Source organism: Taudactylus pleione, unplaced genomic scaffold (assembly GCF_031769625.1).
Source record: "Taudactylus pleione unplaced genomic scaffold, aTauple2 ptg000306l, whole genome shotgun sequence".
Taxonomy (NCBI): Eukaryota; Metazoa; Chordata; class Amphibia; order Anura; family Myobatrachidae; genus Taudactylus; species Taudactylus pleione.
The window spans coordinates 5,824,921-5,897,009 of NW_028284707.1; positions in this window are offsets into that span (position 1 = coordinate 5,824,921).

Consider the following 72,089-nt stretch of genomic DNA (forward strand, 5'->3'; position numbering starts at 1 on the left):
CCAGATTTTGAGTCAGACAGATCTCTGTGAACGGACGCAAATCTTTCCTATTGGGCTTGTTGGGCAGTTGCCCACGGGCCCGAAGCTTGTAGGGGCCCGCCAACCCGCCACCCTGCAGCCACGGCCAGTTGGTAAATTTGTGATATTTTTAGTTTTAGCATACACGCAGATGTGAATTTATACATTTTTGTGTAGGTCCGACCTATTCTGAGTTGGACGGATGTTTTCCGGATGTGTCTTTCCATGAAAAGCAAAGTGATGGCATGGAAGTATTCATACTTGCGGGAGTGTGATGGGAGTGGGCATATGGTTAAATCTCCGTGCTATTATAGAACGTGCACACGGCAAGGAGTAGCCTGTTTCTTCTGCTCCTTCTGCACCTATCATATATATAGTATATTTAGAGACTATTTATTATACCAAAATCATATCGAAATGGCTGTTTTGCATGACTGAGGCATGTTCTAGTATTTGAGGGAATTTAAGAAAAGCTGAACGCAGGAGACATCAGAGATAGCGCTTGCATTCAGCTAATATTGTAGTTCAATGGGCACCAATTTCTCGAGCTATGAAAAGCTTAGCTTCGCATAGCTTGACCTCAGGGCCGTAGCTAGGGTAGTGCGGCCGGTGCCATCGCACAGGGCACCACAGGTCAGGGGGCGCTGTTTGGGCCTGTCAAATTTTTATTTATTATCATTCTTGCTTGTAGCTTTCTCTTATGTCATCCCCAGCATCTCCTGGCCTCCCCTATCTCTTCCCTGGCCCTTCCCCATGACGCCATGGCCCTTTTTTGGGTGCATTATGTCCCTTTGAAAAATGAGGGGGACGCCAATGCTATTTCTGGCACAGGGCACCAAAAAGTCTAGTTACGGCTCTGCTTGACCTCCAAAAGCTAACACCATCTTCCGAATGTAGCCGATAAGTACAGGCTACGGTATCACCAGAGAAAGCAAGGAGCACAATAAAAACACTTCCTTCGCTACTGTTATAAGCGGTAAAGGAGGCTTTAATGGGGCAAATCTATCTATGAGGTGCACTGTCCTGGCAAGACTCATCTGGTATTGCTGGACAAGCCCCCCAGAGTAACGAGGTGGGGTACACTAGGGGGCATGGCCTCGCCCCATTCAAGCGGGTGTGTCTCCGGCACGCGCAAGGAATCAGAGAGTCCCGCACTGGGTGTCACCACATGCAGTGACATCTCTGGATATATAGCTTTATATATATAAGCTGTATCTGTGCTATTAGCCAGTTCTGCATGCATAGATGACCTTACAGGGACATATAAGGAATGATCTCCATGTATCCTACCATGATTCCCTAAATAATAAATAAATCTTCACACTTGCACAACATTCTAAATGCAAGGAACATTTCCAACACAAGGTGGCGCTAAAGGACCAGAAAAGAAAATGAACCATTCAACGTATGAACTGTGAACTTAAATACAAAATAACAAATTATTAAATATAGATTTTAAACAGAATAAGTCTACATTACTGTAGGCCTGAGAGTTGTGTTCTTTTCACGACACTTTTTTTTTTTTACTTTTGTTAATTTTGACTATTTGCAAAATGCAGTACAAGCAGATAACAAGGGTCCATCGGGCATATGTAATTGTGCTTTGCAGTTTTTGAAGATCAAATCTCATTGGGGCATATGCAATTGAGCAAGAGGTTTAGCGAGGAAAAAAACTATTTAGGATTACCGCGGGTATGCGCGCTCCCGGTAGCCTCCCCTTTATCGTCTCACTGGAGGGCACTGCTGGGAATCCCAGGGGCTGCTGACAGGCTCCAGAGGCTGCAGGGAGGCACAAGAGCTGCTGGGAGAAGTAGTTCTCCCAGTGCTCATTACGGGGGGCATACTCACACTGGGGGACACACACTTACACTGGCCTTCCACAAACACTCATGTACACACACACTCACTCATACACACTGACTAACTCACCGCTGCTGCAGGAGACCGGGTGCCGACACTGAATGCAGAAGATATTCGGAAGGTAGTATTACTGAATAGTGAAACTAATTGGAAACTTCTAATAGCTTAACTAGTCATTAGCAGGGGTGCCGCCGGGGTCCCAGAGCATTTACCGACCTTTTTTCCTAAAATTGGGGATTTTAGGAAAAATTGGTCGTGTCCTGGAGGTGCGCAAAAAGAAACCTCCCGGTGCTCAAAAAATCAAAAACCCTGCTCCTAATTGAATAACAAAGATCCTGCACCTACAGGAAGACCCTACGGGTGCGGGATATTTGCTATTCTTACCCCCAATTGAATATGCCCACTAGAGACATAAAACTTGGTTTTAGCCCCATAATTGTATCTGTTGCATTTATATCTAAATATACTGATATTGGGCCTGACTCGGGGCCTGATTCAGACCCGCTCGCGAGCGCTGAGCGCTCGCAAGAGGGTAGATGTTGGGCAAGAGTACGTGCGCACGACGGAGGCTGCTCCGTCGTGCGCATGCGCGAGACCCGAATAACGACGGCCAAGCCGTCGTTATGGGTCTCGCACCAAAGGGGGCGTGCTGTCGAAGGTGAGTGATGTCGATGGTGGGCGTGCCGGGGGCGTTGCTGCCCAGACGGAGGCGTTCCCATGGGAACGCCTACCATCTGGGGCCGGCCCCACTGACATCACTAGTGATGTCAGTGGGAGTGCTTTTGGCTCTGATAGAGCCAAAAGTACTCCTGGGCTTGCGGCAGACGAGACCCTACCTACCGCAAGGGTCTCGTCGCAAGCCCGATGATAGCGATGGTCTTGACCATCGCGACCATCATTATGGATGCTCGCATAAGCTGTGGGTGGTAACCCACAGCTATGCGAGCGTCCAAGAGGCCGCTACAAAAAAAGAAAAAAAACGCCCTGATTCAGAGCGGGCGCTCGTTCACAGCGTCCGGCTCTGAATCAGGCCCTCAGTACAGTATTGCACAGCATACTTGCCTACCCACCAAATTCGTCTGGGAGTCTCCAGAAAATCTGGTGCTGCTCTCGGCCCCCAGGAAAAGCAGGGAAGCCTCCCGGCGGCCGCTGAACCTGTGAACCCCCGCAGTTACAACACAAACCCCCGCAGCAGCGGTGGCAAATGACACAATTTATGCTGAATCATGTCAGCGTGACCCCACCCCCTGCTTTACAATGCCGGCAATCTTGGCATTGTGTATCAGGGGTGGGGACAAAGTGACGCAATTGCATGCCACGCCCCCTCGCTCCTGCCACAAATGGCAGGTAATATGTCCAGCCGCGCCCCCTATGCCGCCCTCACCCCCTGCAAGAATGTAGCCAAGCATGTTGCACAGCCGCAGGGAAGCTTTGTCCTCTTCTGACGTTATATGACACGCTGAGCGCTGTGAGCCTTTAGCGGGAATTTGTTTGCCCTTCACGGAGGCATTCAAAAGAATATATGATCTGCATCAGATGCATGATTAACTTATCTAAAGAAAAGTATATATTCTATGGTTATGCGGTCAGAAAGCTGGCGGTCGGAATGCCGACCGCAGGCTTCCCGACTGTGAAATCTAATAGGTGTCGAAATCCAAATGCCTATCATTAACTCCATGCCGAAATCCCGACGCCAGGCATACTGAACGAAGGATAGCCGTGGGGGGGGGGGGGGGAGGGTTAGGTTTAGGGGCTCCCGGTGGGACTTAGGCATAGGCACCCCCTGGAAGGGTTAGGGTTAGGCTAGGGGAATGTGTGATTGCTCTTTGAAGAGGAGAAATATTAATATAACATGTTAACATGCAGCCATGTTTCCTCTCTGACCTATTACCTAATGCCTTACGTTAAGCTGCACAAAGGGGTAAATTTACTAAGAACTGTGTCTGGTCCGAGGTGAAACACGCACAGCATTGCTGAAAAATGGGAGTCTTCACAGCTGTAACACTCAAATTTACCAAACACACCTGAACATGCAGCCTGCACATATCACTTTTCAAAATATAGAAAAAAAATGATGTGGGGTCCCCCCCCCAATGCATAACCAGCCACAGGCTCCTGAGCCAGACATGGTTCTAAAAATACTGGGGACAAAATGTGTAAGGGTCCCCTGCAGTGGAGGCGGGGCTGCATCATAGTCCAAGATTCAAATAGGGGAACAACACCAACTGCCACTGAGTCCTGGCCGGTGATGTTTGGCAACATTTGAAATGGCAGTTGGTGTTGTTCCCCATTTTGAAATTAGGACTGCTCTGCAACCCCACCTCTGGAGCCGCCACTGGTCCCCTATATTTTATGAACCAGCACTGGGATCTGTGAGCCGGTCCTGGTTTTAAAAATATGTGGAAAAAATGGCGTGGGGGTCCCCGTATCATGGGAGAGAAGGTGAGTATGTGTGAGTGTTTTTAGTGTGTAATAAAATTGTACTTTCAACGGTATGTGTTTACTATCATACTTTTTTTTATACAGTGGGGGTATGGGTACCGGCTGCCTGCTGGAATTTGTAGTTCCACAAGTGCCAAAGGGCAGGCATGCTGGCACATGTAGTCTCACTGTAAAAAACAATAGTACCCATCTATTATTAAAAATATTATACCTGCACCCACTGGCCAAGGCTGCAGGGAAGAGCCCCCGGCTTCAGTCTAGGCCTGGGGTGCTTAGGAGAGGGTGGGCCCTTTTATTGGGGGGATCTCCACCTTCCTGGAGATCCCCGGCCTGGGCTGACTAGTTTGGGGTATAAATGCTTTGGCCGGGGTTTCCCGATGAAAGGGTCCCCTGGCTGTGGCATTACACTCCGCGTGGTTTGAGGGCCCGATTCAGACCCGCTCGCGAGCGTAGGACGCTCGCAAGCGGGTCAATGGTGCCCTAATGCGCATGCGCACGACGGAGGGAGCTCCCTCGTGCGCATGCGTGAGATCCGAATAACGAAGGCCAAGCCGTCGTTATGGGTCTCGCACCAAAGGGGGCGTTCTGTCGATGGTGATTGACATGGGAGGTTTTTACACTTGATTGTAGTGCTTAAGAGAGGGTATGGTCAACCTTAAGCTCTACGACCAGTTCCGATGGTTCCCGATGGTCTCGATTAATCCTTATATGCCCGGAGATGACGTGTAATGCGAACGAGAAGGGGGCGTATTTTTGGTCTTACGGCCGCATCCTCCCCTTGGTCATCCAGCTAACGATCCCATCTTAATGACGCAACTTGCGAGTGCATCATTTGCATATCCCGCCCCTTTTCCCTTACGACCGTGCGGCTGCAACGACCGACTCTGAATGAGGTCCTGAATGAGGGCCCAAGTTTGCTAAAAGTACACCCGAGTTGTTTTCCTGGCTATGGAAAGTACCTGCGAGTTTGGCCGATGGTGTATTTATTTTTATTTGTGTTTTCACCCGAGTTTTGCAGGGAGTTTCATGATTTCTGACCCGAGTTTGCCTTTAGTAAATGTGGTAAAAAATGGCCAAACACGCCCAAACTCGATTCTTAGTATATTTACCCCTAGGTGTCCATATCATACTTGCCTAATCTCTCGGAATGGCCGGAAGCCTCCTGAAAATCGGGTGGAGCTCTCGGCCTCTCAAAAGAATGGTCAAGTCTCCTAAACTGGCTGCCATCCGTCTGCAAGCTGCCCACTTACCTGGCAAAAGTGGGTGGCCTGGATGGCCGATGATGCTACTCGCACTGAATCACGCAGGGCCGCAACTAGGGGAGGAAAGGGCTAATGGGGCAAGTGCTCTGGGTGCCAGATTTGAGAGGACGCTGAGGAGAGGCTGCCTGGGAAGGGGGTGATGATGCGGCCAGGTTGCTGCACAGAGACACAGCACCACAGTCAGTCTAATGCGGTGCCGGTCGTGAGCCAATCAGAGCTCGCAGAACGGCAGCCAATCAGCAGCTGCTGCTGGTCCGCGAGCTCTGGTTGGTTTGCGACTGGTGGCATATTATTATGATGGCAGCACTAACAGTTCCCCGGCGCGTGGCAGCCCAGTCCCATCCCGCGCTGCCCTGAGCTCACCCACAGCGTGGCCCCGGCAGGTAGGAGAATGGAGTTGTCAATTAATGTAAAAGGCCATTTTTAATAGTTCATATTGCGCCCCCAGTTCTGTGTGTTACTTATGTCAGTTCCTTGGGGAGCTGCTGTCACCTGGAGCCAATACAGAGGCATAGTGTATAATGGGCCTTACTAAAATGTTGGAGGGGACACTACTGTGTGGAATAATGCTGTTGTAAGGGGCATTTCTGTGACATACTGTGTTATAAGGGCATTACTGTGTCTCAAAACCTCACACCCTTTTTGTCCTCTTCCTTGTTTGTTTGTTTTTTGGGGGGGGGGCCAAATTATGGCCTTGCCCCGGGAGACAAAAATCCTAGTTTTGGCCATGATTCACATCCCTTCCCCACTTCACAATGACGGTAATCACATCATTGTTTAGTGGGTGGCAGGGCCACAATGACGTGATCACCTATTGGCCTGCCCACTTTGCTGCAACACGCTCCCCTGCTGAGCTGACCTGGCTTCCCCATCCCGGAGGGGGCAGCCCGGAAGGATCCCACATTGTTGTCTCTCCCTCTGTCAAACCAAAGCCACATTGGGATAAATGTAATGGGTTGCGATTTTATATTTTTTGCGAATGTTTGACATTAAATTCTAACTTTTTAGGAACTCTCAGATGTAATAGAGTGTGAGAACAGGCATTTTCGTATATTTCACATCTTTTTCAAATTCGCCATTTTGAAACTTGCATCCAGATGTTTTCTAATGTTAATGATACAACTCTCTAAATGTAATAGTGTGAGTTATGAAATAGCAACCCAAACTTGACTAAAATTTGCAAACGTTAGACCAGGCTCAGATAGGCGAGTTTAAAGTCAATTTCATAAATGTAATAAATCTGAGGCAAATTAACCCATGTGAACTTCATAAAACTTAATCACATCCCTATAAACCACACCTACAGGCATTGCACCTGTGAGGGTTTGAGAAATGGATTTTTCACAGTCTTCAATGGAGCTGTATGCGGTAAAAACCCAGTTTTCAGGGGTTTTACCACATTTCCATATGTACTAAGACCCGGACGCAATTTTATCGGTGCAGAGGGTAACACCAGAAAAACCTGGCATTACCCTATAGAACCCTATGGGCTTCTTACCACACCCGGCTACCGACGATTCGCTGCTACCTCACCTTCACCCAGTGCTGGTCCCCCCTCACATGCTGTCCATGGTCACCGGCCTGCGCTCCTCCTGGTTTCTCCGCCTCCTCCTAATCTTCTTCTGGGTGCAGGGAGGAGGAGCCCAGGGCTTCCTGCACAGGTTCCCAGCAGGAAGCCCCGAGACTCGGAGGGGGCGGGGTCCCATGGAGACCCCGTCACCCGGCGTCGGCTGCTTCGCAAAGGGCAGCTCTTATCACAAGAGCTGTCCTTTGTGATACTAATCGCATATGTTAGTACATATGCGATTAGTAAGGTTGCGGTGACTGACAGAATGGTCACAGCAACCTTAGTACATCCCGCCCTATGTGAGCAGGTGAGAGATGACTTGGAGCCTTTGGCTGGTAGCAACTATGCAGTGCCTGAGCTGCATACATTAATGTGTGCTCTGCATTTTTTTGGCACTGGCTCATTTCAGTTATGGGTGCTAGAGTGCTGGGGATAACACAGGCCACCACTTTCTCTAGGCATTTATCTCAAGTGTTATCTGTCCTGAAGAAGTTGTGCCGAACATATATCTCATTCCCTCGTTGTGAGTCTGTGTGGCAGGACCTTAAGGTAGCTTTCTATCGGCTCTCAGCATTGCCTAATGTGCTGGGAACCATACATTGCACCAGTGGTGGATCTTACCTAGGGGCTGCGAGGCTGCAGCCCCCCCCAGTAAAATCCGCCACTTTGGTGAGCCAGTGCAGTCCATGACTGCACTGGCTTCACTGTGAATGGAGGTGGCTTCCCATTGGAAGTGCCACCAGCCAGTCACGCTGAAGAGAGGCAGCCATGGGGAGGTGTCTCCTCTCCCTGGGACTGCCAGTCCGAGCTGCGATCAGCAGAGAGTGGCTTCCAGTGGAAGCCGCTACTCTGCCTTTCGGGCAGCACTACAGGCTTCTCGGGGCTGCAACCAATGCATCCCCAAGAATCTGGTGTTAAGCATGCACTACGCCACCACTGCGTGGGTCCCGACACCTGCCAGATCCATTGAGCAGGTGCCAGGTCCCAAGCCAGCAGGAGCGGCAGCCCCCCTCAGGTAAGAGGGCAGGAGCAACTGCTGGACTGCAACCACATTGGGATCAGGTCATTGCACTTGAGGGGATATGTCTATGTAAATAGATATGGCTACCACTGTCTCAATGTGCAGGTGGTCTGCAATGCTAACGTCAAGATTCTCAGTGTGGTTGCAGGTTACACAGGGTCTTGCCATGATGCCTATATCCTGTGCCAGTCAGACCTGTGGGAGAGGTTTCAAGAAGGACACATGCCGGAGGGCTGGAAACTTGGTGTTATTCCTCAAGTTACAAATAGTTTCCATTTAAGTTGGAATAGGTGCGTGTTTCTCTCTATTGGTGTACTGAGGATATTTCATTTTGTTTGCATAGTTATTTCTATTCCAAAATGCCAGTATTGTAATTAGTACTGATTATATATTTACCTGTAATTAAAGTGTTTGCATTTGAAATTTGCTATTTGAGTATGTTGAATTTACATATTTAAACTCCCTCTTTCATCATTCAGGTGACTCAGGATATGGCTGCCAGACTTGGCTCATGACACCTCTGTTGTGACCACGAGGCCCTTCACAGCACCGGTACAACAACGCACACATTGCCACAGGGTCAGTAATAGAGCGTACATTTGGGGTTTTGAATAGCAGGTGTTGTTGTTTGGACCGGTCGGCTGGCATTCTTCTTTAGGATGTGCGCAAAGTGTGCGACATCATCCAGTCGTGCTGCATGTTCCTTAGCGTGACCCTTGTGCAAGGCCACGATGACCTTGGGGACATTGCAGCAGTTGCGGAGGAGCCAGACCCTTTTCCATCAGAGGGCGCTGTTAACACAGAGGCCGGGAATGAGGTTCGACAGAGGATCATACAACAGTATTTTTCATGTAAGTATTTGTGACACAATGTTACAGAATGTGTATGTGGATATGTGTTCAAGTTGTATGCCTACAAACAGATGACTTCAATTGTCTGTACATTACACAGGGGACAGAGGGCCTGATTCAGCAAGGGACGCGCGCTAGCAGACGCACGCACCCGTCTGCTGCGAGTATATGCTATTCAATGCATACGCATGGAGACAGCAGCACTGGATGCAGACGCCCAGCCTCATATTAAGCCGCCCATCTCCCTTTACTCACAGCCTGATCAGCACGCAAGATAGCGTAAACATCGGTAACATCGAGAACCATCAACCACATTTGCATAATAGTGGTTGAGCAAACCTTGCGCAGGATCTTGGCAACTTCCTGTGTGCACGGAGTCTCATCACTGCGTCCGTCGCCGCACTGGCTTAGTAATGCACGCCCCTGAATTGGCATCCAAGCGCACAGACATGCCTGTGTTCACCCGTGTGTTTTTTTTTTACAAAATTACAAACTCGCTTAAATTAAATATTGTATAAAGATGCTTAGGAATTACATTTATACAAATCACAAATGTATCCTTTGTCACAGTTACTGCACTGTAACATGGTTTTATTTCTCTAGAAACCTATACTCCAACATTGGAATAATATAAATGAACATTGTAATATAAAAGTGAAAAAACAGACATATCTATATATGTTGCATTCAAATATGCATAGCAATCCAAAAGTGCTATAATAATTTAAACATAGGGCCTGATTCAGAGCCGCTCGTAAGCGGCCGTTCGCTCGTTCGGAGCGATGTTTTCACTTCTGCGCATGAGTACGGATTTTAGTACGCATGCGCGAACCAGTCAGTGCGGCCAGAAATCGTTAGTTCGCTATATAGCGAGTGCCTGCTATTTTGAGTGACAGGATGAGGCGTATGTGGGTGGTAACAGGGGAAGGTGCTTGAAAACGGGGAGTGGAGATCCGAACGCAGGCGTGCTTAAAGGTCAAAACGGGCGTTTTTAGGGTGTGCATAATTAAAACAGCAGCGTCATCGACAACGTCACCTGGTTGTTTTATAGTCAAAACTGCTCGCAATATAGTGGTAGGAAAAACCAGCCACGAGAATAGCGAGCAGTTCATACGCTGTTCGATGTACTCGATTAATCTATTAAATAGCGGACATGACGTAGGATGCGAGCGGCCAGGGGGCATTTTTATCAAAATAGCGGCCGCTGGTTTTGTTCGCTCGTTCAGACATGGAGGCGTCAACAGACTGCAAATAGCGAACGGTTCATTTGAATAGCCACCCCCTTTTCCTGAATGAACGACCGCAAATTGCGAGCGGCTCTGAATCAGGCCCATAGTGTAACATGTATAACATTTACTTGTTGGCTGCTGAGGCTTTAATCACACCACCACGTGTAGATAGACGGCGCCGGGGTAAGGTGGTAGGTGATGGATTTAGTGAAGTTGTACACACACTGTTAATAGTGGAGGCTGATGTAGCCTTTATTAGGGCCCTCTGCCCTACTAACTCTCTGTGAAGGTTTGTAAGTGCCTCATTCTGTGCCCAGATAGCCTGACTGAGGTCAAGCAGCATTAAATCAACATTGTTAGCCATTCTAATTCATGTACCCACTGCCATTCTGTTAGCACTAGATATTTTTTTTAACAGATGATTTATGGAATCCATACAGTGCATCCGGAAAGTATTAACAACGCTTCACTTTTTCCACATTTGTTATGTTATAGCCTTATTCCAAAATGGAAAAAACTCATTTTTGTCCTCAAAATCCTACACACAATACCCCATACTGATAATGTGTAAAAAGTTTTTTGGAGATTTTTGCAAATTTTATAGAAAAAAACCCTAAGAAATCACATGTACATAAGTATTCACAGCCTTTGCTCAATACTTTGTTGATGCACCTTTGGCAGCAATTACAGCCTCAAGTCTTTTTGAATATGATGCCACAAGCTTGGCACACCTATCTTTGGGCAGTTTCACCCATTCCTCTTTGCAGCACCTCTGGAGCTCCATCAGGTTGGATGGGAAGCGTCAGTGCACAGCCATTTTCAGATCTCTCCAGAGATGTTCAATTGGATTCAAGTCTGGGCTCTGGCTGGGCCACTCAAGGACATTCACAGAGTTGTCCTGAAGCCACTCCTTTGATATCTTGGCTGTGTGCTTAGGGTCGTTGTCCTGCTGAAAGATGAACCGTCGCCACAGTCTGAGGTCAAGAGCGCTCTGGAGCAGGTTTTCATCCAGGATGTCTCTGTACATTGCTGCATTCATCTTTCCCTCTATCCTGACTAGTCTCCCAGTTCCTGTCTGTATCCTCAATCTGAGTTCAGGGTAGGATTTCTGGTGGAATGACCTGTTTGAGCTCTTATTCATAAGATGTGTAGTGCAGGGGAAGAACTATGGGAGACTATGGAGGCCCCTGCCACTGGCCGCCAGCACTTAAGGGTCACCTCGTCCATCTCCCACAATATATTCACCCCACATAGGGCTGTAACTATGTACCCAGAGTGTATTGTCACAGCTGCCCAATACATGGCACCTCTTCCCAGCCAAGGCCGTAGAGAGCCTAGCCGGGCCCAGGTAAAGGAGGGGGCATGGCCTAATTGCGGGAGGCATAGCCACGCCCCCTTGAAAAAACATATATATCAGGTTTGGTGCAGTGTGTAGCGGCGCTGTAAGCCCCCAGCCCAGTGCTAAGCAGGGGGGGCGCGATCAGTGTGATCGCCCCCCCCCACAGCCATAGGAGACTGCTCCGGCTGTGAGGGAGGGGGGTCGAGGCCTAACCGGGGCCCTCTAGCAAGCCCGGGCCCGGGCAAACTGTACCCGCTACCCCCCCTCTTGGCGCCCATGTTCCCAGCACCTGAGAAGCTACCATAACCATATACTAGAGGAGGGCTCTGTGTCAGACCATCAGCTGCAGCTTCCATCTATCTATATAACCTGTGCCTGGTCATTGGTGTCGCTACTCCTCAGCAGCTTCTTATGCCAGTGAGATATGTCCGATGCCCCCCTTCACCCACAACTCCCCATATAACTCCTCCCTGGTAGCAGCCATAGACACATTTTAGGAGAGGGGCAACAAATGATAACTGACCTCCGGGCGTCTGGGATAAACTTATGCTGCTGGTGTAGGGTATGGGGATGTGATGCCCATGTCTGCAGCTACTGACAGCATTAACAGCTTCTGTGATGCCAACTCACATTTGTTTCTTTCTGGCCAGGGGGGTACAGCGTGCGCATTCTCCCAGGAGATGTCTGAACACTGGTACCATAGCATGTACCATAGCATGTACCAGCGCAGAATTTTCTTCATAGGTGAAACGAATATTGTGCCCATAGTGCGTCCTCCCAGGCAAAGGACCAGCAGACCACCTCCTCCTCTTCATCCTCCCTCTCATCTTCATTTTCCTTCTCCACCTGTGTGTCTTCATCCTCCTCCTGCGCTTCCTGTTCAGACAGATCTTTGGTCTAAAATTTGCGGCTTTTCTTGGGCTGGAAAATCGCTATTTATTACATAGGCGAATTGAGAGCGATACTTGCAACTTAAAAACATGCGATTAGGTGCAAACAAACTCACATCCTATTACATTTACCCCATTGTGCATTAGATTGTCCCTGGCTGTAAATACCTGGAACTAACATGTGAAATAGAAGTTTCCCATGAATAAGCTACAGTATAATGATTTAATTGGCTTCTTGACATTTCTCTCCCAAAACAAACATTCATCATGAATAACAAAGGTATAGCAACATTGTGTTACTTTCTCATTTACGTAAGAGAAGTCACTTTGTCATGGATAATTTCCTACAGATTACAATGTGCAGAGTCAAACTGTATGTACATAGCGAGAAAGAACTGGTTGTCAAATAATGGAGCTCAGTCTACTACCTTGTCACTATTGCTTTTCTAAATGACTTGCACAAATACTTTAATCTTATGAAACTGGTTCTTTATAAATATTATATATATATATCTCTAATAGAATAGTATAACAATCTGCGTGAGATGTCCGTGAAAGATGACGTTTTGCCTCAATCAAAGATCCGAACACAAAGTATATATTAGTATCATCACCAATGAGAAAACCGAGTTGTCACAGTTGTGGGAGGTCCGGCGCCGCGTGCCCCCCCTCCCACGAAGACGCCGGTAAGGACCGGACCCCGCGTCGCTGGACGCGCCCACGTGTTGTGGCGCGTCATCATCCGGCAACGCGGCGCGGCCATGACGCCGGCAAGGACCGCACCCCGCATTGCTGGGCGCGCCCACGTGTTGGGGCGCGTCATCACCCGGCGGCGCGGCGGGCCAATGAGGGCCCGCCGCGTCATCCAACCCAGGAGCCCGCGCGGCGGGGTATTTAAAATCCCTGCATGCGGGCAGGAGGAAGAAGAGCGGAGGAGTCGTCGGAGCAGGCGGATCGTCGCTGGAGGGAGTCCCGAACGCGAGTTGGCAGTTCAGGTAAGCCCTCAGTGAGGCCCTTGTATCTAGGCCGAGACCACTGTCCCACTGTGTTAGGTTATTGTGTACCCACTGTACCACCACCGTGCTGCGCTAGGCCGAGGCCATTGTACCCCTGTGTTAGGTTGTTGTGTACCCATTGTACCACCACCGTGCGGCGCTAGGCCGAGACCACTGTACCATTGTGTTAGGTTGTTGTGTACCCACTGTACCACCACCGTGCGGCGCTAGGCCGAGACCACTGTACCATTTGTACCCACTGTACCACCACCGTGCGGCGCTAGGCCGAGACCACTGTACCATTGTGTTAGGTTGTTGTGAACCCACTGTACCACCACCGTGCGGCGCTAGGTCGAGACCACTGTACCATTTGTACCCACTGTACCGCCACTGTGCGGCGCTAGGCCGACACCACTGTACCATTTGTACCCACTGTACCACCACCGTGCGGCGCTAGGCCGAGACCACTGTCCCACTGTGTTAGGTTATTGTGTACCCACTGTACCACCACCGTGCGGCGCTAGGCCGAGGCCATTGTACCCCTGTGTTAGGTTGTTGTGTACCCACTGTACCACCACCGTGCGGCGCTAGGCCGAGACCACTGTACCATTGTGTTAGGTTGTTGTGTACCCATTGTACCACCACCGTGCGGCGCTAGGTCGAGACCACTGTACCTGTGCTAGGTTACCGCATATCCACAGCACCATCACCGTGCGGTGTTAGGCTGCAGGTATTGTTCTAGTGCGGCGCCAGGCAGCCGTGCTCTCTTATAGGAGCAGAGACCAGGACTACTCGCCCAGCAAAGAGACAAGGGGCAACCCGGTGAGCGCATTCTGTGTTTGTGTGTCGTATCATTGTTTGTTTGTCGTCCCCTCTTCCCTTTCCCCTTTTCTGGCGTTTCCGTTCGGGTTGCACCCATGTGCCTGGCATGCGGGTGCAAACCAGTCTGAGGTCACAAGTGCCAATGATGACCATCCTCTAGTCCCCGCACCCCTGTCCGTCAGTCCGTCCTGTGGCACCAAGGTCCGACCCATAGGTTCAGCGTGTCCGACCTATCTTACAGGTTAGACTGTCCCCGGCTGTGTCGAACCGGAAAGACCCATGACCGTCGGTGGGAGAAACCAAGGTGTCCTGAAGGTGAGAGCCACGGGGTGTGAGAAGTAAGTGCCCCGCCACACCTGCACGGCAGCAGGCGCACACAGCAGTCCACCCCTTGCCCCTCTTACACAGTGTCCAGAGCAATACAGTTTTTTCTATCTAACTGGAGGCCTCAATTTGCTATACTAACATCAGGCAAGGGTACGCACAGAACATGCACGGCGCTGGAAAATCAATATCAGCTTCCCGCTCCACTGTTTAAAAATGTAAATGTAACTATTTAGGGTTAACTCAGCAAATAGGTGACCTGACTATAATATGTATAATAACTATGGGATCCATTCAAATGCTAATTATAGGGGGCCGGACGGCCCGTTATAATTAGGTATCCAACTCGCTACGAGCAGCAGCAGTGGATACAAAGCCACCAGAGCAATCCAACATTGCTCTGGTGCGGAGACAGCTGATTCAAAAATCAGTTGTCCCTGCGATGTCTTTCATGCTGCTTCCCACTGCAGGTAAAATTAGCACTGCTCAGGGGGGTTTTAAGAGAGAGGAGGGGGACAGAATCTACTGCACATACGCCAGGGCAATCCGTCGCTCCAGGTCTCGTACCAAAGGGGGCGTGCTGTCGATGTTGAGTGACAGCACGCCCCCTTTGGTGGGTGGGCCGGGGGAGTGGCTGCCCAAATGGAGGCGTTCCCATGTGAACGCCTCCGTTTGGGGCCGGCCCCACTGACATCATGAGTGATGTCAGTGGGAGAGATTTAGGCTCTGTTAGAGCCAAAATCTCTCTGGGGCTTGCGGCAACGAGACCCTACCACAAGGGTCTTGTCGCAAGCCCGATGGTCGTGATGGTCTTGACCATCGCCACCATCTTCCTGGCTGCTCGCTATAGCTGTGGGTGGTCACCCACAGCTATGCGAGCAGCCAGGAGGCCGTTCTAAAAAAAAAAAAAAGACCGGCCCTGATTCAGAGCGAGCGCTCTGTCAGAGCGACCGGCTCTGAATCAGGGCCAGAGTGCGAGTGTTTAACTTGCACAATATTATTGATTAAGGCTCCAAAATAAAACCAGACCCGCTTCAGGCTAACGAGTCTAGCCTGAGCAGGTCCGAATTACACAGAAACATGAACAGATCCGTGTTATCCAAGCATGCTTCTGCATTTAAAAAAATAGTAAAATGTAAAATACAATTATGGGGTTCCCCCCTAAAAGCACAACCAGCACTGGGCTTTTCTGGGCCAGTCCTGGTTTTGAAAATATGGGGGGGAATGTAGGGTTCCTCTGTATTTTCAGCAACCAGCACCAGGCTCAGTGAGTTAGCCCTGGTTGTGGAATACAGGGGACAAAGGGCCTGATTCAGACCCAGTCGCAAGCGGCTGTCCGCTCGCAAGTGGGTCGATGTTGTGCACTGAGCATGCGCACGACGGCGGGATCTCCATCGTGCGCATGCGCCAGACGCGACGAGCGAAGGACTTTCCTTCGCTCGTTGTGTCTGATCAAAGGGGGCGTGCTGTCGATGTTGTTTGACAGCACGCCCCCTTTGGTGGGCGTGCCGGGGGCGTGCCTCCCTGACGGGGGCGTTCCCAAGGGAACGCCTACCGTCAGAAGCCGGCCCACTGACATCACTGGTGATGTCAGTGGGAGTGATTTTGGCTCTGATAGAGCCAAAATCACTCCGGGCCTTGCGGTTCAAAAACTCAACCGCAGGCTCCGGCTCGCAGTGGCGATGGTCAAGACCATCGCGGCCATCAAACTGCACGCTCGTATAGGCTGTGGGTGGTGACCCACAGCTATACGAGCGTACAGGAGGAAGCTCCATAATTATGAAGGGCGGCCCTCATTCAGAGCGTGCGCTCTGCTCAGAGCGTACGGCTCTGAATGAGGGCCAAAATGAGTAGAGGTCCCCTGTAATTTTCCATAACCAGCACCAGACTCTTTCTAGCGGGGGTGTAATACCACAGCCAGGGGACCCTTTCACCGGGTCCCCCGGCCAAAGCATTTACACCTGACTGCTAGTTAGCCCAGGCCAGGAATCCCTAGGGAAGTGGGAACACCTCAGTAAAGGAGTTCCCTCTCTCCAGGGCACCTAGTCTGGGGCTAGCTCCAGCACAACTGGGTATATTATAATTAGATGAATAATATTGTTTTTTAAAGTAGAACTAGAAGTCACAGCAAGCCTCCCTTGCATGCTGGTACTTGGAGAACCACAGGTACCAGCATGTGGGGCATTAAAGGCCTGCTGGTACCTCTAATTCACCTGTAAAATAAATTAAAAATAAACACAGGACACAGACACCGAAGGTTTTAATACTTTATTACAAATACAGTCACTGATTCACTCACACATACTCACCTACTGCAGCCATTCATGTCATCATCTCCATGTAACATCCACGTGTCCAGTAAAAAAAATAAAAACATACTCACCTATCCCTTGTTCCAGTCCTCTTCTGTCCGTGTAGGCAGCCACGTCTTCAGAATAAAACAAACCGAAGATAACTAGACCCAGAGGACATGTACCATCCTCTAAGGATGATACCTCACATATGAGGGCTCAGCAGCTGCATTTCCCATAGAAATGCATTGGCTGAGCATTCACTGTCTGAGAGAGGCGAGCCTTCGCCTCTCACAACCAATGAGTGGTTTCCACCATTGACTTAAATGGTTGGAACTGCTAGGTTACTAAAGGTTACATAAATAGCAGGTGCGCATGCAGGGGGGTTCTGAGTACCTGGAAACCCCCCCTGACCCAGTGGTAGTCTGGGCTTGGGGGCAGGGTGCTTTGTGCCCCACGGGCTTCTCAATTGCCGATCCGCCGCTTCCTCAGACAGGTAAGGGACCCTGGGCAGCAGATTCCATGCAGACTAGCCGTCCACATGGAATCTGCTGAAAATGCCCTCCAAAAATGGGCACTGCCGAGGAGGAGACAGGTGTTAGGAGTTCTACTTAACCTCTAGTGTCTGTCAGGTAGAAGAGAGTGCATAGCATTACCTGGAAGTGGCGGGAACGCTGGCACCGGCGGGAGAAAATGCAGAAAACTGAAACCCCTGATAACAAGTGTGAAATCCCTGGCAACGAGCATGAGACCCCTGGCAATGAGCATGTAAACCCATAGCATAAAACCCCTGGCAATGAGCATGAGATCCCTGGCAACGAGCAGGTAATTGAAAAGTAATTTGAAGCATTTACTATGGGGCATAAAATGGTGTTAGGGGCATAACTGTATGTGGCATAATGTGTAATGGGCATTACAGTGTATAGCATAATGTATGGGCATTACAGTGTGTGGCATAATGTGTAATGGGCATTACAGTGTGTGGCATAATGTGTAATGAGCATTACTATAAGGAGGAAAAATTATATTATAAACTGTCTATGGAGCATGGAGGCGTAGGGCGCCAAAAAACTTTTTTTGGCAGGTGGCGAGCAAAATGTATTGTTACGCCACTGCACGGCTGTGTTCCGATTTGACTAGTTAGGCACAGTCTCTCCATCTAAACATGACTTCTGTAGCTACGGCTCTGAATCTGAGAACACAGCAGCTTTCACTGACTACCCCCCAACACTCCCATAAGATGCCCATGAGACACTCTTTTTGCGTTCACTTCAGGTCACCGCCCAGGAATGCCCATCACTCTGCCGCTCCATTTTACACTCAGGGTAATACATTTTCCGTACTGGCTTTCTGAAGTTCTCGCACATGCGCAGATACTAAAAATCACATTGTGCAAGTTTTATGCCCAGATGCCTTGTTATTTATATTATTTATTATTTATATTATCTATTGTTATTTATATTATTTATTGTTGTTTATATTATCTATTGTTATTTATAGTATGTATTATTTATATTATCTATTGTTATTTATATTCTTTATTGTTATTTATATTATCTACTGTTGTTTATATTATTTATTGTTATTTATATTAAAACAATTAAAATACACAATAAAGTGGATGTTGCATGCTTATTCTGGTTAGACTTTTTTCTCATTGGCTCTGTAACCAATTATTTGGAAACCCCGCCTTTCAAAATCCTGCATATGGCACTGAAAAGGGGTACTTTAAAATAATAGTTAAATAGACAGACAGACAGACAGACAGACATTAGATAGATAGATAGATAGATAGATAGATAGATAGATAGATAGATAGATAGATTTAGATAAACTACATTATGTTCCCCCCGCCCCCAAAATCTGATAATGTAGCAGTACCCATAGGTAGTTTGCCTACAAAATGTGACAACATTCAGCAGACATGTCATTTGTAATATCTCTACTGCCCATGCTCAGTACTCAACTTGATACTTTATTGTTACAACCTAACTTGATGTGTTGCTTAGATACATGCTGACTACACCACCTTATGCAGTAATTTATAGGTGAGGTGGATTTGCCATAAGAATCACTGAGGTTTCCCAGTAGGCCGGTGGCTAATGGTTCTATGTGGCCCGAGCCACCCAAACGGCTAAGTTGGCCACCACTGCCCAGAAAGTTACATATGCCATACTGCAATGCCAGCAAGTGGAGGTGTCGACTCTATGAGGGGTATTCAATATGGGAGGGAAAAGTCCGTGCTTTTTGTGTGCCATCAGTGGTAACCATCGATGGACACCCCATCAATGGCCATCCCTAGCAAGGAGTGGAGAAGGGTTGGCCAGTGCCGGAGATCTAGTTAAAAGGACCAGTTAGCGTGCTCGTAGTCAGTGGTCAAATTAGTACAATGTAAATTGAGGGGCAGAAGTTTCACTGCTGGCAGTGAGCCCTGGTTACCTTGCTTTCCCTCTCTTTTAGCTGCAGCCCCCCCTCCCTCCGCTCTCCTTAGTAAATGCCTTGCAATAGAGTGCTTCCATTTGGGCTCCTTATTCTAGTTTATCCTCATATCCGGTGTCTCAGGTAAATGAGTTGTCCTATTAGCCTGCTTTGCCCTTTTCACATGGGAGTTTAGGGATCCACAAGTTTGGCAGTGGTTTCCTTCTCCTACGATTAGTAGTCAAAAAGAGGCTTGGGCTCGCTGTTAGGTATGCCATAGGACCGGTAGGGGCTTCAGGGTATTTTTTGTCTAGGAAAAAGATATAGGAAAAATCCTAAACTATCTGTTCTTTCCTAAATACTGCAAGTGATATGCTAATTGTAAGTTGGTATCTGCAAAAGAAGTTAATGTAATGCCATTGAGTTCAAACACTGCAAGTATTACATGCTAATGTCAGTTGGTATTTGCAAAAAGTGGTAATTTAATTCCCTTGAATTTAAATACTGCAAGTGTTGCATGCTAATAATGCTTAATATTTGCTAATTTTCCTAGTCACCTGGTCGTTTTATAGCCTGCTCTATAGAGACTGTGCTGAGTTATACCTGAGAAATGGCCTGCTCTATAGAGACTGTGCTGAGTTATACCTGAGAAATGGCCTGCTCTACAGAGACTGTGCTGAGTTATACCTGAGAAATGGCCTGCTCTACAGAGACTGTGCTGAGTTATACCTGAGAAATGGTCTGCTCTACAGAGACTGTGCCGAGTTATACCTGAGAAATGGCCTGTTCTACAGAGACTGTGCCGAGTTATATCTGAGAAATGGCCTGTTCTACAGAGACTGTGCCGGGTTATACCTAAGAAATGGCCTGTTCTACAGAGACTGTGCCAAGTTATACCTGAGAAATGGCCTCTTCTACAGAGACTGTGCCGAGTTATACCTGAGAAATGGCCTGCTCTATAGAGACTGTGCTGAGTTATACCTGAGAAATGGTCTGCTCTACAGAGACTGTGCCGAGTTATACCTGAGAAATGGCCTGCTCTAGAGACTGTGCCGGGTTATACCTAAGAAATGGCCTGTTCTACAGAGACTGTTCCGAGTTATACCTGAGAAATGGCCTGCTCTAGAGACTGTGCCGGGTTATACCTAAGAAATGGCCTGTTCTACAGAGACTGTGCCGAGTTATACCTGAGAAATGGCCTGCTCTACAGAGACCGTGCCGAGTTATACCTGAGAAATGGCCTGCTTTACAGAGACCGTGCTGAGTTATACCTGAGAAATGGCCTGCTCTACAGAGACCGTGCCGAGTTATACCTGAGAAATGGCCTGCTCTACAGAGACTGTGGCGAGTTATACCTGAGAAATGGTCTGCTCTACAGAGACTGTGCCGGGTTATACCTGAGAAATGGCCTGCTCTACAGAGACTGTGCCGGGTTATACCTAAGAAATGGCCTGTTCTACAGAGACTGTGCCGAGTTATACCTGAGAAATGGCCTGTTCTACAGAGACTGTGCCGAGTTATACCTGAGAAATGGCCTGCTCTACAGAGACTGTGGCGAGTTATACCTGAGAAATGGCCTGCTCTACAGAGACTGTGCCGAGTTATACCTGAGAAATAGCCTGCTCTACAGAGACTGTGCCGAGTTATACCTGAGAAATGGCCTGCTCTACAGAGACTGTGCCGAGTTATACCTGAGAAATGGCCTGTTCTATAGAGACTGTGCCGAGTTATACCTGAGAAATAGCCTGCTCTACAGAGACTGTGCCGGGTTATACCTAAGAAATGGCCTGCTCTACAGAGACTGTGCCGAGTTATACCTGAGAAATAGCGCACATTCAGTACCCCTGCTTGTTAGTGTCCAAGCCCTGCTGCATGTCATTACTGCCTGTGTGCATGTCCCACTGCTAAGCTATACACAGACTGTGCTTTGACATACCCTGGGAACAGCACTCATATTTCTGCACTGTATATATCAATGGCCTACCTGTGTCATTCCTACTAACGTGTGTGTTCATAAGCTAAGCCTGCTATACAGAGACTGTGCTATGACATACCCTGGGGACAACACTCATTCTCCTGCATTGCATTTATCGACGGCCTGCTTGTGTCATCTATACTAAAGCATTGTGCTTTTATGCTAAGCCTGCTATACAGAGACTGTATCCTGGAAACAGTAGCCATACACCTGTATTGTATTTAGGCCATATGTTGACTACTTTCCATCCAGCTGAAGTTGCTGCGTGGCTTTGTTAACTAAGGGTTGACCCGACAGGTAACCTCCATCAATTACTTTGTCATAATATTTACTTATTTGAATTGTTGCTTCCATAGCATTTGAAACTGTTTCAAATTGTAACAACTTGTCTTTCTGGGCTGTGTCTGGGAAAAGGATACTGTTTGCAACATTTCACTGACTTTATACTCCTTTACTTAAGCTGTAATAAAATAACGCTGTACTTTCACAAGCTGTGTTTATTGAGTCTGCCAAAAGGGAAATTCCATCACACTTGTCTCTCTGCTGGTGGGTATCCAGAAGAAGTCAGTGGACACTTCCAGGGCTGCCAAGAGAAATCCTGGGCCCCGGTACAGCAACTTCCGGGGGCCCCCTGGAGGGGGTGTGGCCACAGCATTGTTGGGGCATGGAGCCTGTTAAGCAGCTTTAGAGAAACCAGTGAGTGCCGGACCTTTTATATATAAAAGGTCCGGCATGCATGCAATATATATATACATATATAAATATATATTGCACACATATTTAGATAGATATACCTAAATATACATGTGTGATATAATGTACATAGCTCATACACTAATGGAGATGGATGCATTTATTAGATTTATAAATGAATTATATAGAATGTATAAATAGAGACCACTAGCTCCGCAACGGCATGACGGAGGATGTGAGCGAAACACAGGCAGACTGACAGTGAATGAGGTGACCGAGACTAACCCCCCCCCCACTCCGAACTGCCGCCCAACACCGCAGAAGTTTTAATAAAGGTGACTTTAAACAAAGAAAAGATTGGGGGGAAAAAGGATACTGTTGTGCTGCAGGCAGCCCGGACCCCCTGGCAAGTCTGAGCCCGGGTAATCAGTACGCACTCCTTCCCCCCTCTCGGCGCCCCTGGACATAATTGTGCGCTGGACAGTGAAAGCCCTGAGACACCCATTTTAAAAGCACGTGGACAGTGCAAACCCACTGGCTGTTGCAAACACTCCTCCATAGGCTTTCCACTGCTTGCACCATCAACAACCTTACGATGATCTATAGCTGGAGCAGTGGCCCTGATTCAGAGCCGCTCGCAAAAAGCGAGCACTCGCTCTGGATCAGGGAAGCCGCTTTTTTTTAAACCGGCCTCCTGGCCACTCACTAAGCTGTGGGTGACCACCCACAGTTTTTTCGAGCGGCCAGGTGATGGTCGCGACCATCGGGCTTGCGACGAGACCCTTGTGGTAGGGTTTTGTCTGACGCAAGGCAGCTCTACTAGCTCTAATAGTAGGGCCGCCCCCAAATGGCAGGCGTTCCTTCGGGAACGCCTACGCTTGGCCAGCCACCACCCCCCCCTCACCGCCTACAAAACGGGGCGAGCTGTCGATCAACATCGATAGCCACCCTGTTTTGCTGCGAGCCCCGGAGCAAGTGATTTCTTGCTCGCGCAGTACGCAAGCTGTGCATGCACCCTGCCCGGCCATCGACCCGCTTGTAAGCGCATAACGCTTGCGAGTGGGTCTGAATCAGGCCCAGTGTCTCCTTCTGAAAAATCTCAAACATGTCCTCTGTTGTTGTGGATCTGCGTGTGACAATGCAGCCGTGTACACTGACACACCTGTGACACTCACATAACACGCCCATGAGATGGCCTTTTTTCATATTCACCACCTCCTAGACACCAAAAAAAAAAAACAGATTCCCCCAGCACAATGCAAATAGGCCAGCATCAGTGATTAATATCCTACATGATAATAGCAATGCAGAGCTCTCGGTTGCATAAATTTGCAAATAAATGGTAAGCCACCAACTACGGCAAGGCTTCTCTGATCTGGTGGTCCCTACGCTACATGATAATAGCACCATTATTGGGTCATATATTTATTTATGCAACTGTCACAATAATACGCATATGGAACATGCTGGGAGCAGTAGTTCTCCTTATGAATTGATACACCAGAGTATAATATAACTGACCAGAGGGTGAGTGATATTAATAAAATGCTGGTGGAGGTTAGTCCACAAGTAGTATGCTTAACCAGTTCTTAGATTTATTATATATCAGGTAAAATAACAGGTAGCATGAGACACAGCTGTAACAGTGGTACATGTAATACACTGTTTGTGGCAGCCTGGAGCTCAGGCTGCCACGAGCTGAAGGCACGATCGCTGTTGTGACACCAGTGGATAGTAGCACTGGTGGTCTAGTGTACAACAGAGGTGGAATAGTTTACTTGCGGACAGGAGGGCACTGTAAGGCTCTTTGGTAGTGAGAGTCTCCTGGTCTGACTTGGTCTTGAACACTGGGGAGCTCTGACATGTGTCAGTACTGGGGAGTACTGACACATGTATGTACAGTGTCAGAGGATAGACCTCTCTTAGCTGAGTTCTGGCGGATCCTAATGACTAAAATCTGGTAAATCTGGTAAGGTAAGAAAGCAAATGACAATCAGCAATTTGCTCCCAAATGCCGGAAAATGGACAAAAACTGTTGTTTGAACAAATTGTTTAGATCAAACATTTAACAAACTTGTCTGACGACCATTTTCACCTGTTTTCTGGCATTTAGGAGCAAATTGCTGATCATCATTTACTCCCATTCCTTACCAGATTTTCATTCCAACCAATCAACTAGTTGGATGGTTGGACAGAAAATCTTTATGTGTGTATGCAGCATTAGACATAGAGGGCGTCCTTACACCAGACAGTGCGATCGCGGAATTTCCATACCTGGCCCCTTTTGACTGCAAGAAAGCACAGCTTAGCGTCCGGGTCTGAATCAACCCCTGTATCTCCTTCATGTTTTGGATCTAGAAATGGTTTTACAAAAGCGCTCTTGTGTGTTTTGGATCTGTATTTATTTATTTTTTAAAATGATAAAATCACATATTTTGGGCCTGTTTTTGCTCCTACAGTATTATTAACCTTAACAAATTATTTTAGGTATTTCTAGTCTAGTTTAAGCACCTCACAGCTCACAATATTGTTTTCACTACTTTTCGCCAATGTAGGCCAAAGGCTGCAGCGAGCTGGCTGGCTAAAGTAAGTGGCAAAGCAGCAGCACAAATGCACGGCAATTTAAAAAAAATAAAGGACAACTGTGAAGCATTACCACACAGCAGTGACAGACAGGATGGTAGTTTAATAAACTATAATAATGTCAGTCGGCAATGCCCCAAACAGCACATAATGCAAAGAAAAGAGGTGCAAGATGGAGTTGTCCTTGGGCCCTCCCACCCACTCATATGTGGGATATTATTAAGGACATGCAAAGTTTAACAAACCAAGCATTTTAGCGACTAGGGCTGACACTTTTGTGGCTGAAGTGATTGGTTAGTTTGGGCCCCCACAAAACAATTTTTTGGAAGCACTGCCTCCAATTATTAAGGAGGAGGTTGATGATGAGAGTGTTGGTGGTGAAGATTGCATGTGCTGGTCCAAAATACTGGTAGCTGACGCTGGACTGCTTGTTATTAATTTACAAATTATTATAATTTTGTTAAATAAATTGCATGAACTCGCGCAAATGGCATAACAGGGAGGAGGTGACTAGATGGTTAACGTCCCTTCCTCTGCTAACTTTAGCTTCATAAATGGTACAGAAGCCTTCACAACTGTTGTCAGTATTTGGGCTAAAATAATTCCATATCCAAGACATCCTCATCATCAACATCCTCATTAGCATCAGATAAGACACACATATCCCCCTCACAGTGCCATAACCAGGGCAGTTTGGCTGGGACTCGTGCCCTGGGCACCGCCGGACCAGCGGGAGGGGGGTAGGGCGCTGCCGCCAGGTGTGGTCCAGGGTAAAGTCAGTGTAGTGTGCACCTCAGTGAGTGCAGTCCGCACTACACAGTAACACACACACCGCCGCCGGCGCTGGGTAGTACACTCGTACTACCCGGCAGCAGTGTGTGCATTTCAGCAGCCAATGAGAATCAGACAGACTCTCATTGGCTGCCGAAGCCGGTCTGGAGCTCATTCATGAGCTTCGCCTTCCGGCTCCCAAAGTGGGTGATGGGAGAGACATCATGATGTCTCTCCCATAGTACTGAGTGGGAAGACGGAGGAGCAGATAGCGGCAGGAGCGGCAGAAATGGGGATATAGGTAAGTGATTTGTGTTTGTATGTTTGTTATGTTATACATGTAAGGGGCACTACTGGCCAGGGGCACTGTATAGCGACACTATTACTACTGGGGGCACAGCATAGGGGGAACCACTACTGGGAGCACTGTATCAGGGACACTACTGGGGGCACTGTATAAGGGTCACTACTGGGGGCACTGTATAGGGGGGACTACTACTAGGGGCACTGTATAAGGGTCACTACTGGGGGCATTGCATAGGGGGGACTACTACTGGGGGCACTGTATAAGGGGCACTGCATAGGGGGAACACTACTTTGAGGCACAGGGCTTGATTCAGACGCGATCGTAAAAAGCGAGCGCTCGCTCTGAATCAGGGCGGGCGCTGGTTTTTTAGGAGTGGCCTCCTGGCCGCTCTCATAGCTGTGGGTGACCACCCACAGCTATAGCGAGCGGCCATGATGATGGTCGCGATGGTCAAGACCATCGCGACCATCGGGCTTGCGACGAGACCCTAGTGGTAGGGTCTCGTGGCCGCAAGCCCCAGAGAGCTTCTGGCTCAAATAGAGCCGGAAGCTCTCTCACTGACATCACTTCGCATGGGAATGCCTCCGTTTGTGAAGCCCCCCCCCCGGCCATGCCTACAAAATGGGGCGAGCTGTCAATCAACATCGACAGCAGCCCCTTTTGTAGCGAGTCCTGAGCGAGTGCTTTTTGCGCTCGCTCCGGGGCTCGTGCACACACAGTGCACACGCCGCGCGTGCGCACTGGCCACCATCGACCCGCTTGCGAGCACAATGCACTTTCGAGTGGGTCTGAATCAGGCCCACTGTACAAGGGGCACTGGATAGGAGAGAATACAACTGGGGGCCTGCATAAGAGGGACCACTACTGGGGCACTGCATATATGGGGGACCACTACTGGGGGCACTGCATAGGGGGAGTGTGTATGGGGCACTACTGGGGGCACTGTATAAGGGGCACTACTGGGGGCACTGTATAAGGGGCACTACTGTGGCACAACTACATGGGGCACTGCTACTGTAGACATTGCATAAGGGGGACTACTACAGTGGGCATTGCAAGAGGGGCACTACTACTGGGGACATTATGGTGCATATGGAATGGAAAGGAATGTTCCCAGAGAAACGAGAAATTAGTGTGTGCCACTTTTCAGCACAGATAGGGGGGGAGGGGGGCTTTCTTTTTCATCTTGACTTGGGCTCCCTAGTTACGCCACAACCTCCTCATCCTCCTTTTTCACTTCCTCCACACTATCATCCACAATTTCTATTATTTCACCATCTAATACTAGCACAACCATCATAGCATCAGTGATCCGCTGTGCAACTGGGTGACAGCTGTCATACTTGCTTCCTCTATTAAAGGATTGTTTAACAGCCAATTGTTTTCTTAATCTACTACTAGTATTAGTCTTCTTGGTCCCTTTCTGGGATGAAAATCCACCTCCAACAGAAGCAGGTCTAGCTCTCAATGATTCTTTGGAGGGATCCTGGAAAGGAAGGAGTCACCTAGCCTTTTTCTGGATGCAGAACTACATCCGATCATTAGTGAGGATATTGATGATGAAGGTGTTGGCTGTAGAGATTGCAGGTACTGTGATATAGCTGAGGGAAGGGAGCTAACTGACGCTGGACTATCTGTTGTTATTTTTTTAGCACCAGTTTCTGATTTTTCCAAAAACGTTCCATGAACTTGCTGAAAATGACGTAACAGGGAGGAGGTTCCTAGTTGGTTAAGGTCCCTACCTCTACTTACTGTGGCTTTGTAAACGCTATAGCTGGCTTGACAATTGTTGTCTGGATTTGGGTAGATATAATTCCACACATAAAAAGTGGAATTTTTTTGTCTTATGTCCAGGCATAACAATTGGCTTTTTATTATCACAGGCAACAACTGTTTTCAATGATGGCTGATTTACACAAACAACATCCTCATCAACTTTCTTATTAGCATTGCTATACAAATATCCTCCTCACGCTGGTGCACTTCCACAGTAGCATCCTCGATTTCTATGTCAGCATATTGACTTGTGCTACTCATACCAACATTTGCAGAGGGCACACAAATGGTGGAAGGAGACTTCTCTTCGAGTAAAGTATTGGAAAGGTCAGGCTCATACATGGCACCTGCAGACACCATCATACCCATTTCAGAATTATGCCTAAAACCACGTGAACGCGCATCATCCCGGGTCTGGTATAATTATGAAAGGTGCAACCCGGGTTGACAGTCCTGGGTCTGTGATCCTGCTAGCTAGCAGGGTTTATCCCAGGACTTGCAACCCGGGTAGACGGCCTAGCTTGAGTGTGAAAGATGCGACCCGGATCTTTTAGACCGTGGTCATGCCTTAAACAAACTGATTGGCCGGGGACAGTGGTGCTTGGAGATGGATCATCTCCAAGTGCCCACTGAATACCAGAAGACCCGGGTCACTGTAAGCAGGATCATGACCCAGGAATAACCAGAGTCGTCCTCCTTGGTGTGAAAGGGGTATCCCGGCTTCAACCCATGTTCAGTGTCCTGGGTCAAAGCTGGCTTGAGGCTGGAATTTTATGTCTGAAAGCAGTATTAAAATCTCCTCAGGGATTTGTGACATTCCTGAGCACACAGTTGGTTCCTGTGCCTTAACGATTTTCATTTTTTTGAAACTTCTACAGGAAGAAGGGCTTACTGTACATCATCATAAGTGGCAGAACCACCAGTCATAAATAAAGGCCAAGGCTATAGCCTTTCCTTGCCAATTTTTGTGTTAAAAGGCCTAGTGCCAATTTTATGTCTTTCTGCAGCTAACTTTCCCTCTGATATTTTTTCCTTTACCACTGTAAAAGATTGGTACTTTGATTTTAGATACTCTGACTTAAGCACTGTATGCCCTTGGGCATTGGCTTTAGTAGATGAAGTTGATGGACTAGTATCATCATGACTGGTGGCAGCAGCTCCAGCTCTAGTATATGGCTCCTGCTCTCCTTTCAACTGATCGTTCTCCATATCAACAAACACAAAGTGAGGTACAGCACAGACTATAATTTGTACCAAAAATGTTTTTTTTGTTACTTTATTTTAAACTTTGTTCACAAACGACACAGCAGAGTCACACCGCTTATGTGAATGCACTGGGATAGAACCTACAGCGTCACAATACTTCTATGAATTTTACACTGCGGTATGACCTACAGTGTTACAATACCTTTATGAATATTACACTACGGTTTGACCTACAGCGTCACAATACTTGTATGAATTTTACACTGCGGTATGATGAACCTACAGCGTCACTCATAATACTTGTATGACTTTTACACTGCAGTATGATGAACCTACAGCATCACAATACCTTTATGAATATTACACTGCAGCACTGATGGCAGCGTCACAAAACTTTTATGAATATTACACTGCGGTATGGGTGGCAGCGTCACAATACTTTTAAGAATATTACACTCCAGTATGAATGACCTACAGCCTCACAATACTTTTATGAATATTACACTGCAGTATGATAAAGCTACAACTTCACAAAACTTTTATGAATATTACACTGCCATATGGACGGCGTCGTCACAATACTTTTATGAATATTACACTGCGGTTCGGATGGCAGCGTCACAAAACTTTTATGAATATTACACTGCGGTACAGGTGGCAGCCTCACAATACGTTTATGAATTTTACACTGCGGTACAGATGGCAGTGTCACAATTCTTTTATGAATAATACACTGCAGTATGACCTACAGCATCACAATATTTGTATGAATATTACACTGCAGTGTGAATGACCTACAGCGTCACAATACTTTCTGTAGTGCACGCGGGGGGGTTTCTGAGTACCTAGAAACCCCTCCTGCCAGGCCAATCCATCCCCGCAGCGCACAAGTATTATTTGCTTTTTACAGTGAGACAGAGAGCTTTGTCTGTCTCATCAGGCCGGTCTGTGAGCTCCGAATGGGTAGCTTCCGCGTAGCTAAGGATATGGCTGAGCAGTACAGGGGAGCTGCTGCAGCTCCTCCATGACAGCTCCCATGTGCCTTTGTGTGCCAGTAATGTCACTCACTGCTCTCCTCCTCATCTTCTGAAGTCTGGACAGCATGTAATGTAGCACTGCCACAAACATCATCACAGGTACCTGCCAGCTCTTTTTATACCATGGGTGTGGGGGGAGATGGTCTGTAGTCAGAGTGTGTATAAATTGCAGTGTAAGTGTCTGTGTGTAATCTGCTCTGAGTGTCTGTGTGTAATGTGCAGTGCAAGTGTCTGTGTGTAATGTGCAGTGCAAGTGTCTGTGTGTAATGTGCAGTGCAAGTGTCTGTGTGTAATGTGCAGTGCAAGTGTCTGTGGTAATCTGCAGTGCAAGTGTCTGTGTGTAATCTGCTGAGTGTCTGTGTGTAATCTGCTCTGAGTGTCTGTGTGTAATCTGCTCTGAGTGTCTGTGTGTAATCCATACATGCCTACCCTCCCGGTTTTCGCGGGAGGCTCCCGATTTTTCGGGTAACCCCCCGCACCCCCGGAAGGGTAGGCATTTCTCCAGCATTCTGCCCACTTCCTAGTGAAGTGGGCAGAATTAGGAGAATACCTGCGGCAATCGCGGGTCTCCGTGAAGGGGGCGGGGCTTAAGCTGTGCTTCTGCATGAATCACAGCATTTGGCCCCGCCCCCTATGTAAATTGTGCCCAATCGCGGCAATTTTACCGCGATGGGGCGGGGCTTAATGATGTGAATTGTCAAGCTCCGCCCCCGTCGGCCCCCTGCTGCTTCTCTTACCCGGGCTTCTCCCGGGAAGAGAATATTAAAGGTAGGCAACACTGGTGTAATCTGCTCTGAGTGTCTGTGTGTAATCTGCTCTGAGTGTCTGTGTACAATGTGCAGTGTAAGTGTCTGTGGTAATCTGCAGTGCAAGTGTCTGTGTGTAATCTGCTCTGAGTGTCAGTGTGTAATCTGCTCTGAGTGTCAGTGTGTAATCTGCTCTGAGTGTCTGTGGGTAATGTGCAGTGTAAGTGTCTGTGGGTAATGTGCAGTGTAAGGGTAATGTGCAGTGTCAGTGTTTAAGCTGCTCTGAGTGTCTGTGTACAATGTGCAGTGTAAGTGTCTGTGTGTAATGTGCATTGTGTGTATGTGTGTAATGTGCAGTGTAAGTGTGTGTGTAATCTGCTCCGAGTCTCTGTGTGAAGATGGCGCTCCAAGGCATGTCTGAATCGGTAAAATAATAAGGTGCTTTATTCAACGTTTCAGGGTACAAGCCCCTTCCTCAGAACACACACAAGTGATACAACACATAACCCACTTACATACTAAACCCACTCAGGACTCACCCGTCTCCTCTCCCCTTGATTTATATATATATATATATATATTTGTATACACATACATACATACATACATATGCAGAAACCCCCCCTTACAGATCCTGCGTTTGCCCCTGACTTTTGAATATTACACTGGACAGCACACCCCTAGATGGACAGCACACTGGCTACACTGCACAACCCTGGATGAGCAACACAGCCTCCTGGACAGAGCACAGCACACCCCTGTTTTGGACAACACAGCCCGTGGACAATGCACAGTGCCAGCACACCCCTGGATTGGACAACAGCCCCCTGGACACACAGCTTCCCCCCTGGACAGAGCACTGCACAGCCCGGGACTCAGCAACAAAATGGCACCGATCACCGCCGGGAGGGATTTATATACAATCCGAAACCCGCGAGAATCCGACAGAGGGAGGATAACATTTTGCCTCACATTGGATTCTGAGTCAGACGGGAAACCCAGAGCCTGACTCGGATCCTACTCAGATCCCCTATGTTCGGGTGGTCCCGGTGGGTCCTGAGAACCGGACCCGCTTATCTCTAGTTGGCACGGCTTGTAAATGCCAACACTGAGAGGAGAACACAAGGTGGAGAGCCTGACTGGTGAGACAGCTTATACTGAGACTTTGGGGGATATTTATCAAACCTTCTAATGAACACAAGTGAAGGTGATGCCCATAGCAAAGAACCAGATTCTATATATCATTTTATAGAGTGCACTAGATAAATTATAAAATCGATTTGGTTGCTACAGGCAACATGTCTAATGTCTTCTTTAGAAGGTGGGTCCCAGCCAATGAGCGGCCGCTACATGTAAAGTGGCAGTTGATTGGCTTGCGGCCCATGAGAAATTACAGATGATTTTGGTCATCTGTCATTTCGCGAGGTGTAAGTATATGTAACAGCATGTACTTACACATGTTCGGCGTGGTTCGGGTAAGTCGGTTTGTTGTTTTAACAAGACCCTGTATGCTACGGAGAGCAGCGCCAGGATGTAGGTGGGTATAGGATCTTTTTTGCAGGTCATTCCACAAGGATTTCTACATTGGACAAGTGGACAGACCGGCTGGTACAGGTAAGTAAAGTGCAGGTTTTTAGAAGTGGAGTTGTTGCACATAGCGACCAATCAGATTGTAGCTATTATCTTCTAGAAGACACTATGGGGCATATTTACTAAAGTGTGGGGGCGGGAAGTACTAACCTTGCGGAGTACACCCCACCAGTCACCGCATCCCTGCTGATTGCATATGTACTAACATATGCAATCAGTACCACAAAGAACAGCTCTTCTGATTCCGATAAGAGCTGTCCTTTGCGATCAGCGCTGTGCCCTGGACTTTCGGGTTTATGACCCGGGAGTCCATCTGCGCAAGCGCAGAGTAACGCGGCTGCCGTGGGGCATGCTGGGAGGGATCGGATCAGATCCCTTATACCAGTTCGATGAGGTAGAAGCCCATAGGCTTCTATAGGGTAATGCCAGTCTCCGCACCGGAGACAAGGCGGCCACCCCATAGTGCATATAGAAAATGCAGTAAAACCCCGAAACCGGGGTTTTATCACATTTTCCATTCAGTACATCCCGGCCTGGGTTTTTAGAAGTGGAGTTGTTGCCCATAGCAACCAATCAGATTCTAGCTATTATCTTCTAGAAGACACACTGGGCCAAATTCAATTAATTGCGAAGCTCAATAGCCGCAGCAGGGAGCTCCCACAGCTATTCAATACACCACACTGTTTGGGTGGCTAAAAGAATTCTTCTCACACACCCCTGGGGATGCGAGGAGAAATCCGACAAAAGTGCCGGGCGCGCAGCTGTTTGCCGTCTTAGCACGGCGCTAACAGCCGCTCGCCCAGCCTGTTTGTCAAAGAATGCTTGTTACCGCGCCTTAACATCCAGGTCAGGGCCGGCTCCAGGGGGTCTGAGCACGTAGTGCCGTCCCAGTAAGCTGTGCCCTGCGATCAAAATTGGGGGTATGGCCTAATTACCATAGACCACGCCCCCTAAGTGAAGTTATTTGGAGGCGTGTCCGCATGGCACGCTTCCAAATAATGTCAAGTTGGGGGTAAAGCCCAGCCCTCCGTCACTGGCTGGGCTTCCCTCAGCCCTCTCGAGTCAGTGAATAGATGCCGCGCACATGCGCGCAGCATCCATTCACACTCCAGGGGTCCGACAGCTGCGGCGGTAGGGGTCCCCAAACTCATGATTTGACCACCCGCGGGCCACTTCGGTCCACGGGTGGAAAATCGGGATGTTGGGGAGGAGTGCGCCCCCTATGGGTGGCGGCCCTGTGCGACCGCACAGGTTGAACACCCCTAGAGCCGGCCCTGACCCAGGTTAAGTTGCAAGAACCGGCATTCTCTGACTTAACCAATCCTCGACAAGGCAAACAGCATGGTGTATTGAATAGCTGTGGGAGCTCCCTCCCACGGCTATTCATCATCACACTGAATTGAATTCGGCCCTATGGGGTATATTTACTAAAGTGCAGGTTTTTAGAAGTGGAGCTGTTGCCCATAGCAACCAATCTGATTCTAACTATTATCTTCTGGAAGGTGCTAGACCAGTGCGCGCCAACGTTAATTGGGATGTGAGCTACTCCAGAAAAATGAAACCTCCTGAAGAGCTACTAACATATTTGGAAAATAAATGTTGCTAATAACTGAAAAATTGAAGATCATTTAAGGGAAATGAAAAAAGTGCTTCATAGAAAACAATGCATTTCATTAATACAGTGATATCGTTGCACATTTCACTTTTAATTACCAGCTCCAAGGAGGTAAGTGCAGTAGAGGAGCAAAAGATATAGGCAGGGCTGCGGTGTGATTTTCCCGGCAGGGCTGGGTGGGAGTCACTTGCCCCAAATGCAGTCGACATCTGTGATGTCCAGACGCTTTCTGTAACATATGGTGCCACCCTATGGCATTCACCTGACGTGTGTCCCCGTGGCTTCACCCATGGCTTTGTCAGAGGTCGCTTCCTCCTTGTTGACTCAGCACTACTGCAGCTGGACGAACTACCCAAATTACGGCCGCTAGCTACGGGTATCTAGCGAGCTTTGGGTTAGAGACTGCTGTGCTAGATATATGATAAGTAGAATCTGATTGGTTACTATGGGCAACAACTCAACTTCTAAAAACCTGTACTTTAGTATCTTGTGCATACTTGCCTACATTTCGGCAGGGGAATCCGGGAGGAGGCTGGCAGGGCCGTCCAGCAGGGAGGATGGGGGCGGGTCAAATAGGCGGAGTCGGGGCATGCCGACGCGATCGCGTCATCGTGGCCCCGCCCACCCGCTTTATAATGCCAATATCACTGCCATTATAAGGCAGGGGCGGGGCTACGATGCAAATTCGCGTCATCACACCCCCGCACCGCCCACTTTTGTGGCTGGCGTGGGGGTTAGCAGGGTGCCGGCATCCATTCCGGGGGACTTACCTAGTCTTACGGGGTGTTGGGAGCGGCACCCGATTTTCGGGAGGCTCCGGACAGTCTTGGGAGAGTAGGCAAGCATGATCTTGTGTGGGTGTGTGTGTTATGTGATTTGCTCAGCTGGCAAAGTTATTCATCAACTTTTCCAGTGAAAGAAAACCACGATAGTACTATAGCAATGTAGTACATATCATATACTATATATTTCTGCGCAAAAAAGTAAAATAAACTTATACTATGTACAAATCACTGGACATTGATGTCCATTGATTTTATCGTATATATTATATTTGTATGCTCGAGTGATCTGTCGTCAGACCTCTTCCAGTTATACCTTTCCTACCAAACATGGACTGACCTTGTCGAGCATCCTGTCCCCCCCCTCACCTTTCTCCCTTGATTGATGGCAAATAGTCCCCAACCAGTATAGCAGCAAAGGAAATACTAACTGCAACCCACTGTAATTTGAGCTATGTCTTCGATATTTGTAGCTCTGTCCGTATCTGGTAGGTTGGTATCTTATATATAGGCAGTGCCACTCTTGCACTGATACTGGAGCTGCAGCTGGAGCTGTTGCAGCAGTTAAAAATACCATTATCTCTGAGATTAGGTAGCTACAATAAATCATTTGCTTGGTGTCAAGAAGGTTGGGTAGACTGGAAGAGTATAGACAAGGTGGCACACCCCTAATGTGTCACAAGTTAAGGGGCGTGTAGTGAGAGCATAACTGAGACCTGACAGCATATTAAATGGACTTGCAAGTTATTGGTGATAGTCTTCAGTGGAGCATTGCTTTGTATATGAGCTGAGTAATTTCAGTGCAAGTCTCAGACTAATACGTCTCAACTCTAAGGGGTATATTTACTAAAGTGTGGGTTTTTAAAATATGAGATGTTGCCCATAGCAACCAATCAGATTCTAGCTGTTATCTTTTAGAACAGGGGTCTTCAACCTTTAAGGCAGTGTGGGCCACATTCAAAAATTCAACGAAGTCGAGGGCCACTAAGCTATACTGCGGTATTTAAACTCTGCCCCCTCCTCACACAATTATGACCCATAACTGCTCCCTCCTACAATTTTAATTATTTCCCATAACTGCCCCCCTCTGCAGTGCCCTCAGTAGTGCCCCTTACACAGTGCCCCACAGTAGTGGTCCCCCCTATGCAGTGGCCCCATTAGTGGTCCCCATTATGCAGTGCCGCCAGTAGTAGTCCCACCCTGCTATGCCCCCAGTAGTAGTACCCCCTATGCAGTGCACCCAGTAGTGCCCCTTATATAATTCCCCCAGTAGTAGTCCCCCCTATGCAGTGCCCCCAGTAGTGGTCCCCCTTATACAGTGCCCCCAGTAGTGATGCCCCTATGCAGTGCCCCTTATACAGTGCCCCCTGTAGTGGTCCTCCCTATTCAGTGCCCTCAGTAGTGGTCCCCCTTAAATAGTGCCCCCAGTAGTGGTCCCCCCCAACGCAGTGCCCCCAGTAGTGTCCTTTAGATAGTGCCCTCAGTAGTAGACCTCCCCTATTCAGGGCCCCCAGTAGTGGTCCGCCGATGCAGTGCCCCCAGTAGAGTGAGTGAGCTCTAGCCCAGCTCCTGCAATGGGCGCAGCAGCCAATGAGAGTCTGTCTGACTCTCATTGGCTGGCTGTCAAAACAAACACAATGCTGCTGGTACCGGCGGCGGCGGTGTTTGCTTCTATCGGTAGTGCACACTGCCTTACTGCGATTTGTACTACAGTAAGTTGAAGACCCCTGTTCTAGAAGGTGCTAGATAAATGATAAGTATAATCTGATTGGTTGCTATGAGCAACATCTCCACTTCTAAAGACCCACACTTTAGTAAACTTACCCCTTAATGTTTAAATGCTGCATTAATTCAGAGTGGATCTAAGTCCAGCCTAATGTGATTGCTGCTAATTAATATGATATTTTTTTTATAGGGAGCACCATACAATGAAAAAGATAATTACATAAATATAGCATTAACTAGTAGCGACCCATCCTGGATTCGCACTGGAGCAATTTTGAATTTACGACATACTTGCCTATACACTCCCGATTTGGCCGGGAGCCTCCCAAAAATCGGGTGCAGCCCCCGGCCACACAGAAAGTCAGGCAAGACAGAGGTGCCGCCCCAGGCAAGACAGAACCGTCCGCCCAAACCCCCCTGCAGTTACAATAGAAAACCCCGCAGGGGGGCGGTGACTCAAGTCGTGCTGAATCGCATCATCATGGCCCTGCCCCCTGCTTCAGTATGCCGTTAATGTCAGCATTTTGAAGAAGGGGCAGAGCCATGATGATGCGATCGGGTGGTCATGTCCCATGCTCCAGCCCCAATGCTGCATCACTTGCTGCATCACCCCGCCCCTCCCTTTGTGGAGACTTGACAGTTTCCTCCCGGATGGAGGGAGCTGAAAGTCGGCAAGTATATTTTACAGCTATATCCTTTTTTAACCAAGGTCTTGTAAGGTTGCCTTGTAGATGACATTAATCGTTTTTCATTCTGTCAACAGGAAAATAATCAGTTTTGACGTGACACGCACAGGGCCATGTAAAGTTATCCATGAGAAAAACAGTCTCCACTTAGGTCAACTCCAGCCACGTTAAGTGTCTGTCCCTGTGCTTTATTTATTGCCATGCCAAAGCAGACTCTTACCAGGGATTGGACTTGTTTGAAATTAAAGAATCGTTTTTCACATAAATTAAATAGGAATGGTAATAAAGGCAAGAAACTTAAATTTTGTATCAGTAAACAGGGCATACATCAATTTTTCTGGAGAGACCAGATAATAATAATCAATCTCTACATGGTATAAAATAATGTTTATCATTGTGATATATCTGTAACTGTCATGCCTTCAGCATAGGGTTTGTTATGTTGCACTAATTCACATTAGCAGCCCCACCTAGTGGTCAGGACAGCAGCAGTTTAAATCTGATCCATTTTGACCTTCTTAGCATTCCATAGCAGTCTAGCAATGCATTCTGGGCTAAAGGAACTATAAGCAGCCATTTTCCTTTTCACATGGTCCCAGACAGTCATCATTACATATGCTCAACCTGGTACAGCATCCGATGTTTTACCACACCACTTGCCATCACTTGTCATATCATCACTTATCATTACTTATCTCATCTCATTACTTATCATTTCCACGCAAGTTCCTCTATCAAATAATAAACTCAGTTCTTCAGATCACATCTGACTGGATTATTGGAAGATAGAGTATTGGTTATGCTGGCTGCTCCAAATTTGTCAGACACTTAGTGCGGGGCAGTACAGTAATGGTTTAGGCAGCGTAAGCCAAGAAAGCGGTCGGACGTCTTTTTTTTCTAGGGGTGAGTGGGTTCGGTTTTACTCAGATTTACTCGGATCTTTTTATTGGCTATCGCCTATCATGTGTTTTGGATAGGGATGTGCAGGCTCGGTTTTACTCGGATTTACTCGGTTCTTATCGCCACTTTACCGCAAATTCGGATTGATTATATTGGCTATCCAAAACACATGATAGGCGATAGCCAATTAAAAGATCCGAGTAAATCCGAGTAAAACCGAACCCGCTCACCCCTAGTTTTGGATAGCCAATATAATCAATCCGAATTTGCGGTACAGTGGCGATAAGAACCGAGTAAATCCGAGTACAACCGAGCCTACACATCCCTACTTTTTTCATGGACTTGCTTCACTAATATCATCACTGCTCGGCTCCCTTTGTCATACATTAATGTGTCATACACCTAAACCTTCCTCCACAAATGCTCTATAGAGTAGTGAAAAAAAGTGCATCAAAACTCGTCCAGTGCTTCTCAAGATTAGCACAGACAGACGCCAGGCACCAGGGACTTTATTTTCTACTATATGTAGATACTTAGGATAAACATGAAACCACAATTATAGATCCATAGACAGTAAAGGGTAGATTACAGTGCCTAACTATGGCCTGCAAAATGAATGATGGGTTGCACAGGGGGGAGTAAGGTGCAAACAGCAGAAATGCAGACAGACACAATAAGAGGGGACCAAATGCGCACCAATGAGAATAAGTTTGTACGTGTTACACTAAGTCATATGTTATAACCTGGGAGATGCTTTCATGTCAAACAAAAGTTCAACTCATAGAAATCGCACAAGGAAGGAATGGAAAGTGGTCACTTATAGAAGGTGACTCGTTTATGCCATAATAAATATAAAAGTTAATTACTTTTATTTCTTAATATTAAAAACATGCGGCAACTTTAAAAAAGGTAAATATAACATATATAAAAAAAATAGCTAGAAGTCAGAATAAAATAAATAAACAATCTCATTGTAGATACCTTTGATTTTTCACCTGTAATTTTTATTATTGGGATTGATGAAACTACTGTTTCCACAGACCCCTAAGACGTGTCGCTGATCCACCCCCCCAAACCTCCAACTTGTCAACTTTGTTTTGCCCTCCTATTACTCTAAGACAGCCAATGTGACACACTGCCCCATGCCTGGAGACAATGTGAGTCATAGGTTTATTACTAATCCTCTGCCAGTTTTCTCTAAATCTGCTTTTTAATGATCTCCTACCTATATAGGACAGGACACAGCTACGCCTTGCCGGATAAATAACACAGCTGGTCATGAAATTCATGAAGCTGCAAATCCAGCTTTTCCTCAAACTTACAAACTCCTGTATTAGCTTCCTTTTGTGTAACCACTTGCCTGGCACTAACGCTTGGGAGGCGAACACAGCCAGGAACGCCCAGGTCGCATCCAATGCGTTAGTGCCACCCCTCTGCTTCTCCAGTTTGTATGAAGGAATCCATTCTACATATAGGCCCTCATGCAGAGCCGCTCGTTAGCAGCAGTACGCTCGTTGCGTTCCGATGTTGAGAAACCGCGCATGCGTTGGTGTAACACTGCGCATGTGCGTACGGCAGTTTGCAAGCTTTTTTTCACTCGTTCGGCAAATTGCGAACAGGAAGTGACATGTCAAATGTGATTGACAGAACAGGCCGTTTTTGGGCGTTGACGGGGGTGGAGATGGGAAAACGCAGGCGTGGCGAGGCGTTTTTTGGGCGTACATAAATTAGCTTATGCGAACGTCAAATGTGTTCGTACCAAGTCATACGTCACTGGCTGATCCTCTTTCCGTTCAAACTGCTCGCACAGCTTGGGGTCTGGATTACTCGACCACAATGGCGATGGCCTTGTCCTCTGGTCCGGGCCTCCTCGATGTTTCCTCGATTTATCATGGCTTCTCAGAAAAGCAATCAACTTTGGATTGCAAACCAGCTTGTAATGTGTTTTTTTTTTTTTCTTTGGGATAGCACAAAACCGTACGCAGTTGAAAATCTCAGCTGCTAATTTCAGGATTACACAATCAATTAGCGTATTTTTGAAGGAATGTTTTTTACAATTTTGTTAGTGTTTTGCGATATTGTAACAATATTGTCATCATGTTTGTGTGTATTGTAACCTTTTGCATTGGCCTGGAGATTTTTTTTTTTTTTTTAACAAAGTGTTTACTTAAAGAGACATTTTTTTTTAACCCTTTTTTTTATGGGTTTTTTTTAAAGCTAAGATTTCGTTTTTGCCTTGTGGTACGGATTAACTCTAAACCATTTTTCAAATAATGTCACAATACAGTTGATAACATTTTTTTTTTTTTTTTCTCAACACATTTTTGAACAAATCATGTGCATTTTGCCTTAAAAGTTTGGGGTCATTGTTACCCACTAATATTTTTTACATTTGTTTATAAAAAAAAACCAATTTTGGCCCAAAAAACAAACAAATTAAAAACAATTCACAAGAAAGGAGAGGGAAGTTTAGGCCCTTAAGGATTATGGGGCAAGCACAGAAGGAGTGTGGGAAAAGTAGCCAGTGCTGTCATCGTTTCTTTCCCCGTTTGGCTGGAGTAGGGTGGGTGCCAGACCGGGTCCGGGATGTCCTCTGGCTGGCCTGTCCAGAGGCAGATGTTGTGGCCTCTGGACTAGGCACAGGGCTAGGCACATTTGGAGGAATGGCTGTTGTTGTGCCAGAGGTGGAGGATCCAGATGTTCCGGCAGGAAGGGAGGTCGGCTCCACCATGTGCTGGCGAACGAGCTGCTCCAGGGCATTGGCGATTCGGATGTTGGCCCTGGTATTTTCAGCCAGGGCCTGACCAATGGTCACGTTGGCCGCAGCATTTTGCTCCAGGGCCTCAGCCACCCGTAGCAGACTGGCGTCCATCCTCTGCAGAATCTCCGTTTGGTAATCCGATTTAAAATTGAGTTCTGTGAGGAGTGCCACTGCCTGCGAGGGGGATTGCCCAGGACTGGCTTCTGCAGGGTCCTCAGCCGGATGTACTGGTTCCTCCCCTGCAGAGCCAGCAGAAAATCTGCGGCCAAGGCTCTCCTCTGGAGCAGACTCATCCGCCTGTGTCTCTGTGAGAAAAAAGAGAAAAGAGGAACATTACAATCTACATATTGTCACAATAACATTTCAGAGTTGGTTACATCACAACATTTACCTGGGACAACATGAGGAGCCGCAAAGTCTGGCATGTCCGCATCCATGTTGGACACGCCAAACACCTCCACATCCTGCACACACCCCTGTGCCAGCTCTTCCAAATCATTAAACTCCAATGACACAGGGATGGGACCCCCACCTGTCCCCCTTGCATGCCTAGCCCTGTCAGCCATTTTTTGCTTCAGGCGACATTTGAAGTCTTGCCATCTGTGGGTGAAAAAGTAGGCATTATTCCTGCATTATTTGTCCCTTTTTATTTTTGTGGGTCAAGTTTTTACTTACCGGCGTTTGACATCCCGGGCTAGACGGACATAATCACCCACCCTATTGACAGCACTGGCTATCTCCTCCCACATTCTCCACTTCTGGCTTACACCCATATTCCTGTCTGCCTGTGGCAGGATGTCCACACACTTCTGAACCAAAACCTCCATCTCCTTTCTTGTGAATTGTGGCTGCCTTTTCTTTTTGCCAGCTTTGGCCGGAATACTGTGCCCCTTCCATGTCATCCTCAACACCTATTTACATTAAATTATTGTTAAGTTAGATGTCAATCTTTCATTATATTCTGCTTCTAAATAAGCCTTGATTAGAAATGTGAGAAATACTTACCAGCCGCCTCTTGGCCATTGTTTGGCTGGTCTGTAGCCATTTTTCAAGCCAAAACAAGAACTACACCAGACCGTTTGTTTTTTTCCGTGACGTATTTATACATGCGTCCTTATTATTCGGCCGCATCATTGATTGTGCGTTCCTATGATCCGTCCTTAATTTGAGCGGGAAAAGAAACACTATTTATGGCTTTTGGCGACTCGAGTCGAGGTGGCGGGTGTTGTTTGTTGGAGGTTACGTTGGTCGGAGTGGATTGTTGGCGGTAGTTGTGTTTGGAGGTGTTTTGGAATTTGTTAGAGGTGTTTTTTTTGTGTTTAACTTTCCGTTCGCATTTTTTGGTGTGGTTCTTTTAGTTGTGGTGTATTTTTTGTGTAAGTTTTTTCCCGTCATCCTTTTGTAAAATATGGCTCTCCTTTTTGTTTGGTTTTGGGCCAAAAATAATTTTTTCTTTTTTTTTCTTTTGTAGGTTTATTTTGGCTCTGCCCTAACGACCTTTTTGTTCTGTGACTTCTTTATCGTGTATTGGTAAGTTTGGATTTTAACTTGTTTGTTAAATGTTCATGACTTGTTTTTCGCATCTTTTGGTGACATTACGGATTTCGTAAGGGTTTTTGGGGATGTGAAAACTGCGAACTATTTAGCGCACTTTTGTAGGCTTGATTTCCCCTTGTTAAAATGCAAACTATTTAGCGCACTTTTGTAGGCTTGATTTCCCCTTGTTAAAATGCAAACTATTTAGCGCACTTTTGTAGGCTTGATTTCCCCTTGTTAAAATGCAAACTATTTAGCACATTTTTGTAGGCTTGATTTCCCCTTGTTAAAATGTAAACTATTTAGCGCACTTTTGTAGGCTTGATTTCCCCTTGTTAAAATGCGAACTATTTAGCGCACTTTTGTAGGCTTGATTTCCCCTTGTTAAAATGCGAACTATTTAGCGTTCACAATCTGGGTTGTTTTTTGGGGGCCAAATTGTGGAAGTCGTCGCAATGTCGATTTGCTCTTTGATTAAATGTGTGTTTACCCCCTTTATTTTTGTGCCTTTTCAAAAATCAAGCTTACAAAATGGACACCCCAAAATCTTTCCTTTTTATGGTCTGTTGAAATGTAGGTTTTGGAAATCATGACAATACCCCGGCATGTAAGCATCTTTAGATTGTATCGTAAAGATAAGTATTTTTCAGTCTTTTTTTGGGGCAACATACCTTAACTACAATTCTTACCATTTCAGGTTGATGTTGGTCGTATTATTGTGGCCATGCTACCGGAAGCTGACCAACCTCAATCTCATCCCAGGCGTAGGCATCGTAGGCGTGCAAGGCCCCAGATATATAGAACACGTGTCACCCTTTTTGGAATGCCCGATGATGAGGTGTTAAGGCGCTACCGTCTTCCGCCCCAAATCATCATAGACACTCTCTCATTAATAGAGAGTGATCTGGGGCGGCAAATTGACAGTCCTACAGCAATACCACCACTTACGCAATTTATGGCGGTGTTACATTTCTGTGCCTCAGGATCCTTTCAAACCACGGTGGGAATAGTTGCGGGAATCTCCCAATCCTCCTTTTCAAGGATCCTGAGGGCAGTGATGGAGGCCCTTTTCAAGCACCTCCATCATTTTATTAAAATGCCTTTGGATATATGTTCCCTTAGTGTGGCCAAGGCCAATTTTTACCAAGTAGCTGGCTTCCCACACATCATAGGGGTTGTGGATGGTACTCACATACCACTTCAGCCTCCAGCACGGCTGGAGGCCATTTTTAGGAACCGAAAACACTATCACTCACTGAATGTAATGGTGGTATATGATGCCTCCCTCAAGATCCTGTCCCTGAATGCAAAATTACCCGGGAGTGCACATGACTCATTCGTCATCCGGCAATCAGGGATTTGGCAAAAATTAAACAACCTACAAGCTGGTGATGCATGGCTTCTGGGTAAGTGGAGACCTTTAGTAGATACCAATGCAAAGCTTGATACACAGTGATCCTGATGTTGTCACTTCTTTTTTACAGGAGACAGTGGCTACCCTTGCACGCCCTGGCTGCTCACTCCTTATTTGGCTCCCACACCAGGCCCACAAAGTGATTTTAATACCGCACTCACAGCCACCAGGCAAGTGGTGGAGCGCTGTATTGGCCTTTTAAAAGGCCGATTCAGATGCCTCCACCGCTCTGGTGGCGAGCTCATGTATTTGCCGGATATGGTTTCGAAAATTGTGGTCCTGTGTGGGATATTTCACAACATCGCCATAAGGAGTGGTGTCCCAATGCAGCCAGAGGATGCCTTGCCTGAGGATGGCCCCCCCGAGGTTGGTCGGAGGTCAGTATGTGGGGGGGCCATACGCGATGATGTGGTGGCCAGATTCTTTAGGTAATTATTGACACAAAAGAAGTTATTTGACACAATGTAGAAAGGTAATTATTTTTAAATCAAATTAATCAGTTTTTTATTTCCCATCTTGTGTTTTTTTTCATAATATTTTGGAATGAAACAATGACTACTTCCTGCTCCCAAAAAATGACTTCATGTGGCCACATTGGATATATCTTCTGGACCCAATTTTGCAACGCCACATTTGTGGAATCATGTTGGCATGCTCATTCGTCAACCAGTTCTTAATTGTTTTTTTGCTTTTTTATTATGTTGTAGGCTGGATTTTTGAGTTTGTTATCACTGTGTATATTGATTGTGACCCAACACTTTGTGTTTATTATTTATATTTAATAAATTTTCGCTTATTTTAAAAACATCATTTCTTTTCGACATTACAAGCAAGTGTAAGCTGGTTCACCCAAGGAAAAGTTGCTTAATAGCTAATCCTGTAATGTGTCAAATTGCTCATTATTTTACTATTCTTTGTGGGTTAAAACCAACACCAAAAGGTATGTAGAATCAGTATGTTTTAGAATCTCGGCCTAAGCAGGTTTACAAAAATATTTACCAAACCCAACAAAAATTAAAAAACACAAATGCTGGTAACTCTCCAAACCTATTGTTAGTGTTAGGTGTTTCATGTGCCTGCTTAAAAAAACAGCTTTACACAATCTTAGTTACATTAGTTTCAAATACTTGCTGCAATAGTCTACTTATGTAAGTTTAAACAATCTAAGATTTTCAGACAAGGAATGAGACTGTATTCAAAATTTAAATGTTTATTGTTTACAAATATTTTGCAATAAAAAAATAAAATAAAAAATTAGTGGCGCAGGATCCCGTCATTCTATCCAGGACCACCAGCAGGCCGATAACATGCCCCCTCAACATTATGACACACCCGGCTAGCTCCGCCAACCGCCTCTGGTCCTCTGTGGGTTATAAAATTGTGGTGCTTACTAAAATGAATCCTTAATTTATGATTCTAAAAAACTTCAAAAGCAAAATCGACTTAACAAAAAGTGACAATTGTTTTACAAAAACCAAAAAAACACCAATTCATTTTTCAAATCAAAAACTAAAAAAAAAAAACCAAAAAATATTAAAAAAAAAAATAAAAAACCATTCTTGCTACCGTAAACAAGAGATACAAGTATGAGTGTTTTTACATGTGTGATATGTGTATGGGGAAATCATCTGAGAAATTTATAAACAAAGAGATATATAACCAACCTTTTAAAATACAAAAAAAAGGAAAAGGCACAGACAAAGGATTACATCAACACATTAAAAAAAAAAAAAAAAAAAAAATGGTTAAAAGGGAAACATACCGTTCAGAATGACGCCTGGACCAGGAACCACACCATCATCCTCCTCGGAGGTGGGACAATTTACTAAGGAGGTCGGCGGGGTTATTTCTGACTGTGGTGATGGGGTGGTCAAGAGAGGGGTGGGTTGAGGGGAGGGGGAATTTGGAGGGATGGGAATTCTCCAAGAGGGAGGGGCGTCAGGGTCTGGGGTGGAGGAGGAATTTTGGGGAGAGGAGGTTTGACTCAGAGTTGGGGAGAGGGGACGAGGGCGACGTCTTTGCAGGCGATGATGCCGTAGTCTTCGCTCGGCCCCTAAATGATGGAGAACAAATTGAGGTTAGTTTTTAAATTCACCTTTCTAAATGCTAATTGGTTAGCAAACAAAAAGGAAAACATGCACATGCAGATATGTGTGAAAAAAAGAAACAGGCCAAACAAGAAAACATGCACACGCAGATATGTGTGAAAAAAAGAAACAGGCCAAACAAGAAAACATGCACACGCAGATATGTGTGAAAAAAAGAAACAGGCCAAGCAAGAAAACATGCACACGCAGATAGGGCCGCAAATAAAAACATGAAAAGCAAACAAAACATAACTTACTTTCCGCTATACGCTGGCGAAAACATGCCAGCAAGCGGGGTGTCCGCCATTGAAGGTTGGACCACCTGCACTCCAGCTGGCCGATCTGTCGGCGTGAGCCGAAGGAATGCAGGCGGCGGCGAACCTCCGTATAGGCAGCACGCTTCTCCCGATTGCTGATGGGGGGAGGCTGGCTGGTGATACGCCGGTCCATCACCTCTGTCAGGACAATAAGCTCCCGCTTGGTGAATGCAGAGGCTCTCATGATGGCAATGGTGTATTTTTAATAAAACAGTTTTAATAAAGACCAGAAAATAATTTTGATTGGCTAATGTAGTTGGGAAATTAACAGTAACCATTCTATTGGTTAGTGTATGAGTCATGTGTTCTACAGGCCAAAAAATCTATTGTGAGTTATGATAGGCTTGATGCAGTGACATGCGTAAGCTAATTTAAATAAAGAAATTAAACCAGTAAAATATGCGTGGGTAAAAACACGGAAAACAATTTGATAATTGGATCAAACATGTATTTTGGATAAAGAAAACCATTGTTTAAACTAGAGATGAGCGGTTCGGATTCTGTGGAATCCAAACCGCTCCGAACATTGGGGATCCGAGTCCACCCGAACCCTGTTCGGGTGTTCACCGCCTGACTCGGATCCCCGTTCGGGGCCGAACAGCGGCCGCCTGATGTCGGATTTTCACTAGAGAATCCGACATCAGATCTCCTCGCGTGTAGGGCAGAGCGCAGTGATAGCGCTCTGCCCTACACAGACACACAGCCGCCAGCGGCAGCTGTGTGTTTGTCACAGCAGCCAATGAGAGTCACACAGACTCTCATTGGCTGCTGTACGGAGGGAGCCGGCTGGAGCTCACACATGAGCTCTGTCTTCCGGCTCCCTCCTCAGCGTGTGACAGAGCGGACGGCGCGGGAGCGGGGATACAGGTAAGTTTTTATTTTTTATTGTTTTATTTGTGCAAGGGCCGGGGGCACTACTGGGGGGGGTCTGCACTACTGGGGGGGTCTGCTACTGGGGGGGGCTATACTACTGGGGGGGGTCTGCACTACTGGGGGGGTCTGCTACTGGGGGGGCTATACTACTGGGGGGGCCATACTACAGAGGGGCCTGCTACTGGGGGGCTATACTACTGGGGGGGGGTCTGCTACTGGGGGGGCCATACTACTGGGGGGGATCTGCACTACTGGGGGGGTCTGCTACTGGGGGGGGCTATACTACTGGGGGGGCCATACTACAGAGGGGCCTGCTACTGGGGGGGCTATACTACTGGGGGGGTCTGCACTACTGGGGGGGGTCTGCTACTGGGGGGGGGCTATACTACTGGGGGGGCCATACTGCAGAGGGGCCTGCTACTGGGGGGGCTATACTACTGGGGGGGTCTGCTACTGGGGGGGCCATACTACTGAGGGGCCTGCTACTGGGGGGGGCCATACTACTGGGGGGGCTTACTACTACTGGGGGGGGGCTGCTACTGGGGCAGCCTACTACAGGGGGGGCCATACTACAGGGGGGGCTACTACTGGGGCAGCCTACTACTGGGGGGGCCATACTACTGGGGGGGCCATACTACTGGGTGGCATGCTAATGGGGGGCATACTACTGGGGGGGCCTGCTAATGGGGGGCATACTGCTGGGTGGCATGCTAATGGGGGGCATACTACTGGGGGGGCCTGCTAATGGGGGGCATACTACTGGGGGGCATTCTACTGGGGGCACTGCATAGTGGACCCTACTACTAAGGGGACTGCATAGGGGGCACCACTGCTGGGGGACATTGTGTAAGGGACACCGCTACTGTGGGCATTGTGTAAAAGGGTCACTACTGTGGGCATTGTATAAAAGGGGCACTACTGTGTGTCGTAACATAAATAAGAGACACTACTTTATGGTGTCATGTGAATCAGGCCCTATGTGCGGTGTAATGCTAATAAGATTGTGCACTGTGACTCCTAGGGCCGTAGCCCACTTTGTAAACAAGTACTGTGACTCTGCTGGCCGTACCCCACTGGGTGGGTGCACTACTTTTCATTTCTGCCACTGCTGTGTGGCAATGTGTCATAGATGTGCTTTATACTGTGGTGTCTGTGTCGTTGTGCCGCTGCTTTGTCGCTTAGTAACCAGTCACCTCACTGCAACCTTTGGCCAATAATATTGAAAACAATATTATAAGCTGTGATATGGTCTAAATTGACTGGAAATTAATGTTATTGAGGTTAATAATACTCTAGGAAGAAAAAAAAGACCAATTTATGTGATTTTAGCTTTTTTTGTCAATTTTTGTAAAAAATTCCAAATCCAAATCCAAAGCCGGACGACGAATTAGAACCAAATCCAAATCCGGCAAAAATGGTCCGGCGCACATCCCTAGTTTAAACCGTACGTATTCTGCGGGTAAACAAAAACACGGACAAGAGTAAAGTTTATTGAAAATTTAAAAAAAAGGCTTTGAACACATGTGAAGAGCAATTAACCTAATTGATATATTGATTGGCATGATACGATTGAAGTAGGTAGGCAGAATGAACGAGTAGCTAATCGAAATCTGACAGGCCCACTTCCGGTTTGTACTTGTACGTTCCCTGCAAGCCACATTGGGGATGTACGCTCGCTATTTGGCTCGCTTGTTAGCTAGAGAAGGGGTTGGGAGACTTTGGGGAGGAAGTTTAGCTGCGTCCGAAATTACGAGCGAGCGCTTAAATTAACATATTTCGGCACGTACACCGAACGTACGAACGGCCACTTGCGTCCGGGTCTGAATCAGGGCCATAGTTACCAATACCTTTAATTACAACTGACACATTTGTTTCTCCAAATACCGTATGAGTATTTGTTTATTGGTTTCAAACGTAATTCCTTAAAGTTATCTAACGTCAAATTTTATTTATTTTATAATAAATTTGTATAGAAATTTTTCACATGTAGTATGGATGAAAGAGCAAAAAAGGAAGAAGCAACAAACAATGTAGGGAGTTGGGAAATTGGGGAACAGATTAATAGGGCATACACACTAGACGATAAAACTGAACGATAACGTCTAGTGTGTATGGCCCGAACGACCAACGATGCGCGCTCCCGCGGGTCATTAATGATATTTCCGAGGGGGATGTGAGTACAGGCAGGGGTGCTGAGAGGGTGCAGGGCAGGTCCTAAGTACCCGGGCTTGTTGGATGAGGCCCAGGTCAGCTATTGAAGGACATTGTCCCCATTTTCAGCGAGGGCAAAGTATTTTTTACATTTTTTTGAAGGAGCGTGGCCACACCGCTCATATTTGGCCATGCCACCCCCAGTCCCCAGGCCCTTCTCGGCTCTCAATGGTCCTGATTACAGGGTGGAAAGATCTGAAGAAAGGAGACTGTTGGTCTTCAGCGATTAGCTTGATGGCCCCATCGTGTGAGGTCCAGGGAATCTAAAGTCAGAACCATTGTTCTATATGTCTATATGTCTCATATCTAGTAATATCAAACATATGTCATCTATAGAGTTTTTTTTCTTCCCATATTGAATTGAATTTAAAGCTGTTTGGTCTATTTTTTTATCAAGAATTATGCGAGAACATGTACAGTACTATCCATCCAAGTTTATTTCCAAAATATTTTTCCCACACAAATATCAAACAAACATAACCGCTCCACAAAAAGATCAAAAATTTTGGTTCTGAGGTGAGAGTAAATTGAGATTGCCATTGAGCAATGGCAACTGAGCTTCTTTAAAAGGAGAAAAAAAAATGTCCTTTGCGGACAGATCTCAGTTCTGAGCCATGTTTACCACAAATCGGTGTTTATATGGTAGCCCATATTGGTTCATTTTCCGTCAGAGCTCTATGGGGTGTAAGGAAAAATGAGCAAAGATACTAGTCGCAGAGTGCCTTTGCCCGACCGTTCCTCCGGTACCCCCCGCACATCATGCAGAATTGAATGACCCCTTTTTTATTAGATCTTTTTCCTCATCTCAATCCTCTATAATCTCCCATGGCTGTTTAAAGACCCCCGGAGATACTGTAGTACTAGCAAGGGATTCAGATGAGCAAAATAATATAATGCATGTGAAAGTCATGTCTCTTAAAAAAAAAATCTTTTAGTCTTGTATCTCTACCTTCAATCCTAGATCTCGAGCGAATAGTTAATTCTTGTTTATCCCTACTATAAGAGTTAGTTTAGTGACTTTTTTTCTATAAATTCACTCCAAAATGGGTGTTTGTTACTTGAAGCAAAATTTTGGTTATCAAAAAGTTATTTTTACATGGATTTACTTTTTTATTCAGGTTCAATATTCAGGGAAAGGGGAAAACTGGGATAATGGATCCTTGCAAAAAGTCCAACACTAATACCCCTTTTCCACCAAAATTCCGGGTCTGACCCGGAGTTGGAACAGGGTTCCTATTCGGATCAGACCGGGAATTTAGCTGGTGCAGACTCGGGATATTCCCGAGTCGGCGCCGCTCACTCCGCAGTCGGGTCTGCATAGACCCGGCTTTTCCGGCGTGAAAGTGGATGCTTGGAGATGACGTCATCTCCAAGCACCACAGAAGCCGGACCAAACGGCTGGCTTGTGGCACACTGCAGGTCATCAAGACCCGGAGTGTGACTTACCACACAGCAGAGTTTCACGGGTTACTCCCGTGTTAAACCCTGCTATTTACTTGGGTTGGATTGCCGGGTCACTCGACCCGGCGATCCAACCCTCACCCCTTTTACACCAAGGAGCTACCCGAGTTAACCCTGCAATAACCCAGGTTTTAGCTCCGGTGTAAAAGAGGTATTACTATTATACCAATTAGATTTGGCCCCTTAGGGCTCTATTTATTAACATTATTTTTACTAAAATAAAGTGAAAAGGGGTGTTTTCACACCCTTTTCACATTATTTTAGTTTCACCTGTAGTTATTACAGGGCAATTGGAGTAGAATTAGTAAAATTCTACTCCAACCCCCAGTATCACTTATTTTTAGTAAAGCAGATCGCATTTCCCATAATTGTAATGGGAAATGTGATCTGTGTGCAAGTTACTAAAAATAAATTGTAAAAAAATACCGGGGGAAGCCCTGTGATAATAACGCCACCTGAAGGTGGCGTTATCCAGGGTCTCCCCCGGTAACCGGGCTCCCACTCTGCTCTAACGGAGAGAGCAGAGGCGGGAGCCGGTACCAGTAATCAGCTATGTGGTCTAAGTAGACCGCAAGCTGATTACTGTAAAAAAAAGAAAAAAAAATTAAACATTTTTTTTTTCCTTACCTGAATCCAGGGACCGGTGATCGGGCCTCCGGTGATGGCTCCTCTCCGGTCAGCTGGTCTCCCACAGTGCACTGGGGCCCGGTCATCAGGTGATCGGGTCCCAGTGCAGTATGGGAGATCACCTGATCGGGAAGCCCGGAAAAGATCACCGGAGGCCAGGAGGATGCAGGTAAGTGTAATGAAGGGAGGGAGGGTTGCGGGGGGGGGGAGGGGGGGTCGCGGGGGGTCTGTGATTGCGGGGGGCGGGGCTTAGTGCCGGGGGCGGGGCTTAGCGTCGGTGGGGGGTAGTAGCGGTGGTCGGTCGGCGCATGCGCGGGCTCTTAGTCGCGGTATTATTTCCGAAAATACCGCGACTAGAGTGCGGATGGGATCCGCAGGGACAGAGCTTTATCGCAAGCTCTGTCCCTGCAAGGGATTTATAGTAAATCCCTGTGATATTGCCTGAATTCGCAATGCGAATTCACTCGGTAATATCACACTACAATCCGCATTCAATATGCGGATTGTAGTAAATAGAGCCCATAGTGTTATCACAAATTTTTGTGTATATGTAAAGGTTTGCAGCCTTTTGACAACCGTAAAACCTAAAATGCCAAAATAAGAAAAAAGCATTGTCCTGTTTGGTGCACTGATTAATAAAATGTAACCTTTATAGAGAGATATATACACAACATCTCTGAATAAGATTAACAAACTAGTGTGACTGCTAACCTGCCTGTAATAGCTCATTGATTGCAATGCTTTCAACATAACATTAATTTGTGGCAGTAATTGCTGACTTAACAGGAGGAACTTGATATATCACATTCAGGGGCGTAGGGAGGGTGGTTCCAGTGGAGCATAAGCTCCAGGCACTGAACAGGTCAGAGGGCTCTGCCTGCAGCCAGAGTCTGACTCCGGCATTTATTTAATAGCTAACAGACTGCCGGGTGTAGTCTGTTAGCTGTAACACACAGCCACCCACATAAATTTCGGCAGAGCCGTAACTAGACTTTTTGGTGCTCTGTGCCAGAAAGAGCATTGGCACCCCTCATTTTTCAAAGGGACATAATGCATCCAAAAAAGGGGAATGGCCTCATGGGGAAGGGCCAGGAAAGAGATAGGGGAGGCCAGGAGATGCTGGGGATGAAATAAGAGAAAACAACAAGTGAGAATGATAATAAATAGAAATTTGACAGGCCCAAACAGCACCCCATGTCCTGAGGTGCCCTGTGCGATGGCACCGGCCGCACTACCCTAGCTACGGCCCTGAATTTTCGGAGTCTGCAGCTACAGGCTGTTTCTCTCCCTTCCAGTTTGCCCCACTCACTGCCTAGTGCATGACGGTATCAGCAGGGAGAGGCAGTGCTACAACCACACAGCAGCCCTGGCATCCCCCCCCCTCCATGCCCAGACATGACCCCCTCCATGCCCAGACATGCCCCCTCCCTGCCGAGACACGCCCTCTCTAAGACCGAGGAGGGAAAGATCCTATTACTCAGGTGTGAGGTGAGAAGCTCAGCACACCCTGCACACAATCAATGTAATTTCTTCCCAGCTACATCCCTGCCCTCAGTAACAGGTCCCTACTTCTACATAATAATCTCCACACCCCTGATCCCTGCCCACAGTAACAGGTCCCTACTTCTACATAATAATCTCCACACCCCTGATGCCTGCCCTCAGTAACAGGTCCCTACTTCTACATAATAATCTCCACACCCCTGATCCCTGCCCACAGTAACAGGTCCCTACTTCTACATAATAATCTCCACACCCCTGATCCCTACCCTCAGTAACAGGTCCCTACTTCTACATAATAATCTCCACACCCCTGATCCCTGCCCTCAGTAACAGGTCCCTACTTCTACATAATAATCTCCACACCCCTGATCCCTGCCCTCAGTAACAGGTCCCTACTTCTACATAATAATCTCCACACCCCTGATCCCTGCCCACAGTAACAGGTCCCTACTTCTACATAATAATCTCCACACCCCTGATCCCTGCCCACAGTAACAGGTCCCTACTTTTACATAATAATCTCCACACCCCTGATCCCTGCCCTCAGTAACAGGTCCCTACTTCTACATAATAATCCACACCCCTGACCCCTGCCCTCAGTAACAGGTCCCTGCTTCTACATAATAATCTCCACACCCCTGATCCCTTCCCTCAGTAACAGGTCCCTACTTCTACATGATAATCTCCACACCCCTGATCCCTGCCCTCAGTAACAGGTCCCTACTTCTACACGATAATCTCCACACCCCTGATCCCTGCCCTCAGTAACAGGTCCCTGCTTCTACACGATAATCTCCACACCCCTGATCCCTGCCCTCAGTAACAGGTCCCTACTTCTACACAATAATCTCCACACCCCTGATCCCTGCCCTCTGTAACAGGTCCCTACTTCTACACAATAATCTCCACACCCCTGATCCCTGCCCTCAGTAACAGGTCCCTGCTTCTACACAATAATCTCCACACCCCTGATCCCTGCCCTCAGTAACAGGTCCCTGCTTCTACACAATAATCTCCACACCCCTGATCCCTGCCCTCTCTAACAGGTCCCTGCTTCTACACAACAATCTCCACACCCCTGATCCCTGCCCTATGTAACAGGTCCCTACTTCTACATAATAATTTCCACAGTCCACACCCCTGATCCCTGCCCTCAGTAACAGGTCCCTACTTCTACATAATAATCTCCACACCCCTGATCCCTGCCCTCAGTAACAGGTCCCTACTTCTACATAATAATCTCCACACCCCTGATCCCTGCCCTCAGTAACAGGTCCCTACTTCTACATAATAATCTCCACACCCCTGATCCCTGCCCTCAGTAACAGGTCCCTACTTCTACATAATAATCTCCACACCCCTGATCCCTGCCCTCAGTAACAGGTCCCTACTTCTACATAATAATCTCACACCCCTGATCCCTGCCCACAGTAACAGGTCCCTACTGTACTTCTACATAATAATCTCCACACCCCTGATCCCTGCCCACAGTAACAGGTCCCTACTTCTACATAATAATCTCCACACACCTGATCCCTGCCCTCAGTAACAGGTCCCTACTTCTACATAATAATCTCCACACCCCTGATCCCTGCCCTCAGTAACAGGTCCCTACTTCTACATAATAATCTCCACACCCCTGATCCCTACCCACAGTAACAGGTCCCTACTTCTACATAATAATCTCCACACCCCTGATCCCTGCCCACAGTAACAGGTCCCTACTTCTACATAATAATCTCCACACCCCTGATCCCTGCCCTCAGTAACAGGTCCCTACTTCTACATAATAATCTCCACACCCCTGATCCCTGCCCACAGTAACAGGTCCCTGCTTCTACATAATAATCTCCACACACCTGATCCCTGCCCTTAATAACAGGTCCCTGCTTCCCTGCCCTCAGTAACAGGTCCCTGCTTCTACATAATAATCTCCACACCCCTGATCTCTGCCCACAGTAACAGGTCCCTACTTCTACATAATAATCTCCACACCACTGATCACTGCCCACAGTAACAGGTCCCTACTTCTACATAATAATCTCCACACCCCTGATCCCTGCCCTCAGTAACAGGTCCCTACTTCTACATAATAATCTCCACACCCCTGATCCCTGCCCTCAGTAACAGGTCCCTACTTCTACATAATAATCTCCACACCCCTGATCCCTACCCACAGTAACAGGTCCCTACTTCTACATAATAATCTCCACACACCTGATCCCTGCCCACAGTAACAGGTCCCTACTTCTACATAATAATCTCCACACCCCTGATCCCTGCCCTCAGTAACAGGTCCCTACTTCTACATAATAATCTCCACACCCCTGATCCCTGCCCACAGTAACAGGTCCCTGCTTCTACATAATAATCTCCACACCCCTGATCCCTGCCCTTAATAACAGGTCCCTGCTTCCCTGCCCTCAGTAACAGGTCCCTGCTTCTACATAATAATCTCCACACCCCTGATCTCTGCCCACAGTAACAGGTCCCTACTTCTACATAATAATCTCCACACCCCTGATCTCTGCCCACAGTGACAGGTCCCTGCTTCTACATAATAATCTCCACACCCCTGATCCCTGCCCACAGTAACAGGTCCCTGCTTCTACATAATAATCTCCACACCCCTGATCCCTGGCCTCAGTAACAGGTCCCTGCTTCTACATAATAATCTCCACACCCCTGATCCCTGCCCTCAGTAACAGGTCCCTGCTTCTACATAATAATCTCCACACCCCTGATCCCTGCCCTCAGTAACAGGTCCCTACTTCTACATAATAATCTCCACACCCCTGATCCCTGCCCTCAGTAACAGGTCCCTACTTCTACATAATAATCTCCACACCCCTGATCCCTGCCCACAGTCACAGGTCCCTGCTTCTACATAATAATCTCCACACCCCTGATCCCTGCCCACAGTCACAGGTCCCTGCTTCTACATAATAATCTCCACACACCTGATCCCTGCCCTTAGTAACAAGTCCCTGCTTCTACATAATAATCTCCACACCCCTGATCCCTGCCCTCAGTAACAGGTCCCTGCTTCTACATAATAATCTCCACACCCCTGATCCCTGCCCACAGTAACAGGTCCCTGCTTCTACATATTAATCTCCACACCCCTGATCCCTGCCCTCAGTAACAGGTCCCTACTTCTACATAATAATCTCCACAGTCCACACCCCTGATCCCTGCCCTCAGTAACAGGTCCCTACTTCTACATAATAATCTCAACACCCCTGATCCCTGCCCTCAGTAACAGGTCCCTACTTCTACATAATAATCTCCACACCCCTGATCCCTGCCCTCAGTAACAGGTCCCTACTTCTACATAATAATCTCCACACCCCTGATCCCTGCCCTCAGTAACAGGTCCCTACTTCTATATAATAATCTCCACACCCCTGATCCCTGCCCACAGTAACAGGTCCCTACTTCTACATAATAATCTCCACACCCCTGATCCCTGCCCTCAGTAACAGGTCCCTACTTCTACATAATCTCCACACCCCTGATCCCTGCCCTCAGTAACAGGTCCCTACTTCTACTTAATAATCTCCACACCCCTGATGCCTGCCCTCAGTAACAGGTCCCTACTTCTACATAATAATCTCCCCACCCCTGATCCCTGCCCTCAGTAACAGGTCCCTGCTTCTACATAATAATCTCCACACCCCTGATCCCTGCCCACAGTAACAGGTCCCTGCTTCTACATAATAATCTCCACACCCCTGATCCCTGCCCTCAGTAACAGGTCCCTACTTCTACCTAATAATCTCCACACCCCTGATCCCTGCCCTCAGTAACAGGTCCCTACTTCTACATAATAATCTCCACACCCCTGATCCCTGCCCTCAGTAACAGGTCCCTACTTCTACATCATAATCTCCACACCCCTGATCCCTGCCCACAGTAACAAGTCCCTACTTCTACATAATAATCTCCACACCCCTGATCCCTGCCCTCAGTAACAGGTCCCTACTTCTACATAATAATCTCCACAGTCCACACCCCTGATCCCTGCCCTCAGTAACAGGTCCCTACTTCTACATAATAATCTCCACACCCCTGATCCCTGCCCTCAGTAACAGGTCCCTGCTTCTACATAATAATCTCCACACCCCTGATCCCTGCCCTCAGTAACAGGTCCCTGCTTCTACATAATAATCTCCCCACCCCTGATCCCTGCCCTCAGTAACAGGTCCCTGCTTCTACATAATAATCTCCACACCCCTGATCCCTGCCCTCAGTAACAGGTCCCTGCTTCTACATAATAATCTCCACACCCCTGATCCCTGCCCACAGTAACAGGTCCCTGCTTCTACATAATAATCTCCACACCCCTGATCCCTGCCCTCAGTAACAGGTCCCTGCTTCTACATAATAATCTCCACACCCCTGATCCCTGCCCTCAGTAACAGGTCCCTGCTTCTACATAATAATCTCCACACCCCTGATCCCTGCCCACAGTAACAGGTCCCTGCTTCTACATAATAATCTCCACACCCCTGATCCCTGCCCTCAGTAACAGGTCCCTACTTCTACATAATAATCTCCACACCCCTGATCCCTGCCCTCAGTAACAGGTCCCTACTTCTACATAATAATCTCCACACCCCTGATCCCTGCCCACAGTAACAGGTCCCAACTTCTACATAATAATCTCCACACCCCTGATCCCTGCCCACAGTAACAGGTCCCTACTTCTACATAATAATCTCCACACCCCTGATCCCTGCCCTCAGTAACAGGTCCCTACTTCTACATAATAATCTCCACACCCCTGATCCCTGCCCACAGTAACAGGTCCCAACTTCTATAATAATCTCCACACCCCTGATCCCTGCCCACAGTAACAGGTCCCTACTTCTACATAATAATCTCCACACCCCTGATCCCTGCCCTCAGTATCAGGTCCCTACTTCTACATAATAATCTCCACACCCCTGATCCCTGCCCTCAGTAACAGGTCTGAACTTCTACATAATAATCTCCACACCCCTGATCCCTGCCCTCAGTAACAGGTCCCTACTTCTACATAATAATCTCCACACCCCTGATCCCTGCCCTCAGTAACAGGTCCCTACTTCTACATAATAATCTCCACACCCCTGATCCCTGCCCTCAGTAACAGGTCCCTACTTCTACATAATAATCTCCACACATCTGATCCCTGCCCTCAGTAACAGGTCCCTACTTCTACATGATAATCTCCACACCCCTGATCCCTTCCCTCAGTAACAGGTCCCTACTTCTACATGATAATCTCCACACCCCTGATCCCTGCCCTCAGTAACAGGTCCCTACTTCTACACAATAATCTCCACACCCCTGATCCCTGCCCTCTCTAACAGGTCCCTGCTTCTACACAACAATCTCCACACCCCTGATCCCTGCCCTATGTAACAGGTCCCTACTTCTACATAATAATCTCCACAGTGCACACCCCTGATCCCTGCCCTCAGTAACAGGTCCCTACTTCTACATAATAATCTCCACACCCCTGATCCCTGCCCTCAGTAACAGGTCCCTACTTCTACATAATAATCTCCACACCCCTGATCCCTGCCCTCAGTAACAGGTCCCTACTTCTACATAATAATCTCCACACCCCTGATCCCTGCCCTCAGTAACAGGTCCCTACTTCTACATAATAATCTCCACACCCCTGATCCCTGCCCACAGTAACAGGTCCCTGCTTCTACATAATAATCTCCACACCCCTGATCCCTGCCCTCAGTAACAGGTCCCTGCTTCTACATGATAATCTCCACACCCCTGATCCCTGCCCTCAGTAACAGGTCCCTGCTTCTACACGATAATCTCCACACCCCTGATCCCAGCCCTCAGTAACAGGTCCCTACTTCTACACAATAATCTCCACACCCCTGATCCCTGCCCTCAGTAACAGGTCCCTACTTCTACACAATAATCTCCACACCCCTGATCCCTGCCCTCAGTAACAGGTCCCTACTTCTACACAATAAACCTTCTATCGGATGAGGTGTTGTCATGTGTACAAACCACTTATCATACTAACATAAAATAAAGACACTGAGACGTGGATTTGGCAGATAACTTGATGGCGATTTATTGGAGCAATAATAATTATTATTTATTTAAGGATGTATGGTGGCAAAGAAAGGACGGCCAGAAATCAGCCAGATCTGCTATGCCCACACACAAACAACAAAAGGCATAGCAGGCGTAGATCGCCCAGAGTGCATACACATAACCATGTAACTCATATCATCAACAAAAGGTAACGCTCACCCCCATCTTGACTTCCCACCCGTTTAGGTGGTGATACTGCCCCCCGTTAGGTTGGTACAGCCAACTACCAGTCAACGAAGGGAGCGCCCTTAAATCATAATTGCACCCGGACTGGCGACCTGCCGTTCTTTCCCGCCACCCAAAACCAAACCCACAACATACCAAAATTTATAGGGGAGGGAGGGTGGGGAATCTGGAACAAAGAGGCTTTGGCCCACACTTTTATCCCACTATATAATGTTCCTGTTACAAACCCGCCCCTGCTTGCCATAGGCTAACTCCCACAAGTAATTTGCATACATGCCTGCCCCCATCCTAGAGGTTTAAAACACCTCTTTTCTTATGCAATCTTTCGGTTTCTCTAAACCTTCTATCGGATGAGGTGTTGTCATGTGTGCAAACCACTTATCATACTAACATAAAATAAAGACACTGAGACGTGGATTTGGCAGATAACTTGATGGCGATTTATTGGAGCAATAATAATTATTATTTATTTAAGGATGTATGGTGGCAAAGAAAGGACGGCCAGAAATCAGCCAGATCTGCTATGCCCACACACAAACAACAAAAGGCATAGCAGGCGTAGATCGCCCAGAGTGCATACACATAACCATGTAACTCATATCATCAACAAAAGGTAACGCTCACCCCCATCTTGACTTCCCACCCGTTTAGGTGGTGATACTGCCCCCCGTTAGGTTGGTACAGCCAACTACCAGTCAACGAAGGGAGCGCCCTTAAATCATAATTGCACCCGGACTGGCGACCTGCCGTTCTTTCCCGCCACAGCAAGGTTCAGCTTATAGAACCGCCGCACCGCCACCATACCAAGTACTACCCCAATAACGCCAACTCCTCAAAAAGATCCCCAATAAACAATGACACACCCTCCTCTGTTAAATGAACTCCATCAGGTCTATACATATAACTAAATCGAAATTGAATGTTATTATGGTAAATGAAACGGCCATAATTGGCCATCACAAATTTGGCAACTGCGAAATTAAGTTTCTTCCTAGCTTCGTCATTAGCAGGAAAACTCCTAACCCCACGCCAGACCTGTCGAGGTACAATGCAAGACCAAATTAATTTACACAAGGGCCAGGCCGATAGCACCCTCGCCAAATCGTTGACAATATCAACTCGTAATTCTACAGTGGACCTCTGCCCTAAGTCGTTGCCTCCTAAATAAGCCACCAAAATACGTGGCCTACCAAAAAGCCTTGCATACTCTAACAGTTTAGGACAAAAGGAATGCCATCTCATACCTCTGGAACCTATCCAACGGACCCTAGCTGAATATTCAAAAATTGGAGCTTGATCTGAACTCAAACCTAGCAGCCCAGAAAATATATGAGTGGCCTATAACCCAAATGTCCTGCATGTCAAAGAGCAATCCTAAAGGTGGAGGAAAGCAGTAAATAAAAAATTAGTAATTGTCATAAAACAATAAAATTTTATGGTGTATTAGTGGGATCTGATAGAACATAAGTGAGTATCTGCCAAAAAGAAAAATTTTCTATTGGTCGCCGACTTTACTATTTGAAGTGGCTGAGACAAACAGAAGACACAAAGGGGAAGAATGGGTGGGGGGGAATTGGGAAAAAACAGGTGAACTCGGCAAGAGGTAAAATAAAAACCTGCTGAGGGATGGACTATGGCCTAATTAAATGATTGAGAATAGCCGAATTGAATCCGTCAGTTCAGGTAAAAATTGTAAAATCCCTCAAGACTCCCATTGCCAGCAATGGCGAGTAGCTAATCCCGAGTAGGACGGACAGGGGTAACAGACAAGACAGGACAGTACATGAGACAAGACAAAAACCAGGCAAGCATAAAATATAAACGTAACCGGAACAGACTGTGAAATGACTTTAAACAAAGGGCCTTCATGCCTAGGTCGAATGTAACCTTTATAACTATCCGATTTCCAATGTCCTAGGGCCTTAATTTCTGATGCCGAGAAACCCGCAGCTGCCGCCGAAGTTGCGGCTCCGATCAGAAACGAGTGTGTACCAAAATCTTGAGGCGGGAGGCCTAAAACTGATACACACCTCTTCAAAAACCAACCAAACTGGTATTTGGTAAGCGGAGTCCTGTCCATATGCATGAGTCATGAACCAGGAACATCCGGCCGCAATAACTCATACCGCATAGCTAGTGCCACGGGGCAGATCTGTTCGTCCCTAGATGGACCCAACGAGATCCACCTACCCCTACCAGTCTGGTCGGTCTTCGACTGCCGAATCCTACAGAGAACAGACCTCTCACTGACCAGGATATCCGAGAGGAGCATGGCGGCATCAACCCATTTGGATGATGCCACCAGCTCCGATACCCTCAAGGTGCCGTGAAAAGCCTCCGAAAACACCACTTGAATCAGGACCGCCTCATACGCAGTAAGAGCCACTCCGAGAACCGCCCCTAATACTGCCGGAAGCAGATGAGCGTCCACAGGTCTCCTACGGTCAGCTACTGGCCGGGAGACCCGTGCCAAACCCTTTAAAGCCTTCACTATCAGAAAACTTTTAGTAAAGTCAGGTTGGCCCTTCAATTTACAATAAAATGCAATGCCCCCCAAAGAGCGCGCAACAGAAGCCCTGGATCTGCCAGCCAAACGGAGACTCCAAATAAAAGAAAGCATCGAACGATGCTGACTCTTACCTGCCTGTTTGCTGCTACGGGAATAATCTTCCCATTCATTCCATGCCTGCCGATATGCTCGCAACGTGGAGGGGGCTAAAGACTGTTCTGCTTAGCCCTCCATGCCGGCTCGATCACCTGCCAAACATAAGAGGGGCAAAGCACAACGTCAGCACCAGGGGCCACAGATCGGGACCTAGCCCACTGGAAACGTGATAACGCATCGTCTATCTCATTCTCCACCCCAGGAATGTGTCTTGCCTTAAACATGATGTTACAGCGCAAACATGTGAGCACAGCTGCGCTAGCAAGCGCAAAACCAGCAGGGAAGCCGCATGTTGCTGATTGTATCGCATGGACCATGCCCAGGTTGTCACACCTGATAATGATGCTGCGATTGCGTAACCATTCCCCCCAGATTTCCAAGGAAACCATTATGGGAAAGAGTTTGAGAAGGAGTAAGTCCTTAGTCAAACCCTTTCCCACCCATTCTTCCAGCCAACGGCCAACGCACCAGGAGCCATCAAGGTAACATCCGAACCCCGTGGTGCCTGCTGCGTCGGTGAACAGCTGCAGCTGCAAATTGTCAGCGGCTGGAGACATCCACAACCGAACGCCATTAAAATCCCGAAGAAACGAGACCCAGACAGAGAGGTCCTGCTTAATCTCTGAGGATAAACGTAGCAAATGTCTCGGTTAGTGACACCAGCCGTGGCCCTTTCCAATTTACGTGAAAAAGCTCTGCCCATTGGAATTACTTTACAGGCCCAGGAGGGATTGCGCCTGCCGCAGGGTAATTCTACTGGAAGCCGTGCATTCCGCTATGGCATTACTTGACAGGCTTATCGAGAGGAATGCGACAAGAACCCACCGAGGTACAGATCTCGATACCCAGGAATGACAAGGGGAAGGGCCCTCCGTTTTGTCCACAGCAACGGGAACTCCAAATGAAAAAACAGCGCTCGTAAAGAAAACAAAAGATAACTGCATCTGCCTGAACCGGAAGGGCCGACACACAGAAAGTCATCGAGATAGTGGGCTATTCCATGACTACCGCAAAAATTAAATAAATAAATTCCGCGCACCAGTGTAGGACGGTGCTAAAATGCTCGAAAAACGCACAGGACACAGAACACCCCATAGGCAAGCATTTGTCTATGCAATATCCGTTGTCCAAGCTAAAAACCCATAAACTGGAATGACTCTGGGTGCAAAGGAAGTAGACGAAAAGCTGACTCAACATCTATCTTAGCCATCAGTGCGCCCGGACCATAACACCTAATGACGTCCAAAGCATCGTCAAAAGACTGGTACACCACCGAGGAAACCTCAACTGGTATGGCATAATTTACTGACGAGCCTGGCGGATAAGACAGATGTTGCATGAGCCCTTATTTTCCTGGAATTTTCTTGGGAACCACTCCCACCGGGGAATTCACAAGATCCCTAATGGGGGTTCTGCAAAAGGCCCAGCAATGCGCCTGCGCTAACCTCGCCAGCCACTTTTTCCCTAAGAATGTGAGGCAATTCAAAGGCAGACTTCAAATTTCTAGGCGGATATGTGTCGACATCCCTGCAAATAGGTAAACGAAAACCAAAACTGAAGCCTTTTAACGAAAATTCTGCGTCCTGCAGAACCGGGTACCAACTCAACCATTTTGCTATCGCTGTGACACGGACAGGGGATGGAACTTTACTTAGCACTTGTGCCTTTTGCTGGCTGTGCAGGCTGCTGCTGGGCACCCCCCTTGAAACACTTGGCAACTGGGTGATTGCCACCACATCGCAAGCAGAGGTGACGAAAACGACATTTTAATGTGGAATTATTAAAGGCGAAGCATTTTCCCCAGACGCCTGCTGTTAGCCCTGACGAACTGAACTAGCTGCTTTGCACGCGTTGTACCCCTCATAGGCAGGACGCGAAGGCTGCGTGACCTCCAGCAATGTATATTTGTCGAAGTAGGAGCATAGCTGAGAATGGAGCTTCCCGGTGATAGCTGCTTGGGGCAGTGATTGCAATAATAAGCTGTGCACCCTGTAGAAATTCACTGTAGCACATGTATTCTGTCTATTTTGTAAGTTAAATGCTCAGAATACAGTATATAATACAATCTCCTCTATTGGCTGATAATAATGATTCAAAGGAGATAAAAGCTAGATCTTAGGTGCTATAGATAAATAAAGCAGAGTCAAAGCCATTACCCCTTACTGTCATATAACGCATCACTAAAGCATTCTATTCCCCCAATGATACCTCAATGCCCAGCATAATACTGACACTGTTTGCTGCAACTGTTTTCTACCATTAAGAGGCATAATCAGCACTTAGACCATCTATAAAATACATCATACGAATGTACTGAATGATATAATTCTGGCATATACAGGACCAGCAGACACAGTAAGCAATTATATGTAGAAGTAGAGCCATCCTGTCTGAGCTGAATCTTTTTATTTCATGTGCCGGCTCCTTTACAGATCATATGAGCAAGTTGGGGAATCTGGGAGAGGGCAGAAAAAGAAACCATGCACTGTCCTGGAAACAGATGCACAGATTGGTCCCCCCATGTACTGGATGGTGTATTATCCAGTATTAATAATTGATCCAATAGGTGATCCATATCAGCAGGGCTGGATTAAGCCTTTGGGGGGCCCGGGGAACTTAAGATAGTGGGGCCCTCTCCCTCTTGTAAGCGATACCCCCCTGGCTTTGACAGTCATGTGTGTGCCTCTTCCTCCCGCACCTCCATGAGGTAGCAACAGAAACACAGGTACGACTCCTAAATGCAGTCCGGCAGTGGGGGGCAGACTCCCGAACCTCCTCTTGGGCAGTGCGAGGAGGCTGGAGAAAAGCAGAATCGTTCACGGACAGCAGAGCCAGAGTTATGTTGGAGCGAGGCCCGGCAACTGAAACCTTGGGGCCCATTACACTAATTTTTCTTGCCCAAACCCCATCCCTCCCCATTTGGTACAGGCCGGTCGGCTTGAGTCTTTTGTTACATCAGCAACGGGGAACCTCTAAAAAAATGGATCCTCCCTGGACAGATGATAGCTTCAGACAGTATTCAATATTCATGTAGGCAATCGCATGGCCCGGAAAATGCCTGTTTAAGTAGGAATATAACCAATGTCATCATCATACAGCAGGGGTAATATGTTTTTTTTTAAGTGTTTAATGAATATTATTGTGTGACAGCCCCTTCCCTACTGTGTCTTTTCAACTGTCTCATCCCACCATGTCTCTTCTACAGCCTCAGATCCCCCATGTTTCTACATAACCTCAGATCCCCGTGTTTCTGCATAGCCTCAGACACCCTCCCCCATGTGTCTATCCAGCAGCCACAGCCTCCCCTTGTCTGTTCAACAGACATAGCCCCCCCCTGTGTCTCTGCATCAGCCTTAGCCCCCCTGTGTCTCTACATCAGCCTTAGCCCCCCTGTGTCTTGGCAGCAAAAGTCACAGCTACCCCCCAATTTCCCAACAGCAGCCACTACCTCCTGTCTTTGGAGGAGCATCAGCCACAAACACCTCCCTGGGTCTTTGCAGCAGCCATCTTCCCCATCTCCCCCTTCTGGAGGAGCATAAGCGACAAACAAGCACTCCCCTGTGTCTTTGCAGCAGCCACCTCCTCCCTTGTCTCTCTGCAGGAACAGCCACTGCATCCCTGTGTCCCTCCATAACCCCACACTTACCTAAGTTGCATCTTCTGCTTGCTCCTCCTCACAGCGGCGGCAGGCTCCTCACTCAGCTGGTCTTCACCCAAGCAGTAAACGGACGTCATGACGTCACACACACTGCGGCGGAAAAAAAAAACTTTATTGAGCAAGCCAGGAGATGCCAGTGACAGTGAAGAGGCTTACCTGCTGGGTTCATCCTATTACTGCAGCGGCGCGGGCCCCGCACAGACTGGCCTGGGTAAGAGTGACTGGGGTCCCTTGGAATCTCGGGGTACTTGTATACACCTTTCACTGGGCCTAGTCAAAGCTGCTCTGGCTGGGGGGCCCCCTGAGAGAGGGGGGCCCGGGAGTACTCGCCCCCTATGCCCCCCCCTTAATCCGGCTCTGCATATCAGTGCACCCCGTACAGTGCATGTTTTCCAGATCTAGTTGGTGCACAACAATATTCATTACTGGCTTTTTAACTTTTTCTACTGGCTGACACATTTAAAAGATCAACAGGGACTGTAGTGCTAGTTATTTCATTTGTGACACTGAGGGGATCCTAAAAAACATGCAACTTTAGTATTATATGCTATTTCTATTGTAGTCATCATGGTGTGGGCTGAGGGGGGGTTCAGGTAAGGCACTCATAAACCCCTCCTGCATTTGCCTATGGTGCTGGCCATTGCAGCCACAAAGATAATATTGACCAGGGGCATTAAGGACTAAAGGGAAGCACCCCTCCCCCGCACTGGCACACCTTCCACAAAGCTGCTGCAGCCTGAGGGGGGATAGAACTATCAATAGGGGAACCACACCTGCAGCTCCTAATAACATGGGGACACTGTGGAGCCAGGGACCAGGGTCTGGGGAGGCTCATTACTAGGCAGGACATAGCTACACCCACCCCCAGCAGAACAAGAAATCAGAAAAGACACTGATTGAGGACAGAAAGGAAAAGTAAAAGCAATGATATGAAGTAAATGAAAAGAGACTAAATACAATAAGGAAAAGGAGGAGAGAAGAAGAGAAGAAGGAGAAGCACTAAGAGAGTTTTATTAAGGAAAATGACAACTGACAAAATGCACTTCCCTGTCCTGGAGGAATCTGGAACAAAGAGGCTTTGGCCCACACTTTTATCCCACTATATAATGTTCCTGTTACAAACCCGCCCCTGCTTGCCATAGGCTAACTCCCACAAGTAATTTGCATACATGCCTGCCCCCATCCTAGAGGTTTAAAACACCTCTTTTCTTATGCAATCTTTCGGTTTCTCTAAACCTTCTATCGGATGAGGTGTTGTCATGTGTGCAAACCACTTATCATACTAACATAAAATAAAGACACTGAGACGTGGATTTGGCAGATAACTTGATGGCGATTTATTGGAGCAATAATAATTATTATTTATTTAAGGATGTATGGTGGCAAAGAAAGGACGGCCAGAAATCAGCCAGATCTGCTATGCCCACACACAAACAACAAAAGGCATAGCAGGCGTAGATCGCCCAGAGTGCATACACATAACCATGTAACTCATATCATCAACAAAAGGTAACGCTCACCCCCATCTTGACTTCCCACCCGTTTAGGTGGTGATACTGCCCCCCGTTAGGTTGGTACAGCCAACTACCAGTCAACGAAGGGAGCGCCCTTAAATCATAATTGCACCCGGACTGGCGACCTGCCGTTCTTTCCCGCCACAGCAAGGTTCAGCTTATAGAACCGCCGCACCGCCACCATACCAAGTACTACCCCAATAACGCCAACTCCTCAAAAAGATCCCCAATAAACAATGACACACCCTCCTCTGTTAAATGAACTCCATCAGGTCTATACATATAACTAAATCGAAATTGAATGTTATTATGGTAAATGAAACGGCCATAATTGGCCATCACAAATTTGGCAACTGCGAAATTAAGTTTCTTCCTAGCTTCGTCATTAGCAGGAAAACTCCTAACCCCACGCCAGACCTGTCGAGGTACAATGCAAGACCAAATTAATTTACACAAGGGCCAGGCCGATAGCACCCTCGCCAAATCGTTGACAATATCAACTCGTAATTCTACAGTGGACCTCTGCCCTAAGTCGTTGCCTCCTAAATAAGCCACCAAAATACGTGGCCTACCAAAAAGCCTTGCATACTCTAACAGTTTAGGACAAAAGGAATGCCATCTCATACCTCTGGAACCTATCCAACGGACCCTAGCTGAATATTCAAAAATTGGAGCTTGATCTGAACTCAAACCTAGCAGCCCAGAAAATATATGAGTGGCCTATAACCCAAATGTCCTGCGTGTCAAAGAGCAATCCTAAAGGTGGAGGAAAGCAGTAAATAAAAAATTAGTAATTGTCATAAAACAATAAAATTTTATGGTGTATTAGTGGGATCTGATAGAACATAAGTGAGTATCTGCCAAAAAGAAAAATTTTCTATTGGTCGCCGACTTTACTATTTGAAGTGGCTGAGACAAACAGAAGACACAAAGGGGAAGAATGGGTGGGGGGGAATTGGGAAAAAACAGGTGAACTCGGCAAGAGGTAAAATAAAAACCTGCTGAGGGATGGACTATGGCCTAATTAAATGATTGAGAATAGCCGAATTGAATCCGTCAGTTCAGGTAAAAATTGTAAAATCCCTCAAGACTCCCATTGCCAGCAATGGCGAGTAGCTAATCCCGAGTAGGACGGACAGGGGTAACAGACAAGACAGGACAGTACATGAGACAAGACAAAAACCAGGCAAGCATAAAATATAAACGTAACCGGAACAGACTGTGAAATGACTTTAAACAAAGGGCCTTCATGCCTAGGTCGAATGTAACCTTTATAACTATCCGATTTCCAATGTCCTAGGGCCTTAATTTCTGATGCCGAGAAACCCGCAGCTGCCGCCGAAGTTGCGGCTCCGATCAGAAACGAGTGTGTACCAAAATCTTGAGGCGGGAGGCCTAAAACTGATACACACCTCTTCAAAAACCAACCAAACTGGTATTTGGTAAGCGGAGTCCTGTCCATATGCATGAGTCATGAACCAGGAACATCCGGCCGCAATAACTCATACCGCATAGCTAGTGCCACGGGGCAGATCTGTTCGTCCCTAGATGGACCCAACGAGATCCACCTACCCCTACCAGTCTGGTCGGTCTTCGACTGCCGAATCCTACAGAGAACAGACCTCTCACTGACCAGGATATCCGAGAGGAGCATGGCGGCATCAACCCATTTGGATGATGCCACCAGCTCCGATACCCTCAAGGTGCCGTGAAAAGCCTCCGAAAACACCACTTGAATCAGGACCGCCTCATACGCAGTAAGAGCCACTCCGAGAACCGCCCCTAATACTGCCGGAAGCAGATGAGCGTCCACAGGTCTCCTACGGTCAGCTACTGGCCGGGAGACCCGTGCCAAACCCTTTAAAGCCTTCACTATCAGAAAACTTTTAGTAAAGTCAGGTTGGCCCTTCAATTTACAATAAAATGCAATGCCCCCCAAAGAGCGCGCAACAGAAGCCCTGGATCTGCCAGCCAAACGGAGACTCCAAATAAAAGAAAGCATCGAACGATGCTGACTCTTACCTGCCTGTTTGCTGCTACGGGAATAATCTTCCCATTCATTCCATGCCTGCCGATATGCTCGCAACGTGGAGGGGGCTAAAGACTGTTCTGCTTAGCCCTCCATGCCGGCTCGATCACCTGCCAAACATAAGAGGGGCAAAGCACAACGTCAGCACCAGGGGCCACAGATCGGGACCTAGCCCACTGGAAACGTGATAACGCATCGTCTATCTCATTCTCCACCCCAGGAATGTGTCTTGCCTTAAACATGATGTTACAGCGCAAACATGTGAGCACAGCTGCGCTAGCAAGCGCAAAACCAGCAGGGAAGCCGCATGTTGCTGATTGTATCGCATGGACCATGCCCAGGTTGTCACACCTGATAATGATGCTGCGATTGCGTAACCATTCCCCCCAGATTTCCAAGGAAACCATTATGGGAAAGAGTTTGAGAAGGAGTAAGTCCTTAGTCAAACCCTTTCCCACCCATTCTTCCAGCCAACGGCCAACGCACCAGGAGCCATCAAGGTAACATCCGAACCCCGTGGTGCCTGCTGCGTCGGTGAACAGCTGCAGCTGCAAATTGTCAGCGGCTGGAGACATCCACAACCGAACGCCATTAAAATCCCGAAGAAACGAGACCCAGACAGAGAGGTCCTGCTTAATCTCTGAGGATAAACGTAGCAAATGTCTCGGTTAGTGACACCAGCCGTGGCCCTTTCCAATTTACGTGAAAAAGCTCTGCCCATTGGAATTACTTTACAGGCCCAGGAGGGATTGCGCCTGCCGCAGGGTAATTCTACTGGAAGCCGTGCATTCCGCTATGGCATTACTTGACAGGCTTATCGAGAGGAATGCGACAAGAACCCACCGAGGTACAGATCTCGATACCCAGGAATGACAAGGGGAAGGGCCCTCCGTTTTGTCCACAGCAACGGGAACTCCAAATGAAAAAACAGCGCTCGTAAAGAAAACAAAAGATAACTGCATCTGCCTGAACCGGAAGGGCCGACACACAGAAAGTCATCGAGATAGTGGGCTATTCCATGACTACCGCAAAAATTAAATAAATAAATTCCGCGCACCAGTGTAGGACGGTGCTAAAATGCTCGAAAAACGCACAGGACACAGAACACCCCATAGGCAAGCATTTGTCTATGCAATATCCGTTGTCCAAGCTAAAAACCCATAAACTGGAATGACTCTGGGTGCAAAGGAAGTAGACGAAAAGCTGACTCAACATCTATCTTAGCCATCAGTGCGCCCGGACCATAACACCTAATGACGTCCAAAGCATCGTCAAAAGACTGGTACACCACCGAGGAAACCTCAACTGGTATGGCATAATTTACTGACGAGCCTGGCGGATAAGACAGATGTTGCATGAGCCCTTATTTTCCTGGAATTTTCTTGGGAACCACTCCCACCGGGGAATTCACAAGATCCCTAATGGGGGTTCTGCAAAAGGCCCAGCAATGCGCCTGCGTAACCTCGCCAGCCACTTTTACCCTAAGAATGTGAGGCAATTCAAAGGCAGACTTCAAATTTCTAGGCGGATATGTGTCGACATCCCTGCAAATAGGTAAACGAAAACCAAAACTGAAGCCTTTTAACGAAAATTCTGCGTCCTGCAGAACCGGGTACCAACTCAACCATTTTGCTATCGCTGTGACACGGACAGGGGATGGAACTTTACTTAGCACTTGTGCCTTTTGCTGGCTGTGCAGGCTGCTGCTGGGCACCCCCCTTGAAACACTTGGCAACTGGGTGATTGCCACCACATCGCAAGCAGAGGTGACGAAAACGACATTTTAATGTGGAATTATTAAAGGCGAAGCATTTTCCCCAGACGCCTGCTGTTAGCCCTGACGAACTGAACTAGCTGCTTTGCACGCGTTGTACCCCTCATAGGCAGGACGCGAAGGCTGCGTGACCTCCAGCAATGTATATTTGTCGAAGTAGGAGCATAGCTGAGAATGGAGCTTCCCGGTGATAGCTGCTTGGGGCAGTGATTGCAATAATAAGCTGTGCACCCTGTAGAAATTCACTGTAGCACATGTATTCTGTCTATTTTGTAAGTTAAATGCTCAGAATACAGTATATAATACAATCTCCTCTATTGGCTGATAATAATGATTCAAAGGAGATAAAAGCTAGATCTTAGGTGCTATAGATAAATAAAGCAGAGTCAAAGCCATTACCCCTTACTGTCATATAACGTATCACTAAAGCATTCTATTCCCCCAATGATACCTCAATGCCCAGCATAATACTGACACTGTTTGCTGCAACTGTTTTCTACCATTAAGAGGCATAATCAGCACTTAGACCATCTATAAAATACATCATACGAATGTACTGAATGATATAATTCTGGCATATACAGGACCAGCAGACACAGTAAGCAATTATATGTAGAAGTAGAGCCATCCTGTCTGAGCTGAATCTTTTTATTTCATGTGCCGGCTCCTTTACAGATCATATGAGCAAGTTGGGGAATCTGGGAGAGGGCAGAAAAAGAAACCATGCACTGTCCTGGAAACAGATGCACAGATTGGTCCCCCCATGTACTGGATGGTGTATTATCCAGTATTAATAATTGATCCAATAGGTGATCCATATCAGCAGGGCTGGATTAAGCCTTTGGGGGGCCCGGGGAACTTAAGATAGTGGGGCCCTCTCCCTCTTGTAAGCGATACCCCCCTGGCTTTGACAGTCATGTGTGTGCCTCTTCCTCCCGCACCTCCATGAGGTAGCAACAGAAACACAGGTACGACTCCTAAATGCAGTCCGGCAGTGGGGGGCAGACTCCCGAACCTCCTCTTGGGCAGTGCGAGGAGGCTGGAGAAAAGCAGAATCGTTCACGGACAGCAGAGCCAGAGTTATGTTGGAGCGAGGCCCGGCAACTGAAACCTTGGGGCCCATTACACTAATTTTTCTTGCCCAAACCCCATCCCTCCCCATTTGGTACAGGCCGGTCGGCTTGAGTCTTTTGTTACATCAGCAACGGGGAACCTCTAAAAAAATGGATCCTCCCTGGACAGATGATAGCTTCAGACAGTATTCAATATTCATGTAGGCAATCGCATGGCCCGGAAAATGCCTGTTTAAGTAGGAATATAACCAATGTCATCATCATACAGCAGGGGTAATATGTTTTTTTTTAAGTGTTTAATGAATATTATTGTGTGACAGCCCCTTCCCTACTGTGTCTTTTCAACTGTCTCATCCCACCATGTCTCTTCTACAGCCTCAGATCCCCCATGTTTCTACATAACCTCAGATCCCCGTGTTTCTGCATAGCCTCAGACACCCTCCCCCATGTGTCTATCCAGCAGCCACAGCCTCCCCTTGTCTGTTCAACAGACATAGCCCCCCCCTGTGTCTCTGCATCAGCCTTAGCCCCCCTGTGTCTCTACATCAGCCTTAGCCCCCCT